This window comes from Gigantopelta aegis, chromosome 8 (genome assembly GCF_016097555.1).
Source record: "Gigantopelta aegis isolate Gae_Host chromosome 8, Gae_host_genome, whole genome shotgun sequence".
Lineage (NCBI taxonomy): Eukaryota > Metazoa > Mollusca > Gastropoda > Neomphalida > Peltospiridae > Gigantopelta > Gigantopelta aegis.
The window spans coordinates 25055537-25118063 of record NC_054706.1 but is presented as its reverse complement, the minus strand read 5'-3'; the positions used below and the strand labels follow the sequence as shown (position 1 = coordinate 25118063).

Here is a 62527-nt window from a genome sequence, read left to right as displayed (position 1 = left end):
GGTAACAGGTCGTTTCGCCCTTATTACTAGTTCACTCCGTCGTATTTTGTTAACAAAGTACATTTATGCACTGATGTATGATCCATTAATTTTTAAATTTCACACATTGCGGTCTATATTGCATGTTTATATTTACAGATAAAAATAATGTTATAATTTTGTTTATTTCCAATATTGTTTACCTGAGAAATATTAGTCCGGCAGAGTTCCTTCAGCCAAATTTAGTCTCTATCTGACCTCTGTCCCGGATCAGACCGCTGCCCAGCAAACACATAACATTTCACAGAAAAATATAATAACATAATAAAAAAACCATCTTTAAATAAGGTAACTGAAGCTTGTTTGTCCGTTTAGTCACAATTAAGTCCCTGTACATTCCAACTGACTATATTAAGTTCCCCATGTAACGGAATGAACCTGCTTTCGAAGATTTTCGATGAACATCATCTGCTACTGTTATAATAATGTATGGGACGCACAGCATTTTATATCTGTTCCATGTCTAAAACGAACCATAAAGCTACGACTAGAAGACCAATATACTCAGAACTGGCACAACAGTATTACTGAATCAGGGAAATGTTCTACATACCTGCTTTTTAAATAGAAAATAGAATTTGAAAGTTATTTTAATATAGGCCTACTTAACAGGAAAAATTATACAACTTTTCTCCGATTTCGCATATCTAATAATGTCCTATCAATTGAAAAGGGCAGGTGGTCCAGTGTTCCAAAAGAAGATAAAACATGTACATTATGTAATATAGGTGATATCGGAGATGAGTTTCATTATATTTTTATTTGTGATAAATTCAACAAAGAACAAAAAAGATTACTAAAGCCATACTATGTTATTAGACCAAATGTAATTAAATTCAGAAAACTGTTCAACTATAAACGTGTCAGCATCCTTAAAAAACTTTGTGAACGTATTAATATTTGAGTGATCTCAAGCAACTATACTCGGGTAAAGATGTAGCAGAATGTTTCGCTATGTTGCAGCTGAACTTTAGGAAAGAAATCGACGCTGTTCGAGCGGAGTTTAGTGTGGTGAAACAAAAGGTGGCATGTTTAGTCTTTTGTTGAGTATACTAATGACACTCTGAGTGAAATTCATGACGAAGTTATTCCGAACATGGAAGAAAAACTAGACAGTGAGAAAATAGAACGTTAAAAGCTGGAACTTTGGGGAAGGAAGTGGAATGTGGTGGTGAAAGGAATTGACGGTCCGGGGAAATTGCCTGCCCGAGAGATGGAAAAAAAGGTCAGAGGTTTTCTTAAAAAAAACAAAGTTATCACAGGAATTTGCACAGAAAGTTCCTTTTCAGGCGGTATACCGACTTCCAGGTGGTGTGGACTGTAAACGTAATGTTATTGTGCGCTTCGGATGCCTGCTTGATCGAGATGAGGTTCTTTCCGTCGCAAGGAGGCTCAAAAAGGGTTCAGGATTTAGTGTTGTTCCTGATTTAACGCCAGAAGCCAGATAGGGAGGGGTTCAAACAAAAAATAAGGACGACTTGATTATTTCCTTGTTCCGTCTGACCTACAAACTTTTATTTATGGATGCTGATATTGACGCGAGCTATAAATCAGATCATTCACCCGCAAAAGGTATTTTTCAATTTATTAAACACGAACGTGTTAGAGGAACGTGGGAATTCAACAACAGTTTACTACAGGACATAGAATATACTGAGCTGGTAAAAACCTGCATAAAAGATACTATATATATATATATATATATATATATATATATATATATATATATATATAAATAACCACTTTACCTCCTGAAAACCCATTTTATGTAGCTTAATCTTACGTATTTGTTTGTTATAAACACTTGTCACTTAACGTATGCGTGTATATATATATAATTTATATAATGTACTCCTCTGATGCCACCGGATGGTGGCTTTGAGTGAAATAAAGTTCTGTTCTGTTCTGTACAGTCGCGAAGTTCTTGGGAGGTTGGTGTTGACGCGGCGCGTGGTCGTTTCGACGCGGGTCTTGAGTAGCGCTCATTAGCTTGGCTGTGTCGTGCGTTTCTTGGCGTAGTCTGTGCTGTGTTCAGATGAGTGTACGAGTCAGTTTGGGATACAGAGCTCTTTTCATCGTATGGAAAGAAAGAAAGAAATGTTTTATTTAACGACGCACTCAACACATTTTAACTTACGGTTATATGGTGTCAGACATATGGTTAAGGACCACACAGATTTTGAGAGGAAACCCGCTGTCGCCACTACATGGGCTACTCTTCCGATTAGCAGCAAGGGATCTTTCATTTGCGCTTCCCACAGGCAGGATAGCACAAACCATGGCCTTTGTTGAACCAGTTATGGATCACTGGTCGGTGCAAGTGGTTTACACCTACCCACTGAGCCTTGCGGAGCACTCACTCAGGGTTTGGAGTCGGTATTTGGATTAAAAATCCCATGCCTCGACTGGGATCCGAACCCAGTACCTACCAGCCTGTAGACCGATGGCCTGCCACGACGCCACCGAGGCCGGTCTTCATCGTATGGCTTCCTATCTATAAATAGCTTGTCTCTGACCAGCTTTGTTTTATGCCCTGACCGTTTGGAAATGGTTTATTTAACGACGCACTCAACACATTTTATTTACGGTTATATGGCGTCGGACATCTGGTTAAGGACCACATAGATATTGAGTGAGGAAACCCGCTGTCACCACTTCATGGACTACTCTTTTCGATTAGCAGCAAGGGATCTTTTATACACACCATCCCATAGACTGGGTAGCACATGCCACGGCCTTTGATGTACCAGTCGTGGTGAACTGGCTGGAGCGAGAAATAGCCCAAAGGGCTCACTGACGGGGATCAACCTCAAACCTACCGCGCATCAAGCGAGCGCTTTACCACTGGACTACGTCTCGCCCCATCTATACCGTTTGGCTACCGGGTACAACGTGTTGCGACAGTCCTCAGTCATTGATACCGTATGGCTTGTGTCTTAGCTTATACCCACTGTCTTTATCCGCAGACATCTCATTGTAGTAGATAAAGCATGACTATAGGACGCGGCTTTCCTTTACGTCTTTTCCCAAATCTGTGAACATTCCCCAATTCAACATCCCATTCAGTATCAAGTTCTTGGTCTAAAAATTCGCTCAATACATGTTCTGTATTTTCATCAACGTTCTCGGCTAAACCAATGAATATCAAGCTGTTCTTCATCGAGCGACATTGTAAATCCGTTACAACAGCTTTCATTTCTTCGTATTCTTTTCTGAATGACTCGATCAATTTAATTTCTACTTGCTACATCGTCGTTAACTGTTGTGGCGATTGAGGTTTTTGTTTGTACAATATCTGCCTTATTTTTATTACATGACTCCTTAACTCCGTCGTAGAGATTACTAATGCCTTGTACACTAGTTTACATTCTAGCTCCTTATTGCTCGTATGAATAAGTTTCACATTTGCTTCTAGTGTGTTTACTTTCGTTGTTAGTGTTGACAGACATGCCTGAACATCTTCTATTTTCCTTACATACATTTCAATGTGAGGCAGCCTAGTTTCCATTTTGGACGTAAGTTCAACAACATACTCAAGTGAACACTTTTCAGAATTGTTACTCTTGTTCCCATAAATAACCTCACGTGTGTTCCAAGAAAGGAAAATATATTATCATTACCAGACAGTGTTACGTTCAATATGTTACACGTGTGATCTTATATGGTTAATTAGCTGTGAATATCATAAATATTATTAATAAATCAATAATATCACGCTTTGGTGGAAGTGAACACTTATCAGAGCAACTGGCTAGGTAAACGGCCATGCATGATAGCGCTTGATTCAGGTTTGACACACATAATCATATGTAAAGTTCCAAACCACATTTCCCTAATGTTTATAAGTCTTAGACTTACATAGATCGGCATGAATTCGACCCTTTCAATGTTTAGGGTAGTTTTAGGAATAGGGATAGGGTTAGTCTTTAGAGCCTTTGATATAGATGGGTACGAGTCGAACTCTTTCCCCACAGATTACGTATATGAGACGTATTAATTACGATTTAACATTGTCAGACATGTCTTTTCCTGAACGAAACAAAATTCTAATGCAGGAGACTGATGTTGCATACGTTAACTTTATAATGTTTATCCTTTCTTACACCAAGCTGCTTACAGTTTTGTATTATACATGTGGTTTGCAAAGATGTGCGTTGGTGATTAGAAAAAACAACAACTAGTTATTAATAGAATGCTAGTGAAAGATTTTAGAGCAAGAAATATGGGTGGAGACAGGTGCATTTGTTCGAATAAATTCACGTTTAGAAGCGTTTAATGGTGTTTGTTGTAGAATAAACAAACATGTTTGCTTCTTTTTAAATCTAAAATTATCTCTTGATATAAGATAAAAATGTACAAATGTTTAAGCTTCAACACATACATTTTCTAATTAATTTTTTAGTAGGCCTATATTTTTGAATTCATAAAAATACCAACCAAACTTAATTTATTTTTTTGACAGCGATAAGCCTTTTTTAAAACCTTTTCCCGTGAAATGGCTCTTTGAGGGCTCTCGTCAACAGTCAAAATACATATACAGAGTGACAAAACGACAGAGACACGTGTGTGACCTGCGATGAAACTGTCAAATCCAGTTGGTCTGGTTATTATTTTTCCATAGTCACGTTTCTCACGTTTCTATTCTTCAGTCAATCTAAAAAATTCAAACGTGTTTCGTCTCAAAGAGTAATCAGATGTTGCACACAGAAGACAATTATTCATGCGTACCTGTTGTAGTTTCGTTAATGGGGAATTGTCACGCCATTGCATGGCGTTTCATGTAACATTGCTGCTACTTGACATTCCCGAGGAATTGTAATTTCTCTGGAAGGTGTAATTGGTTGTTTATAGGGCGTTGCAACATAGTGCTCAAACATACATGTACTCTTAACACCTGATACATAATATTGTGTCGAACACACACACACACACACACATATATATATATATATATATATATATATATATATATATATATATATATATATATATATATATATATATATCGAATGTCCCACGGACATAATTTCCTAAGAATACACGTTCTGCTAACTGCCATTACGAGGAATGGAAGTCCGATCGGACAAAATTAAGAAAAACACAAGTTACTCGGACTGACTTACAGTCAAAACATAAAATTATAAAACATTAAAAACCATAGGCATACGGGCTCTCTCTCTCTCTCTCTCTCTCTCTCTCTCTCTCTCTCTCTCTCTCTCTCTCTTTTTTTTTTGGGGGGGGGGGTGGGGGGGGGGGGGTTGATTTTTGACCGAATTAAACATAAGTGCCCGAATCGCCACGCATTTTTACATGGATTACAACTATTTTGGATAAAATAATGAAAATACATTGTGAAAGGTGTTCAGGCCAGCTCATTTTGCTTGAATTTCTCTATTGGTTTTGCCCGAATTTGGGGATTTTCTCCAGGACTAGGGTGGGGGTTGGGGTGGACTGCCTCCCCTTGCCCCCTGTCTTGTACGCTTATGTTAAAAACGTATGATAGTATACCGGTATGTAGAAATCAGCTTTTGTTGTTCGCAAAATGATATGTTTTTTGGAGTTAACAGTTTTCATATATGTTATCTACAATTTCGGGCTCCATGTGTTTGTTTGTGTTTGTCTTCGTGTTGAACATTATGGCCTATTATATAAGTTTGTGTGTGTTCGTGTTGAACATTATAGCCTATTATATAAGTTTGAAAAAGCAAGTTATACATGCTAGTTCAGTTTGCTAAGAAAAATGTAATACAATCACAAACATTCACTCACATGTCTGATGCACGAGTCCGGCCCGTAGCCAATAGGGGGTCGGAGGGAGGGGGGGGGGGAGGGGGTTGACCCCCCTACCGGTGACGTTTTTCAATATGCCCCCGGACCCTCTTAAGCAACTTCGTGCCTCACCATAAGGCTAAACGACCCCCCCCCCCCCCCCCCCCCCAAATTCCTGGCTACGGGCCTGGAGCCTATTACGTAAAAAGGAAATAAAGTTGGTACCCAATCATAAAATTGTTTATGATACATAGAGACAATCATAAGAAAATCATACACTTATACATCACACTACGGCTGCCAAAACATCACATTTTATCGGCCTGCAGACAAAATGTCATTGGACAAAATGTTAATGTGAACGGACAAAATGTCTACCATTAATGTGGTATCTGGGTCAAAATATCAACATCTGTGTATGTGTTTGTGTGTGTGTGTGTGCGTGCGTGTATGTGTATCATGTGTATTGTGCGTGTGTGTATTTGGTGTGTGTATGTGTGGTGTGTGTATTATGAGAGAGAGAGAGAGAGAGAGAGAGAGAGAGAGAGAGAGAGAGAGAGAGAGAGAGAGAGAGAGAGAGAGAGCCATCACCCATATTCTTTTATTGAGAGAATCATATACATTTTTAAATAGTGTTGTCAAATGTATGCAAGCAGTGTTTTGATTGGTCAAAAGAAAGGTTATACAATAGTAAGAGGGGGGGGGGGGGGGGGGGTCTTTTTACAAATTATGTATAATCTGAAAGTTGACATTTTGACCTGGGTACCACTTCAATAGTTGACAGTTTGACTGTTGACATTTTTTTCACCGACATTTTGATCGTTCACATTTTGACTATTGACATTTAAACCGTTGGATTTTTTTCCGTTTTTATCGTGTCTTGCTCATACAGATTGCAGAGTGTAACAAGGACATCTATTAATTTACCGGACTAGTATTTCTGTCACTGCTGTAAAAGGAATTTAGGTCCGATAGGAATACAAGTTCTAGAAAAAGAACCCATAACAATAAACAAGGTATGAAAGTCCGGGTAGGAATATGGTTCCTAATAAATTAAAGTCCGATAGGACTATTTAGTCCATGGGCCAGATACTAAAACCCTCCCCCCTCCTATGGATTTTTGGAGACAAGTATTTGTAGATACCCCATTATATATGAATTTATTATCTGCTTGTTTGAAGCAAAAATGTTGTTGGATTAAATAAATATTGCCATTTGAATAGGGGTACCATCGCACATTTTGTGTTCCAAAAATGCTATGTAGAAAAATTAAATATAGTGATAAAGTTGTCATCCATATAAATTTTTAACAGATATAAGGCCAAAATTAATGATATCCATCCTATATTAGATGTTAATATTAACAAACCAAATGCAATGCAACATGTGTTATGAATAATGATATACATACTCATCGGCAAATGCATTATTTTCTATATTTACACGTACTTTGGGCTGCTTGAACCTTTTATTTTAAAAATTGCACTGTATTTAATATATTGAGACAGTATTATTTAAATATGGTTCAGTATATCTGCCTATACTATATTCAACAAAATTAGATCATTAGATATTTTAGCATTTTCCTTTAAATATGGGGCAAAATACAACTTCTTCCGTTGAAAGTTGTCAGCATTGTGGCCACGTTCTTAAACTTAATGACTTAAATAACAATTTAGAGGGAACACAATGACAAATATCATTCTGAACAAATGTGTAACAAATACTAGCCTAATTCTCATTTCAATATTTTTCATAAATACTGTAGATCTTTAAATTAACGCGTCCCTAAATTAACGCGAGTGACGGTGGGCAGACTAAAATGTGACATGAAATTAATGCGAGTGGCCTCCCTTTGAAATATTACTTTCCTAGCAACATACGTCCGTGTACTTTTTGGTTCAATCCAAGTTACAGTTGTCTTCAATGAGATCAACTTACTAGCATATCTGTGTACACATCAGTTAACCTGTTTACTCCTTAGTGTTTTTATATTTTGCAGCGTTCAATTACGTAACGGGTATGGTTACATAAATCTGGTTAAACATTAGCATATATGTATCATTACAACTGTATCATCCTAAGAATGTAGACATATTTCAAAGTCATAACAAAAGAACAATTCACCCATCTACGTTGCAGTGAACTTGAACAGTGAAATCAAAGAAACGGTCGACCTCAGGATTAGTGTGCTAAAACCCATTCACACGTGATGTATCGTGTCGGCTTTTGATAGGATGGCCAAAGACAACGCAATCATCACGCGTGGCTGGCATTGTAAGATTATTGTACAATTAGTATGTCTCGTCTAAAATGAATTGTGCTCCAGTTGTTTTATAAATGTATTAGAATTTTAATCTTTGTTTTAAAAGAGTGTGACATAGCTTGCTGGACTAGTCAACAATTAGTAAGACTTGTCTATAATGAATTGTTTTCCAGTTGTGTTATATGTTAGAATTTTAATCTTTGCTTGTTTTGTTTCAATAACGTGGGACACATAGACAAAACAGAGAAATAAATGCGTCATATTATTAATGCGAATAATACGAGCTCGCATTTTTCGCATTAATATTATGATCGCATTAATTTCAGGATCTACAGTATGTGATATACCAGTGTTGTTTTACCAGTCACCAGTCAACTTTTACTGAAACAATATCTAGAAGTCATATATATGACCAAAACGTAACCAAAACATGCTAAAAATAATATGACAGTAACAAAGAATTATATTATAATATAAGAAAGTTTACTAGCCCTTAATTAATTTTGTTGAGTACACATGTATGTGCATCAATATTATGAAGATGTCCCTCTACTAAAACCAGTGTTAAAAATTTAAAACATCAGTTTTGTGTACCTACCGTAATTTCTTTTGAATTACATGTACAATTCATCTATCTCACAGAAGTTCATCTTATACTAGTCTATGTTTATAATATTTTTAGATTTGCCTTTATATTTACATTGTGCTTGATTACATGGGGTTGATTTTTGACCGAATTAAACATAAGTGCCCGAATCGCCACGCATTTTTACATGGATTACAACTATTTTGGATAAAATAATGAAAATACATTGTGAAAGGTGTTCAGGCCAGCTCATTTTGCTTGAATTTCTCTATTGGTTTTGCCCGAATTTGGGGATTTTCTCCAGGACTAGGGTGGGGGTTGGGGTGGACTGCCTCCCCTTGCCCCCTGTCTTGTACGCTTATGTTAAAAACGTATGATAGTATACCGGTATGTAGAAATCAGCTTTTGTTGTTCGCAAAATGATATGTTTTTTGGAGTTAACAGTTTTCATATATGTTATCTACAATTTCGGGCTCCATGTGTTTGTTTGTGTTTGTCTTCGTGTTGAACATTATGGCCTATTATATAAGTTTGTGTGTGTTCGTGTTGAACATTATAGCCTATTATATAAGTTTGAAAAAGCAAGTTATACATGCTAGTTCAGTTTGCTAAGAAAAATGTAATACAATCACAAACATTCACTCACATGTCTGATGCACGAGTCCGGCCCGTAGCCAATAGGGGGTCGGAGGGAGGGGGGGGGGAGGGGGTTGACCCCCCTACCGGTGACGTTTTTCAATATGCCCCCGGACCCTCTTAAGCAACTTCGTGCCTCACCATAAGGCTAAACGACCCCCCCCCCCCCCCCCCCCCCCCCAATTCCTGGCTACGGGCCTGGAGCCTATTACGTAAAAAGGAAATAAAGTTGGTACCCAATCATAAAATTGTTTATGATACATAGAGACAATCATAAGAAAATCATACACTTATACATCACACTACGGCTGCCAAAACATCACATTTTATCGGCCTGCAGACAAAATGTCATTGGACAAAATGTTAATGTGAACGGACAAAATGTCTACCATTAATGTGGTATCTGGGTCAAAATATCAACATCTGTGTATGTGTTTGTGTGTGTGTGTGTGCGTGCGTGTATGTGTATCATGTGTATTGTGCGTGTGTGTATTTGGTGTGTGTATGTGTGGTGTGTGTATTATGAGAGAGAGAGAGAGAGAGAGAGAGAGAGAGAGAGAGAGAGAGAGAGAGAGAGAGAGCCATCACCCATATTCTTTTATTGAGAGAATCATATACATTTTTAAATAGTGTTGTCAAATGTATGCAAGCAGTGTTTTGATTGGTCAAAAGAAAGGTTATACAATAGTAAGAGGGGGGGGGGAGGGGGGGGGGTCTTTTTACAAATTATGTATAATCTGAAAGTTGACATTTTGACCTGGGTACCACTTCAATAGTTGACAGTTTGACTGTTGACATTTTTTTCACCGACATTTTGATCGTTCACATTTTGACTATTGACATTTAAACCGTTGGATTTTTTTCCGTTTTTATCGTGTCTTGCTCATACAGATTGCAGAGTGTAACAAGGACATCTATTAATTTACCGGACTAGTATTTCTGTCACTGCTGTAAAAGGAATTTAGGTCCGATAGGAATACAAGTTCTAGAAAAAGAACCCATAACAATAAACAAGGTATGAAAGTCCGGGTAGGAATATGGTTCCTAATAAATTAAAGTCCGATAGGACTATTTAGTCCATGGGCCAGATACTAAAACCCTCCCCCCTCCTATGGATTTTTGGAGACAAGTATTTGTAGATACCCCATTATATATGAATTTATTATCTGCTTGTTTGAAGCAAAAATGTTGTTGGATTAAATAAATATTGCCATTTGAATAGGGGTACCATCGCACATTTTGTGTTCCAAAAATGCTATGTAGAAAAATTAAATATAGTGATAAAGTTGTCATCCATATACATTTTTAACAGATATAAGGCCAAAATTAATGATATCCATCCTATATTAGATGTTAATATTAACAAACCAAATGCAATGCAACATGTGTTATGAATAATGATATACATACTCATCGGCAAATGCATTATTTTCTATATTTACACGTACTTTGGGCTGCTTGAACCTTTTATTTTAAAAATTGCACTGTATTTAATATATTGAGACAGTATTATTTAAATATGGTTCAGTATATCTGCCTATACTATATTCAACAAAATTAGATCATTAGATATTTTAGCATTTTCCTTTAAATATGGGGCAAAATACAACTTCTTCCGTTGAAAGTTGTCAGCATTGTGGCCACGTTCTTAAACTTAATGACTTAAATAACAATTTAGAGGGAACACAATGACAAATATCATTCTGAACAAATGTGTAACAAATACTAGCCTAATTCTCATTTCAATATTTTTCATAAATACTGTAGATCTTTAAATTAACGCGTCCCTAAATTAACGCGAGTGACGGTGGGCAGACTAAAATGTGACATGAAATTAATGCGAGTGGCCTCCCTTTGAAATATTACTTTCCTAGCAACATACGTCCGTGTACTTTTTGGTTCAATCCAAGTTACAGTTGTCTTCAATGAGATCAACTTACTAGCATATCTGTGTACACATCAGTTAACCTGTTTACTCCTTAGTGTTTTTATATTTTGCAGCGTTCAATTACGTAACGGGTATGGTTACATAAATCTGGTTAAACATTAGCATATATGTATCATTACAACTGTATCATCCTAAGAATGTAGACATATTTCAAAGTCATAACAAAAGAACAATTCACCCATCTACGTTGCAGTGAACTTGAACAGTGAAATCAAAGAAACGGTCGACCTCAGGATTAGTGTGCTAAAACCCATTCACACGTGATGTATCGTGTCGGCTTTTGATAGGATGGCCAAAGACAACGCAATCATCACGCGTGGCTGGCATTATAACATTATTGTACAATTAGTATGTCTCGTCTAAAATGAATTGTGCTCCAGTTGTTTTATAAATGTATTAGAATTTTAATCTTTGTTTTAAAAGAGTGTGACATAGCTTGCTGGACTAGTCAACAATTAGTAAGACTTGCCTATAATGAATTGTTTTCCAGTTGTGTTATATGTTAGAATTTTAATCTTTGCTTGTTTTGTTTCAATAACGTGGGACACATAGACAAAACAGAGAAATAAATGCGTCATATTATTAATGCGAATAATACGAGCTCGCATTTTTCGCATTAATATTATGATCGCATTAATTTCAGGATCTACAGTATGTGATATACCAGTGTTGTTTTACCAGTCACCAGTCAACTTTTACTGAAACAATATCTAGAAGTCATATATATGACCAAAACGTAACCAAAACATGCTAAAAATAATATGACAGTAACAAAGAATTATATTATAATATAAGAAAGTTTACTAGCCCTTAATTAATTTTGTTGAGTACACATGTATGTGCATCAATATTATGAAGATGTCCCTCTACTAAAACCAGTGTTAAAAATTTAAAACATCAGTTTTGTGTACCTACCGTAATTTCTTTTGAATTACATGTACAATTCATCTATCTCACAGAAGTTCATCTTATACTAGTCTATGTTTATAATATTTTTAGATTTGCCTTTATATTTACATTGTGCTTAACTTATGCTCAGGTGTAAATAATTAGTTTCTACATCGAATATTGTCTAGGAAATTTTGACTTCCTTTCATATTTCTTTGTATTTTCATGCAATTAAAATATGTCTGTCATGTTCACAATTTCTGGTATTCTCCTTCTTCAGGCTCTGCTCTGGTTCCTTCATCAGTATGTCCATCAGCTCTCATGGTATAATATCACTACTTAATCTTTAGTGTCTGTCACGGGGATCCTATAATACCCGTAACTGAATAAAACACGATTATCCAAATATCTCTCCTAACTGTATATCTATTTGATCTCTCTGTATCGGGCAGTCTAATACCCGAGTGGCTCGGCTCTAGGTATAGTCAGAGATAAGATCTTATATAAATATATATATGTAGCACGTTTAGTTCACTAGAAAACACAACAAAACACAATACACTTTGGAATCTGTATTAACTCTAACGCTGACAAATGTACTTGCCGCAGTAGTTAATTAACAACAACAATATAATAACAACCCAGAGCTAATCACTTAATTAGTTAATCACTAGGTGTCTAGTTTACACAATATTCTAATCACTTCACCGTGATACAACACACACACGTGTGATAATTGAGAAACGCTTCCAGGGGAACTTAATTAATAAAGGAATTACAACTCTATTCCTAACTGGTTAATTTTTAATTAACCCTTAAATACTCGGTCAGTAACCTTGTAATACAGAATTAATACTGGTACATATCACAATAAAGACAATAACCTACAGTTTACCTAGGTCCTCTAGGATGACCGGCTAAACTTTATCTTACCAAATACTCGTATAAAATATTAGAACAGTGAAGCCTACAATTTACTTCGTCAGATTACCGGAGACACTGTCTAAAGAATATTGGTACAATACAGTATTAAAATATTTAAAGTCACATCAATCACATCAAGGTTATACAACAGAGCAGAAAAATATATTTACCACGTCCGGACTGAACTTATATAGATCGTTCAGTGGACGACGTCCGTTCCCCTGGATACTTCCAATGTTTCTCCCCGATATATCTAAAATCCTATCTATTTATTCAAAAATCTCAGAGACAGCGAATATCGCCTGGGGGCACAACGCGGTACCTCACCTATCATGTGATATTGCTACCACTCCCAGAGACGGTATATTTCCTTAGATGGCCAGACTTACTGTCGCCTAGTTCGCTAGAAATACCCCGGTCGTAAACCGCACTACCTGAGTTATTACGTTATTACTACTGGCCACATGGCCTCCACAACTGGTCTAAGTGTGTATTAGGGGGTACGGTCGCGCGGAGGTATTACGTAACCAAGCTGCACACGGTCCTCTAAAACAATTAACATCGCCACAGGCAAAAAGATAAGAGCATGTTCCGTCACAAACCCCCACTTCAAAAAGGATATTTCCTCTACTCTAGGATTAGGGAAATATACTACATTGAAACAAAACAAAATGTGCGTTAACCGACGCATCCGGGCATTTATAACACATAGTAATAAGGTGACTACCAGTAATCACACTGAGTCTCTGAGTCCCTGGTATACAATAAAAAATATATATTAAAAAAAAACAGACATCAAGAACGTCAACACATTATCACAACGTTCAACTTCGGGACAGGGCATCAGCGATTACATTGGATGTGCCCTTGATATGTTCAATGGTAATTGGGAATTCCTGCAGAAGAAGACTCCATCTCAAAACTCTCTGGTTAGTGGCTTTCAATGAAAGTAAGCAGATTATGATCAGTAAAGACAACCACTTGATGCAATGCCGATTTCACGTAGATCTGAAAATACTTACGAGCTTGTACCATGGCCAAAGCTTCCTTCTCTATAGTGGAATAGTTCACCTGGTGTTTGTCAAACCTTTAGGAGAAGAAACTTACAGGATGGTCCAGTCCATTTTCGTCTTCTTGGAACAGCACAGCTCCCGCTCCCACGTCACTGGCATCCACAGCCAGCTTGAAAGGCATTCGGTAGTCTGGTGCTGCCATCAACATGTAATCTATCTCCTTTTTCAGTGCCGGACGTTTTACAGGGTTTATCTGATAGGCATGCTGTCGAATCGGTGTAGCGTTGGGTTCCAAGCGCACATCCTGGATTACGGTATTGGTAACCGTAGGAAAGTCCTGACAAATGGAAACATTGTCTTGTATCAACGTAGTCAACTTTGCTCGCCGGGGGCTCAAGTCTGCTAGAATCTGGCTGTTGGTTAATTTGATCTTAGCAGTCTTGACGTCATCACAGGAAATTGAGTGACTCAATTTGGACAGCTAACACTGGAACTATCGGCAGTCTGTCAAAATAACCTTTTAGCAAATTGATGTGACAATACCTACTTTTCCTAACCCTATCAGGAGTGATTATCACATACCCTGTCTCATTAACCCGTTTGTGCACAACATAGGGCCCGAAATACCTGTTCTGCGCAGAACCCCGTTTAATGGGAAGGTACAGCAGCACCTTATCCCCTGGTTTAAATTCCCGACTCCTAGCCTTCCTATCAAACACTGATTTTATTTTGCTCTGAGCATGGCTCAGTTGCTTCCTAGTTAGTTCGGTCGCCTGCCACCTCCTATCTCTAACTCTCTTATTCATTAATACTCCCTTGTCCATATAATAACCTGACATCTCATCCTCCATCTCACCCTCAGTTAACAATGTAGTGCAAGCTGCCTACAAATTTGGATCAGCCCCCTGCTCTAGGATTAACTCTTGTCTATTACAAGGTAAGTCCCCTCTATCAAACACAACTGGTTCATTTACCCTTTGCGGGAGGTCAACAGGTTCCACCACCTTTAGTTCCTCAGTTGACTTATCTACCATTTTACTGATAACCTCATCCACTCCAATTTCATGGCTCACACACGTATCAGACAAATCACAATTTTCCTCTGGGTCTCGTGCTACCCTTCCGGCCATAGCCCTAGTCATTACACACGCAGGATAACTAATCTCTTCAACCTCACACTCTTCTATGGGTAAAGGGCTGTCTTCAATTAACAACTGGTCACCTTGCGGCTGGCAACACTGACTAGTCAAATCGTTACCCAACAAAACTCCTATGTTTTCAAAAGGCAAGTCCTTCACAACACCCATAACTACTGGTCCCGTCACAAACTTCGAACACAAGAAAACGTTATGTAACTGGACAACCATATCTTCTCCAGTAACCGAGGTTAAGGCCAAACTACGTCCTGTATCTGAATTTTCAATACCAGCTAAACAAGCTGACGTTATAAGCGACTGGCTACACCCTGTATCCCGATAGACTGATATTGCCTTAGGACTCAACTCTTGTTTCACATCACAAACCATACCAGTGGACACATACGGGTTTACTTTCTCTGCCATGGGACTAACCAATAACTCTCTCGCTAACGGAGCTGACCTCATTAAACCGACCACTTGCGCATTATCGCGTTTCCTTTTAAAACAGTCCCCGACAAGATGGTTATCCTTTTTACAGTAACTGCAATGTGGACGAAAAGTTCGTGCATTGGCTGATAATGCAGGTTTATCCTTACTTTGCCCACCAGGTGCATTCCTTGCCTGACTAGCTGACCAACTAGATGACTCTCCCCGATAGTTACTTTCCCGGGAAAAACATGGCTGAAATTTCTTCTTATCACCCTGTTGTATAGAGCTACCCTGTACTGCCTGAGCTTTGTGTATTAACACGTAATCATCTGCCGCTATGCCTGCATTCTCTATCTTTTTGATATCACGATCCTCTAAATGAATACGTAAGCTAACTGGTAATCCATTTTTAATGTCCTGTAAGATCAACAATTCCCGAAACTCGGTATATGACCCTACCTGATGAGAAACCACCCATTTATCAAACATCCCTGCTTTCTTAGCCAAACAAATCTTCCTAACACATAAACAAAAAACTAGAAGAAATTTACTGCATGTGATAGCTCTTTGTCCCATATTGTGTCACTCATGCTCAGATTTGACTCGTACAGTTCTGCTTCTGTTCCGGGTCGTTTCGTATAAATCGTATTCGTTTCGCCCCCACAAAATAAATACTAGTATATTTATTATAGTTTTGAAGTCTTTTTTTCCCTCTGTTTATTCATTACCAAATATTAGGTCTTTGGACAAAGCTGGGTGAAATCAACAGACCATACTCGCGGCGTTTGAAATCGCCGTATGTAGTACATTTAGTAAGAAACCACAGCACATCAGTAGTATGCAGTGTGACTGTTCATAACATATATGATCTAAGGCCTGTACATACTTCATGTATATGGCTTGATTAATAATAATAATAATAATAATAATAATAATAATAATCTTTATTTAAAGAAGGTTACACAAATAGTAGTGCACTAATCTCCCTTGTGGAGATTATCCTTCATTAAATGCATCGAAACTATAAGGTAAATACCCATGATGCATACATAATTAATACAAATATTTTTACATAATATACAAACAAATATTATCACAACTTGATATAATCATAAATAAATAGAATTTAAACGTACAGACTCCTGAGTAAAGATTTTTACCAAACATTTTCAAGAATGTTTTATATTGTCTTTTAAATGAAGGTAAGGATACACTTTTAAAAATATAATCTGGGATTGTATTCCATGTTTTAACACCGGAATATCTGAACGAGTGTTTATACAATTCATTGTTGGGTCTTGGCAATACAAGATTATTATGCGTTGCTGATCTCAGGTTATATGTATTTGAGCCTGGTGATGGTATGAAATAATCACTTATATATGCAAGTGTCAGATTGTTCAACGCCATATGTACTAATGTATCCGTATGGTATGTGCACCTATAATCAAAAGGCAACCACTGTAATTCCTTAAAGCGATCTGCTGAAGAAGTTAGCAGTGGTTTATCAAGGATTAGCCTAGCCGCTCTTTTTTGTAGCTTTATTAATCTGTCAACGTATGTTTTATTGCAGCGAATCCATGTTACTGACCCATAATCAAATATGGGAAGAATGTATGCATTATAGAATAGAGATTTTGATTCTGGGGTGATAATTTTGCTAATTCGTCTCAAAAGAGTCAGTTTAGATGAACAAATGTGATCAACTTGTGTGATCCAGCTAAGATTTTGATCAACGCAGAGTCGTAAATGTTTTTGGCAACGAGCAGGTGATATAGGGTTATTATTGATACTTAGTTGCAACTGACCAGTTTGGCCCAATTTTTGCCGTGTACCAATTAACATACATGCAGTCTTAGATGGGTTTATAGACATATTATTATTGATGCAGCAAGAGTTTACGGCATCTAAGTTTGTTTGTAACATAGTCTCTATTACAGACAAATGTCAGCCAGATGTGTGTAATGTCGTGCCATCTGCATACATATTTACATTGACATTTTGGGTAGGTAATGGAAAATCATTTATGAACGTAAGAAATAAAATACGCCCAAGAATAGAGCCTTGCGGCACACCAGATACGATACCCAATTCTTTGGAGCTAATATTGTTAATTTGTATAAGCTGTTTTCTGTTGTTTAAGTACGACTTAACCCATTGAACTGTATTCGGTGGCAGTTGGTATACCTGAAGCTTTTGTAGCAAGATTTGATGATCCACCAAGTCAAATGCTTTGCTCAAATCTAAGAATACAGAACCAATCATGGTTCCCTTTTCTAGTTGTTCTAACCATTGGTCAATTAGAGATGTTAGTGCTGTCTGACATGAGAGTTTGTCTCTAAAACCTGACTGAGCATTGTGTAGTAGTTCATATTTATAAAGATAATCTTTTAATTGTTTTGAGACATGTTTTTCAAATATTTTAGAAATTGTGGGTAAAATAGATATAGATCTGTAATTATTAGTGTCTTCTTTACATCCACATTTGTGACATGGAATTATTCTTGCTGTCTTCAGCTTCTGTGGGAAGGTACATGTATCAATACACTTATTAAAGTGCTGTGCCAGACCATACACTAAAATTTCAAATTCAACAATTAAATGCTTTCTTAATTCAATGCAATAATATTTTACACCGATATGTAAATCAATAATTACGAAAATGCCCCATAAAAGTATTAAAACATCACTCCCGTAGAACACTGCCGGAAACGACCGAGTAAAATTCTCGGTAAAAACATTTGCCTGTAAATAGCCATGACGTCATGAAGGGAACGCGCTTCACAGAAACCTACCACGAGACGACTTTCAGCGCAAGCGAAAGTGGGACCGACAGCGACTGCCAAGCTCATTGATCATGCGATTCTTCTTTCGATGATGAATAGTGTAGTAATGACGACTGGACTAATATTTGTGCAACACAAAAAATAATGCCTTATCAGTTTGAACCTGGAACATCTTCCGATGAACCACCGGCCTGACAGATGACGATGAAAATGGTCGTGGAGACAGCTTACCACTAATTTACAACTTTTATTCTTGTTTTGTTCTTTAGCTTTTGGTGCGAATTATTTTGCTACACTGTATGTTCTAATACTTGTGATGTAGTAGAGAAGACGATAAATAACTCTTGAATTCTACGAGTCAAGTGGACCCGATATCGGTAATTTTAAGAAAAAAACAAAAACGATTTTTTAGTCCGTCCCCATCCCTCTATGAAGATAGGGTTTTTATGAACAATTTCAGTTTAGTTTGACGTAAAAAAAAAAAAAGTAAGTGTTTTGGAAATAACAAAACAATAATATTTTTGTGTGTAGTTGTGAAAACAGTCTGCTCAGAAATAAATAACTTATTTTAATTTTAAGAAATAAACAAAAACGACTTTTAGCCCGTCCCATCCATGAAGATATTTTTTGTGCGAATAATTTCAGTTTAGTTTGACGTAAAAAAAAAAGTAAAAGTGTTTTGGAAACAACAAAACAATACTATTTTTTTGTGTGCAGTTGTGAAAACAGTCTGCTCAGAAATAAATAACTTATAGCACATTCCATAGTATGAAAAAAGGTTTTCTTTGTGGGAAGGTATAGTAAAATTAATTTAATGTATTTATAGTTTGTTTTACAGGGAACGCCTTTTTTTATACTATGGAATTTACAAGTCATTTATTTCTGAGCCGATTGTTTTCTAAGATGCATACAAAATTAGCTTCTTTTTTTTTTCACAAAAAAACCCTACATTTTTGTAGGATGGGACGGACTAGGCTATAGATACTTACTTGTTTGTACTTTATTGTTTTAATGTTTTCGAACTGTAAAGAATAATCTCACAAATGAACGAGATGCAAACGACAACAAATCGGATCTCGATGACTGCACGAACCGTGCATGAAAAAACAAACTGACCGGAGTTGAAAGCATAACGCAATTTGGGACATTGACGATATGCACCCCAAAGTCGTTTCGGTGTGGATGGCATCGGCTGTTGTCATTTGTTTTGTGTCGCAGAAAAATTGTTGGTACGGCATCTTTTTTTTAAAAGCCATAACACATGGTATTCCCATATCTCGCTTAAGCCGACAAGCCTGTTCGGACGAATCGAAACTAAAGTGCCTGCAGTCAACGGTCTCCGGCATTTTCTTCCTGTCCAGTATTTTCACGTTGTTTTAATCAAATTTACACACAGATTATTCACAGCAACATTACTAGGAAATGCGTGAAGACTAAATTTATCGGCTTTTGTATTGCTACAGCCGCCAACAACACGCCGTTTAACCATAATAAACACAAAAGAAGCAATGAATAATGGCGCTGACTATCGAAAGGCGTTCCCTTCGTGACGTCACGGATCAAATCTTACGGAAATTCCCGAAACGAATTCAGCTGGTTCTGTTTTTCAGGGGAATATTTTTAAATGGAAAATATACCGTTATATAATTTTTTTACATTTTTTTTTTTAAATTTTCTAATCATATTAACTAATATCTTGATTGATATAGCTCAATACATCATACATCTGGAACAGCACTTTAATAATGTGTGCTACCGAGGGGGCTATATATTCCTTACATAGTTTTAGTAACCTAGGACCAAGACCATCAAAACCTATTGATTTATTGGAGTCCATTTTATTGATAATATAAATTACCTGAATATCTGTAATAAGTCTAAACGTGAACAACCGTGGAGTTCTGCAGAATGGCTGTCATACGAGTCACTGAATAAGTCGACTAAAATCAGTAAGAAAACAAAATACGATGTGGAGGCAAAGAATCTTGCTAAACAAAATCAAACTTGGTGATGCAGGCTGTCGAAAGGAGAAGCATACATCCCCTTAGAGAACTCCCAATTCGAACAAGCGAAAGCACGTGTAGTAACAGGCCAAACAGACAGGTCTGTTAATAAACGATTCATTTTGTAATATGTACCCATTTTGTAATACAAAGTACCTATTCTGGTGCCCATTCTGTAATAAAGCAAATAGTCATTGTGTAATGAATGCTTGGATCATTAAAGTATGAAAAAATGCGTTAAATATTTACTAATGTACATAAGATCAAACGAGGGTTGAGGTTGGATTTTTAAATGAATATATAAATTGATTGTGGTTTAACGAATTCATTGATTAAAAGTTTTATAAACAAGTTAGTAATTACTGAAATAGCTGTTAACAATAATTTGTAATATTGACACGGGTCGAGTCTAGCAAGACTCTAGTCCGTTCACAAGATTCGAGTACTCGTACTATAATACAATCGACACTGTAGGCCAATAATTTCAGCAGTAGATAATCAACAATATAAGTTACACAATAATTATATGATCATGCGCTAGTTTCTCTTTTTAAATTGGCCGTCCTTCCGTCAGAACACTGAACATATCAACATGTTTCTAGATACAATACAATGGTTTGATTTGGCATCCATGTTCAGCGCTGGAATTAAGATACATAATGCAATTTTATGTTATTCCTTAATCTCATCAGCATGATGACATCTAGTGTAAGTGTCGGGTACTCGGGTCCGGGTCGAGTTTGACCCACGGGTACTCGAGTCCAGTATTTTGGACTCGGGGATGCCCTATATAGAATGTATCAAATTTATATTTGTGGTTAGGTGTATGTCGGTTATTGTTGTTCTTTTCTCACTTTTTTAATTACTTGAAATAGGTTTTAACAGGCTCTTAACTTAATCAGTCAACTATTATATACAATAAAAAAACGATAGCCTGGCTGATACTCAGGGATTAAGTGCTTCCCCGTATGCCCCTAAGGCTTATATAGCAATGACGTTTGTCATCCGTATAGGTGACGCATCCTTTCGGATGTAATGCTCGCAAATGCTTGGGGAGCTTTGTGTGACATCTTCGGAGTTAATATACTGATCAACCTCTACCATCTCCAATCTCAACAACAGATACGTTTCCACCAACTTCTTCCGGGCGACGATTGGCGGGCTGTTCACCTTCATTATTTTCATCCTCCTTCCCCATCATTCCCTCCCTTACTTCCTTATTGTGATCTTTATCGTTTAAATTTCGCCCTAACTTGCTGTATGGATAACTTGGGGGTGGTCGGGATGGGAGTGTGGGGGGGGGGGGGGGGGCGTAGACGGTTTGAGCTGATAGAATGCTTGTTAGAAGACCTCCCTTCCCCGGAACTTCCGCCCCATGGAAATCCGGACCAGCTACCTTGGGCTTACTTGCTTGTTGAATCGCGAAACTGGATTGGGCGCGATGCCCCCTCCTCCCTTTGCGAATCCTTCTCCTCCAGGGCTTTAAGTGGTAATTATTATTATAATTTAATGTTACATCTAAATACATAATTTAATATTTAAGTATTGTGTTTAGATCAGCCCGAATGAAAATGGCACCAACTAATTTAACCTATAAATTCATATCCTGATTTTTTACCTTTATGGTGCAATTTGAAGTTATAAATTTCTTTTTCCCCCCCCCCCCCCCCCCCCCCCCAAATTGGTTGCTTGGCCATGGTCATACCATCAACATTTCTAAATTGTCCCACTCATCTCAACTGCTCCTCCCACTTCCTGCCCTAGAATCGGCCAATGGCGATGTCAGAGACTGAGTCCGGGGTAGGCATGCCTGAACCTTAGGGATATGGGCACGTTAATAAAGTTCCCAGTTCCCCAGTTGTTCGTTTCTTACTTTTTGTTTTACGTTTGCCCTTGCTCACAACACCTTGTACTGTAAAGCAGTACACTATGTAGCTTGTGTGGCTACACTATGTAGCTTGTGTGTAGTCATGTGTGAAAATTACTTTCAGAGACATTATAATTCCTAGAGAATGCCAAGTAGCAGCAATGTCACAAGAAACGCCATGCAGTGACAATTCCCCAGGAAGACAGTCACGTGTCATATTTTCATGTATAAATATTGGTAACGTCTATTATGAACGGTTTGATTTCGATTGCTGGCCATTCGGTAAAGTAACATAATGATACTTGTAATAAAGAAGTTCTTGTGATAGGGAAAACAACTGGCGATTCATCATGTCTGCGGTGCTTGATATAGCTTTTGTTATGGATTGCACAGGTAGGTAAAATTTAATTAATAACAACATATCATGGTATCTATCAGGCAAATGGATACTGTATTTAAATGCATTCTTCTTTTATGTACCGTAAATAAAAAAAATGTGTTGAGTACGTCGTTAAATAAAACACTTCTTTCTTTCTTTCTTCTTTTATGTAGGATCGATTCCCGTTGGTGACCCATTGGGCTATTTCTCATTCCAGCCAGTGCACCACAATGGGTATATCAAAGGCTGTGGTATGTGCTGTCCTGTCTTAGGATGGTACATATAAAAGATACCTTGTTACTACTGGAAAAATGTAGCGGGTTTCCTCTCTAAGGCTAAACCTAAACCAAATGTGTGACATCCAATATTCGATGATTAATAGTTAAACAAAACAAATTTATTGTCCATCCCATCCTCCTACAAAAATATTTTTTTCGTAAATAATTTCACTTTGGTTTGACGTAAGAAAAGTAAAAGTATTTTGGAAATAACAAAACTATAGGAATTGGTAGATTTAAGGAGAGAAAAGCTGAATGGTCATTATGTCCAAGTCACAGCTAAATGGATTGAAAAGGTGAAAAAATCAACAAAATAGTTTTGCAATATGGAATCTAGAAAGTAGTACATTAAATTAATATCACGAATTGAATTAAATAATGGACCAATAGTCAGTGACCAAAAACTAAATTTAGAAGAAATAATATAATATATACATGTATATACATACATACCTTATATTAAAACCATAGCTACATGTGCATACGTGCCCAACCTGTCCTGCCACACAAAGCTGTCTCTACAGATCCGCCGCGAGTCATCCCCGAACCTACCACTACAACTAATACCCAACTCCACATTTATGAGAAAATAACCCGATTTGTTTGAATAAATGACTCCAACGCCGCCTGTAGTGTGTTGAGGAAGATTACGTTGCCAATCGCATCCAAATGGACCTCATCATTCCTAAATAGACTTCGGTCTGGGATCGATCTCCGTCGGTGGGCCCATTGGGCTATTTCTCGATCTAGCCAGTGCACCACGACTGGTATATCAAAGGCTGTGGTATGTGCTCTCCTGTCTGTGGGATGGTGCATATAAAAGATCCCTTGCTGCTAATCGAAAAGAGTAGCTCATGAAGTGGCGACAGCGGGTTTCCTCTCTATATATCTGTGTTGTCCTTAACCATGTCTGACGTCATATAACCGTAAATAAAATGTGTTGAATGCGTCGTTAAATAAAACATTTCCTTTCCTAAATAGACTGGGGCAATCAAATGTAATGCCATTACGCTTGATAACTCTACCGCCATTTAGCGGCCTTCCTCCCTGATCGGTTGACCCGTTTTCTTTTCAACTGCTGGTATAGAATGAGCCCCCCCCCCCCCCCCCAAAAAAAAAAAAAACCAAAAAAAAAAAAAAACCCAACAAACAAAAATAAATAAATAAATAAATAAACAGGACATTAAATGTGACCAAATTAAAATACAGCCCGGTATCCACTGATATAAACAGTGGATATCGCTCTCCACTTTCATGCATAATTCTTCGCTGGTCACCTCTGTAACATAAGATGCTGTGGTGGGGGATATTATGCTAACAGTGGACTGATTAAGTGCATTCCACCGCCCCACTTCAAACCACGCTGCCCAAGCCAGGAAATGTTCACCCCTAAATGTTTCAGTCGCAAATGTCGGTTTAACTGAACTGCTGCTCTCCTGGAAGCCCAATACACAATGGGCGAACCCACTATCCATATATCTGAAAACCGCAATGTTATTTAAACAAGCAATATCTACATGCAATTATACAGCCATCCATGTAATTGTAAACCCCCACATGCCCTACATGTATTTATAAAAAAGAAGTTGCATATGTACCCAACCACATTTTCAAAACCCGAATATACTTTTTGAATGCATTGGATGTCTAATGACCCATAGCCTGAATTACTTCAAAAGAAATTCCCCGCATCACCAAAGTGGTTGCAGCATAGATTCGAAAGCAATGAGACTTATAACAAGCATGTGGTAAACCCAGTAAGTAAACTGCCTTTCTTAATTTAATACTGCAGTAAACTGATACCTAGTGAGATGTTTTCCATCACAATGGAGAAACAAATAACTGGCGCTAGCTGGTCTAACCAGCAGGAACACTCTCGTGTTCCCAACCGGACATACCAAATTGTCAGGTATTTGCGGAATATGTATTGTTGTACCTTGCTCTCTTTGATCAGTTTTGGAATATCTTAAAGTGACAACCATATTCAAATATTTGCCTGTAACCATTTTTATATCGGAGAAGATTAAAGGCAGACATGCTGCATATGTGGTACTGTAAACTAATTCACTTACCCTAAACAGGCCAAAAAATGCTAAGCAGTATACAGCTCTGAACAAAAACATTTCATACCTTGATGAACAAATCTGTGCCAATTGTATGTGTATTTGCATCAGAATATAAAGAGTGATTGGGAATCTAAAATTTGGTAAATCAGCTGTCAATATCATGTGATGGAATGGTTTTGTAAGCCCAATAGTAGCATTAATCAACCACCGGCGAAAAGGTTCGACCAGAGGCAATAGCCCGACATGCAAAGTTCAGAATACCTAACAAAGACTGCATTTTTTTCAGTTTTGGTTTTTGTTTTGACAACATGTCTGAAATTCTGTTCACAATCTCCTTAACCTTTGTTATTGGAATTCTATTTCAAGCAATAAGAAACAAATAACCTGCTTTGGGCCCTCCGTCTTATTGTCAACAATAGCAGTGGAATAAATTAGAAAATATTTTGCACTGGCCCGGGGGACTAATAGCTGAGGAAATTGAAGCAGTTTGAGAAGACGGAATCTATATGGGAACTATACACGGCGACTAAAATAAGCGTAACGTACACAAACAGTGTTTTCACAGGTTCAGTTCAAGTAACCACGCTACACCAACTTGGTCGTCATTCAGCAAATGTTTTTGTTGTAAGTTAACACCCCCCCCCCCCCCCCCCAAGGCGGCAGCAAAGGGTGGAGTGTTTACAAAAAATAATAGCAATTATAATATTAAATTAATTTAAGTCATACAACTAAGGAATTATATTTACTGTTACTGAATTATTTTATTCTGTCCTAATACACACGGATGTCCACTTGTAAACTCAGAACTCTCCACTCGAGACGTTTGGAAGCAGCTAGTTAAAATCGATCGATGCCAACATGATCTATTACAATGCGTTTAATTAAAGACTGTATTTATTACCGACGAAACGAACACAAAACACTAACGCACACGCATACAACAAAAACAAAAACCATTTTCTCTTCCAACATGCCTCATCTATAATCGGAATATTACGGCAATTTTCGGAATTCGCAAACAAAAAACGGATAGTTCCGATTGTGTTTGCAGTAAATATCCGGATTTATCGCGACCAAACGAAACTGTGATACTTTTGACTTTCTCAATCTGTCATGGCAATATATTTTGAAAAACAAAGAAAGAACCGTTTTACTTAACGACGCACTCAACACATTGTATTTACGGTTATATGGCGTCAGACATGTGGTTTAGGACCACACATATATTGAGAGAGGAAACCCGCTGTCATGGGCTACTCTTTTCGATTAGCAGCAAGGGATCTTTTATATGCACCATCCCACAGACAGGGTAGTACATACCACGGCCTTTGATGTACCAGTTGTGGTGCACTGGCTGGAACGAGAAATAGCGCAATGGGCCCACCAAAGTGGATCGATCCCACACCGACTGCGCATCGAGCGAGCGCTGTACCACTGGGTTACGTCCCGCCCCATATATTTTGATGAAATACATCTACAGTTTGTATGTTTAACAGGTTTCACTGGCAAAATAGTTTGACTGTCCGCATCATGAATCTGTGTCACAACTGCCCAGTATTACTCGCCCGGGGGACTAGCGCTATTTAAATTGTACTCGCCCTCATTGATTTCTACTCGCCTGGGGCGATGGGGCGAGCGTTAGCTTCTATCCCTGAATAGGTACACCTAACCTTCTATACAATTCAAAGAAACCATCCAGACGCAGTTGACATTGATTAGAACCACTTAACCAGGCAAAAAAAAAAGAGAAAAAAAGATCATCATCCATGATTTACATGTGGCCATTCCAAAAATGTTGCAAATTTTTCAAATGTGGCACAAGAAATAGAACAACCCATTGGCAAATACTTGTCAAAGAAAAATTGTCCATCAAATTTAAAACCCAGTCACCCGACCACACTGGTAATAACCGGAAGGCTGACTTAATATCAGCTTTTGCCAATAAGACTCCTTGCCCTAACATTTGAAACACATAAACTGCTTCATCAAGTTTGGTATAAGATATTGTACAAAAATGCGGGTCAATAAAGTCATTAATAGACAGATTCTCCGGATATGATAGGTGATGAATTATTCTCAACTCACCCGGATTTTTCTTAGGCACCAAACCTATTGGAGAAATACGCAATGTAGCAATTGGTCTGGACACAAAAGGCCCAGCAACCCTACCCATCTCTACTTCCTTTTCAATAATTTGTCTGGCTATGAGTAGATGATCATTTAACGAGTTTAAATTTGGAGACTCAGAAGACATTCGTTGGTCTGTATAATGTAAGTAAAACCCACGAGTAAAACCTTCTAATAACTCTTGTGCAATGGCATTATTTGGATATCCTTTCAACTCTATAGAAAGCTGTTTAGCCTTTATTGGTGTGAAGCTCAAATTAAACGTATTGCCTTTTCCCCCAAGGAACTTGGCCATTGGTGTTACCAGTTTCATGCCAGTGATACCAAAGGGATCACATCGTCCCCCCCCCCCCCCCCCCCGCGTTACAATGGGTTTTGGGGTGATTTCCACGACAAATCGCGCATATATGCTGATATGGACATGGATTCCATATACAAACGCACTTATTAAACGAAAAGCAAATGCCCTTAGCACTCTGACCCCTGCTGATGCCACTACTTACAGAGGGCTGTATCGATCCAGTTCGTGGTACAGCCAGTAATCTCAACCAAAGATCAGTGTTTAACTGTGACCAAGGTTGCAGTCTAATAGACTGGCACAGTCGAAACTGCTCATCATATTCCCTCCAACTATAGCCTGGAGTTTTACCCCCTGCATCTCTAATGGTAGACATGTACTGGGTGAGCTCTGTTGCCTTGTCTGCAACTTTTGAATATATATGTGCATGAAGATGATGAACACATCTGTATACTTTTCCACTGTGGATATTTTGTTCTTAATAATTCGTGGACGAGATTCTAGGACCCCACTTTCATTCACAAATAAAGTCCTTAAAATTCCTTTAAATCCGCCACGCCATTTAACAAAAATAATGCAATATTAGCATATTGATTATTCCAAATGTTTTGCTTAAGTTGACTGAGAACATGAGCAGCTGGCATCAGCCTATTTCACTAAACATCGTAACTTTACGTTTACGTGTAAAACTTACACCATTCGTACGTCTACGTCTACGTGTACGTTTACTCCATTTCACGAAGCTTGTCGTAGAAATACTACTAACTTACTTTAAACGTAAATGTACGTCTGTTTTCTTTTGCAGCTCATTTAGCAGAAATTTGACATCTAAAGCCGATTATTAATAAATCAATATGCTCTAGTACTGTCGCTAAACAAAACAAACATAACTTTTTAAAAGAAAGAACGAATAAACTTGATAAAGTTTGGAAACCACTGTTTCCGGTATACCGACACATGGTTGTACTGTACCAAATAAAATCCTACAGGCGACAATGTTAACCTATGAAGTTAAAAACACTATATTACGGGTCAATTCCCTATATGTGCTTTGGGAGTGTGTGTGTGTGTGTGGGGGGGGGGGGGGGGGCACTGATGGATCGGGTACAAACTCTATATCAGATTTTGGTTACAATGGTAAACATTAATGTGATAAAAAAAGGCTCACAAATGGGCGGTGGGGCACATACTCCCCGCCCCCTCCCCGGTTCCTACTGGCCTGATTTGGACAAGTCGATATACACTTTTAAAAAAACACCCCAAAAACTATTTTTAATGGTGATTTCAATTCGTGTTTTCCAACAAAGTAGTAGATATACTGCAAAAAGGGTCTGCATAAAAAATGTCATGTCCACCCCTTGAATCCGCAGCTACAATTTCCCCACGTCATGAACGTTTATTATTTGTGTAGGCAAAATGCAAGATGACGTTTGGCTGCAGTGGCGTAGCATTAGTTGCCAGCGCCTGGAGCAAGGCAAGTATTGCGCCCCCTCACCAGTACACCGTTAGCACTCACCGAAACCCTTCCACCAGTCCAGAATTTTGCGCCCTTGGCAACTGCCTCGGTGTCCCCGCCCACGCTACGCCACTGTCTGGGTGTATTTTGGTTGTTTGTTTGTTTGTTTGTTTTTGTTTTTGTCTAGACAACTTTCACCCCCATCAAAATAATAGTCAGTTGAGCAGGCAGTCATTTGTGTATGGATATATATTTCATTTCTAAATTGTAGAGAAAATACTAAGTTGAATTTGAAAAAGATGAAAGTAAAACATTGTACAGTCCGTCAAATATAAGTTTTAAAATAATACGTTTGATAGCAGGGGCAGATATAGGGCCTAGACATTTGTAAAGGAGAGAGCGGTGTCACAGAATTGTAATAGGAGCAAGTTGAGTTTGTGCAAGGCAAATGAGCCGAGGTCTGAAAGGGATCCACATATATTCGTAATGAAGACGAGAAGAGACGCGTTTTCAGGACAGTTTATTTCACCCCCATGTCCAGACCACGGTACGTCCCTGCGTTTAAAGGCGCTCTGTCACGGATGGTTGACCTAATTAATGACCTAACAAAATATATACATTTGATTTGTCGCTAAAAGTACTTTATTTAACCATCTACATAACTACCATAACCCACTAATTACTGATATTTTGTAAAAATAATTGAATTAAGTCAACGGTCCATAATTCAGGAAAAAATAACGGCTATTTGAAGCGAAGAGGTGTGACGTATTATTTTTGTAGTCACGTGATGGGCAACCCCCGAATAACTGCAATGTCAAAACGATTTGCCAAGCTCGTGTAACGAGAACGCTTGACCGTCCTATGCGACGTATGGTAAATCGAAAGAAAAACAATGAAAATAAGTTATAAAAAGATATATAAACATGTACTGAATGATAATAAGCTTATACATTAATTTATTTTAGCAACAGAAGCATTTTAAACGGCGACGATTCGACTAGTTAGGCCTTTGTATGTACAGATAAATTTAACGTTTGTTGTTCGCTGAAAAATCTAAACACCTAAACACCGCATTCATTTTTCAGTTTGCCAAATGTATTATTATATAAAATATGCCATAACCTCATGGGTAATTACAAATGGCTTGGAATAGGAATTACTACATTTTTAAAGAATACTGTGTACTAGACGGTGTTTATATATGAAGTGGCTCTATATACGACAGCCGTGTATATGGCCTCCGCTAACGAGGGCTGCCTATAAACACAGCAACAGTATATATAGGCGGTAAATAAGTATTTGATTGATCCATATTGCCGAACCACTTGGAACAAGAGGAATACATACTAAGTACAAACAGGGTAATGGGGGTTGAATATGAATCTAGCGGACCCTTTTGTGTACGTTTTCCATAGACACCTACCCAGTGTTTCTGACGGAAAGAATTTTTGGGGTATGGCGCTATGAAATTAAATATTTACAATGTGTTTGCTGAATGCAACAGCAGTCGATAGTGGGTATGGGGGCCTTCCCCAAAAATAATATGGGTTAGGTGTAGGGTTAGGGTTATGAAAATCACACAGTAATAATAAAGAGTCATTAATTTTGTCACGGTTAACTTAAAACTTTTAAATCTGCAATAAAATGGAGTTATAGGTATCATTGGAAAGCTGACATTATAATCTTGAAGATGAAACCGGTTTCAGTTGCAAACTGTTACTTGTAATAAAGATATTAACGGAATTATTTTGTTCTATCTCAAAATAATCACTCGATCCTAATGTTAAACTGTTCTATCTTAGCTGACCAGTCATATGTTATCAAACATGGCATGTGACACCAAAATTCTTTGATGATGGTAAGTTCAGAACCAGTCATTTTAATCTTTTGAAATCAGGTACAAATATATCTCCAAGAACAAGTTTATTGTGTTTGTAACCAAAATGGAATGTCAAAGTAAACACATGCAAAGTTTCATTACAATGTATTCAGAATAAAAATTGTCATTCGCACCCCTTGGATCCTCTGCTGAAATGTCATTGACTTGTTCCCGCGTCATGACGAGTTTATTGTTGTAGGCAAGTGCACTGATTGCAATCCTAAATACGTTTGTAACAGATTTCTCCGAGATAAAAAAAAAACATTATTTTGTTGTCCGATTCATGTGTCACGCAAAACAGAAACTCTATCACGCTCTCAGCATTGAAATAGTTTATCGCCAGATCTAGAGTCCAAATTATTCAGCAAAACTTTTGTGAACCAGGGCTCTCTTCAATTCAGGAAGTAGATAATCTCTACAGCAAAATTGAAGGAAAAGACATTAAAGGTCAAAGAGCACTATAGCCCATTGAGTTTTGTTCGTTTATTGAAACAGGTCGGTAGACAGCCTATGGAACCGCCAATGTACCATTAGTGTTACAGATAATCATAATTAATAACTATGATTCGGGAATAGTACTAACAGTTTAGCTAGTTTCGCAGATCAGTACGATTAGAGCAGAGCAGTACAAGCAATTTTTTTTTTGTGATACATTTTTCAGGTAAACTTCGCTCGCCTCCATTTAGACCTCCTTCCCATGCTAAAATCCCTGCACACGCGTCTGCAGTGGTACTGTGTACGGAACTCCGTAAAAAGCCCAAAACAAACAAACAAAAAACAAACAACAAACAAATTAAATAACAAAATAACCCTCGCTCCCCCCTTATCCCCCCAAAATAAATAAATATAAAGAAAAATAATAATAATAATAATAATAATAATCGCTTGCTCAATCCCATGCTTAAGCAAATTTTGTTTTCTGTTATTTTTCCCCCCGATAATTGTCCAGCGGAGCGTGTCACCCCCAATAAACGTTGCTCACCTCAGTCTAGACACACACCCCCCCACCCCCCCCTCGCTAAAATTCCTGCACACGCGCCCGCAGTGGTCCTGTGTACGATAGCTCCGTACAAAACAAAAAGAAACAACCAATAATAAAAACAATAAAACATAAAAATCGTGAGTTTATGTTCCAACTATTTATTATTTTATTTCAGCGTATTCGCCGTGGTTTTTTGTGTTTTTTGTTGTTGTTTGTTTTGGGTGGGTTTTTTTTTTTTTGGGGGGGGGGGGGGGTTGGGGGTGTCAAGAAATAATGTTTGGGGGTGTCAAGAAATAATATATTTTAAATTATTTTGAAGTCTCTACGGCGGCCGTGCACTGTATATACAATTCAAAGGTACTTTACACGGCTGTCGTATATACAGCCTCATCAATACTCGGTTTTGTCGTACGTTTCAGACTCCTAATAAAAGAGTTCCAATTTTTAAAATGAAGCTGCTCGCAGGTTGTCATGGGATTCCCTCAATCATGGTTCAATTAAAATGTTTTGGGTGATACAATAGCAAGGTGTGGTATTCCAAATTAAGGTAATTGTCATTTATAATCCATATTTAGAAAAATAAGGCCCACTAAATCTGTGATTGAACGCCTTTAATGGGAGCTGGTACAGGAAATAGGTACTGTGGAAAAAATATCGTCTGGTTTGTTGCTGCATACATTTGCATATATCAGAAACTATGCAGACTCGTCTTAATTGAACGCTATTTGAAAAATGAAAATAAAAATTGAGTGGATTAAAAAAAAAAGTTTTTGTTTAACGACACCACTAGAACACATTGATTTATTATTCATCGGCTATTCGATGTCAAACATTTGGTAATTTTGACAAATAGTTGTTAGAGGAAACCCGCTACCTTTTCCCCCCTAATGCAGCAAGGGATCTTTTATATCACAGAAAAGCACATACCACTGTCTTTGACCAGCTGTGGTGCACTGGTTGGAACCAGAAGAAAAACAAATCAGTTGAATGTATCTACCGAGGTGGTTCGATCCTGCCACACTGGCACCTCAAGCGAGCACTCAACCGACTGAGCTAAATTACGCCCTGACACAGGAAATAAAACTGGCTATCACTGGATTAATAAAGGGAGTTAATTTGTTAAACATTTTACAAAAACCAAAAGTGTTACCATTTTATGAATTATCGAAGTGGATGTAGCAATCTACGTGTGCCACTAGTTGTGGTCGAGGGCATTCTTAGATTTACGTCTAACTTTACTCGTAACTTACGTTTACACTTCTTTGTGAAATGCTCTTCAGTCGTAGATTTACTCTCTCTCTCTCTCTCTCTCTCTCTCTCTCTCTCTCTCTCTCTCTCTCTCTCTCTCTCTCTGATCTCGCGTTTGTCTCCCGTTCAACAGAAAATATTCAGGTAAAACAACAATCTTATTAAAATTAGCTCCACTATTACATGTGGATCTAAAGACAGCCAGTTGGAGCTCATGCCCACCAATCAAAACCTTACTTGCAGAATCCTGCCAGTGATTTAAAAATGACAACCCTGCGTAGTCCCCAATGTCCAGGTAACATTTCGTCTGTAAATAATAATTTATGGGTATGGGTGACTGTATTTACGTGCCCCTATCCACGAGGGTTCAGGCACGCCCACCCCGGATTCAGCCTCTGACATCGCCAGTTGTCGATTCCGGGGCGGGATTTAATAATTTAAATATTGACCAATCACACTTCGCCTTTTATAACGTTATTTGGAAGCATACAAATTCTAAAAATATCGGGCGAGTCTATTTTAGTGGCCGCAGTACAGCGAACCATACCAATACGTACGGGGTGGGTTATCAGTCTTCAATTTTACATTAAAAATTATTTATTTATTTATAAAATTAAAAAAAACTAAATCAGTCTTCAGTTTTACATTACAAATTATTTATTTTATAAAATAAAACATGTTTTAAGGCATTCGTAATTCACACGAAACATGTATACCCTCAGGATAATTCGGAATGTTTTCAAATTATTTTTAAATCACTGGCAGGATTCTGCAAGTAAGGTTTTGATTGGTGGACATGAGCTCCAACTGGCTGTCTTTAGATCCACATGTAATAGTGGAGCTAATTTTAATTAGATTAGTAAAACAAAAAACAAGTAAAAAAGAAGTGAAATAAAAGATTTACAAAATAAATCATGATTTCTGAAGACTTTCCCCTTCCGAAAGTTACAAAATATAACCCGGTTACTTCGAGGCCATGTAGCCATCGTAAGCCCCTTGTCCGAATTATTTATAGTTACTCCGTAACACTGTAACGTAAAAGCTGGATAGATTTTTATGCGACAGTGGCGCTGAAGCTAATGCATTGCGGGATAGCGTCACGTTACAGTGTCACTGATCTTGGCGCGGAACGCAGGCTTGCAGAAAAGCATAGGGCCTATCCGTTATCTGACATCATTATGCCAAGAAATGTAAATTCGTCCCCTAAAAGAGGCAAAAAGAAAGCCCCGCGTTGTAGTGTCATTTTGAACCTAAAAATCTAAAATTTAACCCCTCCCGCACCCAGGGCACTTAAGGTTCGGGGGCCCCTCAACATAAAAATTAAATTACATGACAAATAAAAAAAACATAAACTAAGCTTAATTTTATAACTATTATATATTTTTATAAACAAAGTCATTAGTCTAGGGTGCCCTCTGGGGGGTGGGTGGGGTGGGGGGTGGGGTGGAACTGCCCCTTATAAAAGAAAAGACATTTAAAATGGTCTTTGAATTGTGATGATAGGATAAATATTGAGGGTGCTATGGTATTTTGAAGTCGCCTAATTTAGGGTGGTTTTCGTCAATGGATTTACATTTAAAACAAAAGAAACACTGTGACCATTTTCTTTAAAAATGTGCTTCAAAATGCCATACAACCCTTCATCTGTATCATTGGTATGAAAGACTCCCACCACTAAGAGATGGGTTATTGCCTCTTAAAATCATCTTATCACAATATCAGTCATTTTAATTCACTAATAATTAATTAATTACCTACCTAATTACCCGGTAATTAGCGGTAGTCCCATTCTGAAAAATGCCCATAACATTTGGAATATTTCAACAAAACCTGCACCAGCAAACAGCTATCAAAAAGTTCTATCAGATGGGTCTATTCTCACTTGAATAATCACATTCAAAACATATTAAAACGAACATCAAAACTGATGAAAATAAACCATATGTAGAAAATAAACACTGAGCACATGGCTAATTTTAATGTAAACAACAGTCTGGACCAATCAGGTGGCAGCATTTGGGTCACGTGACCTAATTTCCAGTCGCGTGCATACTTTTAAAACAAAACATGCCAGACAAAATCATTAACCATCGGCATTATTAAATCCCAAATTTCAATGAAATGCATATCAAAGTCATCTTTGCTTGTTAATAAACTATTCTGATTACAATTTGAAGAATTCCAATGAGATTAACCATCATTATTTTGAGGTTGATTATTGAAGGTTTGTTGACAAAACAGCCCATCAACGGCTTGGACACCCGATCCTGCTGCTGGTATAAATCAGTGGCTGTATGTAGGTCTTGAAAATCCACATAAAGGTAGAAAAGAACACATACTACAGGTCTATATAAGTTTGAAAAGAGTCTTTACTTGCTTTTCGGTAAATAGGAGGCGTTTTTAATTGGTTATGTATACCGAAATTTTAACAGACGATTTGTGAAACTTCTAGGAATCCTATGGAAATAAATCGAAGACGAGGCAACTGTTGAAAATGTAAAATACGTCATCAGTATAAGTATAGATTTTCAACCTTGTGCCCACAACCCAAAAAATGCACTTGAAAGTACAGCATTTCCACTGCCCGCTGCACTGCGATCAACCCAGAAACCAGGTATTTGACCTAAGCATATGCGATGCCTGGGGCCGATTCTCACATACCTATCTTCAGGGGTTGACACTTATGCGGATGTCATTGTTTGCGCATACCCGTGCCCACGGGCACCCTCCTCTTTTTCGGAGACATTGTTTTCGACAATTATTAAAAAAAAGTTAGGTTTTTTTATAAAATGGAGAAGAAAAACAAATCAGAAGAGAAATTAGTTTCTTATATTTGACGTCAATTAATTCAAGAAGGATAACTCTGATTCTTAACCCCAAAACGCATGTGCTCGTCTCACACCACAGTTTTAAAATAAATCTGATTAATATTAAGATTGTGTCAACTCCGAGAGAATGTGCTCGTCTCACATCAGTTACAAAATACTAAAATAAATTGGTTATATATATATATATATATATATATATATATATATATTAATATCAGGGCTTATAGATTATGGTAGCCCCACTCCCATGGCTAGTGATATTCAATGTTAGGCTAGTAAATAACCCGATGGCTAGTGAAAAAAAAGTCAAATGCTGCAGTTCAGTCTATTTTGTAAATATGAATAGCCTGCCATCACCCCAACCTCCTAATGTTAGTGTTTTAAGCTCTATCTGCCTCTTTAGGCGAAATATCTGATTATTACTATTGTTTAGTAAAATTGTATTAACTAAACCAAAAGTAGGGCTAATGAATTTTTAATCGTGGCTAGTAAATTTATAAAATCACTGATCCCATGGCTAGTGGATTTTATAAAAATTCTAGAAGCCCTGAATTATATTAAATCTTCCTATTTAGTTGTCTTTATGAGTAATAACCAGAACATTTCTGGTGTCTTTGATAACTGCAACATAAATGTTTCATTTTTTTCTAAGATATACTCGTTTGCTGAATTTAAAATTCAATTTCTGGTCAAGCTAATGGTAACTTATCCATCATCTAATTAAGTAACTAGCAGTGTGGCTGAGAAGCAATATCGTTAAACACGAAAAATGCTTTTCTTATATGCTATATTGGTATTAGTTTATATATTGGGAAAATCAAATTGTCTTCTGTTTAACTGTCGTTTTTTCTGTTTGTTCTTACAGGCAGTATGGGAAAATACATAGATGCTGCAAAACACAACATTGAAAACATTATTGACTCAATTGTGGCCGATGGAAACGTCGAAGTTCACATGGCATTCATCGAATATAGAGACCATCCTCCACAAGATGACACGTTTGTGTCGAGATACCATGACTTTACCGACAGCGTTAGTGAGATGAAGGGATGGCTTAGTGAGTGTTCTGCAGAAGGTGGTGGAGACTATCCAGAAGCTGTAGCAGACGGGCTTAATGAACTTCTTAAACTCAAATGGTGTTCGGGGTCTATAAAAGTGGTCACCCTAATATTAGATGCCCCGCCACATGGGGTAGGTGCATTTGGTGATACATTTCCTGACGGCTGCCCCTGTGGACTTGATCCGCTAAACGTTGTCCGGAAGCTTGCAGGATTGTGGGTTACTCTTGATGTTTTAGGTAGTGAACAAAAAGATGGATTGCCTCAAGATTTTCTCACAGCGTTGGCGTATATCACTGGGGGTCAATATGTTCCAACGGCAGGCGCAGATTCACTGCCCCAAATTATCATCGGAGGAGCAAAAGAAGAGCTGTCACTTAATTCATTGTTGAAGGAGGTTTACAGAGAGGTTCTACGTGAACTTGACATAACGAAGAATGTTGACGAAGAGCATCTTACAAAAAAAATATACAAGATCCTGATCAGCAAAGGTCACACAACAAGAAGACTAACTAGAAATGCAATGGGAATGGATTCCATCAACGAAACCGTCAAAGCTATTTCAAGAAAGACCTCGCTATCCGAGGTACGTTCAATGTCGATGGGTTATAAGGCCGTCAAGCAAGCTGATCGTGCTGACGTCTACGGCTATGTCGAAGACAAACTTGATATTGCACAAGTCCAGAGGATGGTAAAGAAGTGCCTCACTAAAAATCAAGAAGCACCTGCAGGTATTTACACCTTTACTTTGTCTTATTGTATTAAAGTGGAATTCAGGCAAGACTTTTGAATTGCCGGTAGTATGCATTATTCAACGATAATTAATAAAGAGGTACAAATGTGATGGCTATTATATATAATGTGCGCAGCCATTTTGCTCCATCCCATTGAATCCACCCCTTGTGTGTAGATAGTTACGTAATACTTAACGGTCACTTCGGTCTTTCAACTGAAGAACGATTAACTTTCTGGTATGTTGAGTTTCGTGGAATGATAAAACAGATATGCATCGCAATGCTCTTTAAAATTTATATTCATCACAATAAGTCAGAATTAAGTTTAAATTATGTATTATAAGTAGACATAAACTGCCATTGTCAAACGGTCTACAAAACAAACCAAAATACATGTAACTATCCTACCATGTATCACGTTTTGTCCTCGAACCAGTCGTATGGTTGAGAAACCTGCATACTGAATTGATAAAATAACTGTTTACTTTGTTAGTTGGTCTTTTCTTTAAGTTGCCTCGAAGCTGTGATTTCTGTTTCATAGGTGTTATTTGCTAGATTTAGGCTCAATGCGGTGTCTTCTGGACAGTAATAAAAATAATACATATACAATCATAGGATAGGCTTAATCAAATTCATGTTTTTTTATAGTCCGAAGTGTCATGACATATACCAATAGTGGTCTTTGTTTAAAGGAAGCTAGGATTAACTCAAATAGCAGCCTGATGTGTTGGAAAGATGCATGTGTTGGAGTAAAAACGACCACTTACGATACCCAAGTGATAATTTTCTTTTTTTGGGGACTACGCAATTGGTCAGTTTTGTGATTTTAGATGGGAAAGTCTACTTAATCAAGGGTTTTACATAATTATTTACAGTAAAAGAGCAGGACGGCTGATAATGTCCATTATCATTTGAGGGGTGGCCGCGCGGCTACCCTACAATACACTGCGATCTTCGTAAAACGTGCACGCATTTTTTGGTGTCTAGACACCGTGGCTGGTTGACCGTCCAAAGTAGACACCTGTCAATCAGGAACCACAGGTACAAGCCACAGAAAGAAAAGACCAATTAACTAAGAAAACACTCCGATTATCATTTCAGTACGTGTATTAATGTGTGGACAAAACATAATACAGTTATTTCGACACTTTGACAATGCTGATTTGTTTTGTATTGAAAAATAATTTAAACTTATTGCTGGCTTACTGGGATAGAACATCGCGATGTATCCGCAAACAGCATGTATGTTTTGTTTCTTCAGTTCTAAGACTAATTCCTGAAAAAAAAACGTTAAGTCTTACGTAAAAACCGGCTCGCCAGAGGGCGTATTCATTGGGATGGTACAAAATGGCTGCGCCGTTATATATAATAGCCGTCACATTTAACCGTTTTATTAATAAACTATACGATTATACTCGTTGGTATTAATTAAGCAACAATACAGTTGAATATGCATATCAGGTCAAATGGCTTAATTGTCCCTTCGTTTAAGACCAAGCAAAATATATTTCTGGTCTGGTCGGCGCGTGCGTCGATTTTGATTTTTGACCCATGCACGTCAACCTTTAAAAATTTTTTTTTTTTTTAAATTCCCCACTGTATGACGTCGATGTTTTTAGGAGTAACCTGTGTGTTGTACAGACCCCCCCCCCCCCCCCACACTGTTTAGGAAAATATTTAGGGTACCAAGGAGGGGGCACCATGGCCACTGAGGATGAGCCAAGGCAGATGAAGATGTGAAATAAACCCTAAATATACCCACTTTTACTTTGTAATACATGCTTTAAAAAAACAACCCAACCCCCCACCCCCCCAATAAAAACAAACAACAACAACAACAAAAAACCAACAACAACAAACAAACAAAAAACCAAACAAACAAAAAACCAACAACAACAACACCAAACAAACCGCATCGCCGCATCAATTCTGGAACTTTGGTCTGATCAAAGACGGACTTTTTTTTCTCTTTTTTTGGCCTAACGGTAAACGGTATAGAGAAAATATAGGCGCTTACGTTCAAATTTAAGACACAATAGTAGGGCATAGGGCATATCGATTACACTATTGCATCATCCAAGATGACCGCCAAACTGGAGGGGATGATGCAAGGTGATGAAATAGGTGACGTCAGGAAGCCGCGCCCCCGTCATGAATAAACTCTGACATGACGAGTTTCTAAGTGGGTGTGGTCTTTGGTCAATGAACCCATTTACCAAATGTTATAGAAGAAATGTTTTATGTTGGTTTTGAAACAAAAAAGAAATACAAATAATACTGAACGGCTCTTTTCTTAATACAGTGAATAGATGTAAAATAATTTTTTAAAACCTAAAAATACAGACATATCTAATACTTTATCAAATCAGTTTTAAATACAGGTTATTTGTTTGCGTGTAAATTCATTAATTTTATTTGAGTCATGTATATTGATAAATAAAAATGTTTTTTTGCTGAAGCTCAAACCACATCGTAAACTAGTAATATACATGAATACACTATTAAAGAGAACTAACTAAAGAGGAATTGTTGCGTATTCTACTGACATTTTTTTAAAGATGAAATATCTTCTATATCACGGAACACATTCAATCCATTTTACACAGGGCAATGACAACTCGGAACTTCAATTACTAGCTTGTGGGGTATTGAATTACACTGTGTAACACTTTCATTAAGACAGGATGTGTAGCGTATAGGCGATTCTGTGATAACAAGCTAAGCTCACCAGATATGCGAGTGAGGAGTTTGTTTTGTTTAACGACATCACTAGAGCACATTGATATATCAATCATCGGCTGTTGAATGTCAAATAGTCGGTAATTCTGACAGGTAGTCATGGAGGAAACCCGCTACATGACATCTTTTATAGGCACTTTCATACAGACAGGACGGCACATACCAATTAAACAATTGTGGGGGTAAAGTCAGAAACATATGATAATTGTTCCAACGTGTATCTGACTCGAGTCTGCTTTCAGATTCCCAACACGCTGCCACGGTCCTGCTTAAATACAGAAACTGCTCTAAAAATAAAACATGACTTTTTTTTAGAGAAGGGGTTTGTCACGTCAGAGATTATTCATCACGGGGGCGCGGCTTCCTGACGTCACCTATTTTATTACCTTGCATTATCCCCTACTGCGCAGTTTGGAGGCCATCTTGGATGATGCAGTAGTGTAATCGATATATAGAACGGGTATTACTACTCATAATAAATACAAACAATATCTGGCAAGAGTCGAGAGGATCTGCGGACAGCGGCCCCTCACATATTAAGAATCACAAATCAATAATAACCCGATGATAATTTCTCGCTTGGCATAGTGTTCACAATACTATAATAAATCGATAAAATTTTCTCACTCCAGCACTGACAGCACGATATCGTAATAGATCAATAAAATGCTCTCACTCCAGCACTGACAGCACGATATCGTAATAAATCAATAAAATGTTCTCACTCCAGCAGTGACAGCACGATATCGTAATAAATCAATAAAAATGTTCTCACCCCAGCACTGACAGCACGATATCGTAATAAATCAATAAAATGTTCTCACTCCAGCACTGACAGCACGATTTCGTAATAAATCAATAAAAAAAATTCTCACCCCAGCACTGACAGCACGATATCGTAATAAATCAATAAGATGTTCTCACTCCAGCACTGACAGCACGATATCGTAATAAATCAATAAAACATTTCTCACCCCAGCACTGACAGCACGATATCATAATAAATCAATACAATGTTCTCACTCCAGCACTGACAGCATGATATCGTAATAAATCAATAAAATGTTTTCACTCCAGCACTGACAGCACGATATCGTAATAAATCAATCAAATGTTCTCACCCCATCACTGACAGCACGATATCGTAATAAATCAATAAAAATGTTCGCTCCAACATAAAGCACACAAATGCGTAATGATAATTTGGGGAGAGTTATCCAGCCCCGAGAACAGCAGATACTTCTCCCCAATAAATGTTCAAAATTGATCTTGTGTAACCTTATGCCAAAGGGGCAAATCACCACCTAGAATGGTGTGCATGCCTTGAAACCCAACGCCACAATAATAGGTGCGGGAGCTACCCCAGCATCAATATCAATCTGCCGTGACCAAATTAATTAAATCTGCCTCTCCAAATTCTTTAACCTAACATTGACTAAAAGTAAACAGACCCATTTGAAGTAACGAACGTCTCACACTCACAGGCACGTTTTATTGTATTTAGAAATATGTCCATCCCCACGGGTGATAAGAGATATAATGCTGGCTGATCAAGTTCAAACATGTCGGGGTATTTAATGTAGCAGCCCCACTGTTTTAGCATAGTTTTACCAGCTGCACTGGTGATGAGCTTCCTGGCAGCCTACATAGCTTTCTTAGTACCAAAAATACCATACACTTTTGCAGTAATAATAAAATAAATAAAACAAACAATAAACCCTCTAGAAATACATACAAGAACCTATTGATGAACGTGTGTAGAGATGCAGCAAACTGTTGGTGTGACTTATAGCCATCCCCAACTATTTTACCTGTTTACACCACCTTCAGGCCATTCAAGTACATGCATATCAATTTCCAGACATCATCTATAATACAGCTAGAACATTATATTGTGTGTTTTCTTGTTTCTAGCAATTGATCCAAAGAAAGAAACCAGGATTATATTACTGGGTAAAACAGAATCTGGAAAATGCGCCTTAGGAAATTATATCCTGGAAAAAAATGCGTTTCAGAAGAGTACGACCAGGGAAAACAAAATCAGCAAATGTTCCGTGCAGTCTAACATGGTCAACGGGAGACGTGTCACTGTGATTTATACTCCAGAATTTTGCGACACTGGAATAAGTGAAGACGAAATCAAGGATGAATTGAGAAGAGCAATACGTTTGGCAGCACCAGGTGTAAATGTCTTCCTCTACGTCTTTGATGTAGATGCAAGATTCACCATGGAAGATCAGAAGGCATTCGAAAGAGCCTCAAAGCTGTTTGGAAAGAAACTGGATGACCATTGCATTGTGGGGTTTTCAAACGGTGACGTGCTTTTAAATAAAAACATGTCTGAGAAGCAGTACTTGGAAAACTGTGAACATCTGAAAATCATAACCAAAAAAGTACACGGACGAACATTCTTTACTTACAACAAGAACACATCTTCGAAGAAAGATCACCTGAATAAATTGTATGAAATTGTGGATGCAGTCTTCACTGACAATTTTGCAAGTCATTACACATCGACATTATTCGAAGAAGCAGAGAAAGAAATGAGACTTTTAGATGAAGAATACATTAAAAAAGCCGGCAGACACATCACAAGAGAAGAGGCTCGAGAAAATTCACGCAATCAGGTCGTACAAGGAACTGGCTTTGGGGAGGTTATTACAGCGGCAATGAGCGGAAGTAGTGAGTTATCTGCCCCCGATAGGTGGCGCAGTCTGTACCGGTCCAGCGATTTCTTTGTTTACAACAAAAGCCATTGCAAACTTTTGAATTTATAACAATGCCGCGTACTTGTTGCTCTGTGCCAAGATGTCACTTAAGGGGAGGTCACGAATTCCCATCAAATCTAGAACTTCGAGATACTTGGGTAAAGGCGATCAAGCGGATCGACGAAACTACATCAAAACAATGGATTCCGTCGAGTACAGCTGTTGTGTGCAAAGCACATTTCACAGTGAGCGATTACGTTCAGCAGACAATACATGGTAAGTTGTATTTGTTTTTATTTGTTTCTGTTTATGTCGAACAGTATAGTACTTCTATTTTTAATAACAGGTATGTACCACGAGTTTATTTTCATTCAACATTACCGTAAAATACGCCTTGACGTTAGGTATGCGGTCAGAATGCTCCCCAGGATGAAACGGCACCGAAAATGCAAGTCAAAACGGCCAAAGAAAAAAAAAGTTAAAACGGCCAAAGGAAATAGTCATCGTACCATAACACTAAATTAATTCTCATTACTAATAATGTTAACCAATATAAGCAGTATATCATGGGCAGTCCAAAAATATATGTATAAAAACAACGGTATCACAAGTTAACACTTTATTACATGTTTTTAAACAGAAACTACATCACAATACAATTATATTACACTAATTTACAACATAAATAATAATAATAATAAAAATATACAAACACAACAGCTCATTATAAAGACATGTTGCCTATAAAATTTGCCCATTTGAAATAAATATTAGTAATCAAAATTTACCCCATAACATTAACTCTTCCCATATGTATATACACAAATACACTAAAACAACATTTTAAGCATTGTTAATAGAAATGTATGTACAGATGCAGTTGTTGACATTTAGAAATCCAAATAAAATTTAAAAAATAGTTATTACACTTTAGATGTTTGTTCTCATTTCAGGATAAAAACCACTTAAGATGAAGCTGCTTTCAACAGCAATCCCAAGCCAATTTGAATGGACAAGACCTGACACAGCTAGTCAGATTGATCGACAACTGAGATCAAAAGAGAGGGAGTCGCAAAAACGAAAAAAGGACTTCGAGGCCAAATATGAGATGGAAAAAGAATTTGAGTATATCGAATATGGCGAAGAGATTGTTACTTCAGACAAACATCCTCGACTGGATATTGATGCCACATGTATACCAGCTGATGATATAACAACAGACTGCTCAACACAAACTTGTACTGAGAAACAAAAGTTTGATATTACAGACTTTATTACAGATGACAAGGCCATCCATTTTTATACTGGACTAGAATGTTATGTAAAGTTTATTTTTGTTTTGAAGTCTCTTGGACCAGCAGCATTTTGTCTAAAATATATATATACCACAATGTACTTAACATTTCTGTTCCTAACCAATTCTTCATGATGCTCATGAAATTGAGAAGGCATCAAACTTACTTTGAAATGTCATTAATGTTTGGAATTTCAGAGGCAGGTGTGAAAAATATAGTTTTCACGTGGATTTCATTTGTGTCGAAGCAGTGGCGCGAAATCAATATTTGGCCGCCACAAAATCTAGTTAAACATTTCTCCCCATCAGATTTCAAATCCAAGTTTCCCACAACAAGGCTTGTTATAGATGGTACTGAATGCCCCGTCAAGAAACCCAAGCCTCCAAGAGCTCAACAATCCACATTTTCTACATATAAGAATCGGAACACAGTGAAAACCCTTATTGGTGCTTCACCTGGCGGACTCATTTCCTATATATCACCCACTTATGGTGGTTCCACCAGTGACAGACAGATAGTAGAACGAAGTAATTTATTGTCCTGTGTTGATCCTGGCGACTCAATAATGGCTGACAAAGGATTTAATGTTCAAGATTTATTTGCACCTATTAATGTTGCTATAAATATTCCAACATTTTTCAGAAAAAAAAATAGAATGAGTGGAAACATAGTAATGAAGGACAGAAAGATTTCAAGTAAACGAGTACACATTGAGCGAATTATTGGATTGGGAAAAACATACAAAATTCTGTGTAATCCTTTGACCAGCACAGAGACAAAATTATCATCTGATATTGTTTTCATCTGTTACATGTTGTGTAATTTTAGAACATGCATTGTGTCATGTAATGCATAAATGTTCTTGCTGCATTGCATACTGTATATTGTATACATGTATTCTCTCCCATAAATATTATCAGACTTCAAACTCTCTCATCAATTTGTTATGTTGCAATATTATTCTGCCACAAAAATAAAATAGATGAAAACTCAACATGTCTATACACACACACACACATAAATACTTGTAATAGTACATCTACTACATGTAAACATACACTGTACAGTTTAAATCACAATGTCAAAAATAACAGAATCTTTGAATTATACATTCAAACAATTACAATTATCTTAGATGTGAGAAAATTATGAATACATGTACGATTTGGGTCGGACCCTTTTCTAGGTTTGGACTTCCTAGAAACACTACTGTTAGGCATTGAAGAATCTGCTGCCTATTCAGTGTATGATTTGTAAAACCGTTTTTCTAATAAAGTTTTTTTGAAATAGTTTTCAAAAAAGTCCTGTAACTCTGACACCATTTTGTTAATGAAATCATCATTCCATGACACTTTGAAATATAGGATGTCAGCTATCGTGTAGACAATGAACACACAATCCTGTGCTCCTGTACAAAGTAACTGACCCTGTATTTGGTAATAGTAGTCATGTTTTTCTTCCAAATAGTACTTTGAGTTTGTATCCATCTTTAAGTAAGGTACAGTGACTGAGGATATTAATTTATCTTTCGCAGTGTATGGGCATTTCACTTCTACGATCTGTAGACTGTCTATTTTCCCATCTGGCGAGCTGGACAAAAAGGGGTAGTCCTTTGATACAACAACTCCACAATTATTCACTACATTTCCAGATAATGACATATATTTGGAAAGTGCTACATGCTCATATTTCAAACCGTGTGTAAGAGACGGTGCCTTAACACTTGTAACAGTCACCATCGACTTTGCCAGTTTGTTTTTATTTGTGCGGTCGGTTGCTTTGCAAATCCTGCCGAAGTTTGACGATGTCAGACGTTTGGTCCGCTCATCTGCCAAGAGTGGATTTTTCCCCTGACCACAGGTTTGCTTCTCAATATTCTTAATCTCATCTTCTGTTATTTTAGATACAAATATTGCTTCCAAATAACTGTCCTGTGGGGTCAATTCCAAGTAGTCATGGTCCAGTGCCACTGCATAACTGTTAGCAGTTGGAAAATGGGCATTTTTGAAATTCCCGAAAAATTTAAGCAATGATTCCGGAAAAAATCAGAGTACCCAGGGTTGTTTCGCAAGTTGGCTGGCCGAGGATCAAAATCCATGTTTGTGAACTCGTCGGCGCGAGGTAAATTCATCTGCTTGGCTTTCAGTGGACTGCCTACAAACTTTTTACAATGGTGGAATGTCTGCAATTTTTGAGTACATGTTTCCTCAGTAATAACAGTTTTTGTAGAACAAAAAATGTTCACAGCATACAACACTGTGCACACATGTTTACAATGGGCATTTGGGCCCATGCCAGCCGCACACTCGCACTGAGTTTCGTTGATATCACCATCACTACTCAAGGCTATATCTACCATATAGGTAACACCTTTTTTCATTTCTGCATGGCAACAGCTCTTGACAAAGAATTTATCTCCATCCTTGCCTACACGGAGGAAGATAACAATTTTTTCATTGTAGAATGTCTTTACTGTTTTAATGTCCAATTCCTTGTCAAACTGTTGCAAATAATATTTTACAGTGTCTATTGTTAAATAACAAAATTCTGTGTCTGAATTGATGTCTCTGAAACAGACTGAATCTGGAATCAGCATATAAAAGTCTGGTCCGCAAACATCTGTCTGGCCAAAGTTTTTGTTTCTTTCATATATGCTTCAAGTCTGAAACAAAATCAAAACAAAGTTTTAAATATTATGTTTAAATTAGTCCTGTTGTGAATATATTGTCTAAGGCCTGTACGTATTTTGTGAGTAAATGATATTGGAAATAAACAACCCCAAAGTTATTTAAAAAAATTATTTGTAAATATAAACACGCAATATATGTGAAATTTATAAAAATCAATGGATATAAGAAAAATCAATGATTAAATGTACTATATTAACAAAATAAAAATTAGGGCGAAGCGACTCGGTTAGAGGTATGATTCAACCATTCAAAATGACTCGGGGTGAACTTGTAATAAGGGCGAAATGACCTGTTACCAACAAAATAATAATTATGGTTCCGATTACCCGACCGTCCCTAGAAAAAACATGCAGCCCTGTTTTTAAAGAAAATGATACGCAAAAAAAAAAAATTGCTGAACAAGTCTAAACTGATATCACCAAGAAGCAGATTATATATTTTTTTTTAAATAACCAACTTTTGCACAATAATCAGCTGAGAATTAAATTACATTCAAAAGTGAAAGTAGAAGAATATGTTGTTAAAACTAGTGCTGTTGCATACTCGAAATACTATTACTATGAAAAATACATTTTGCCTAGTAGTATAAAATATAGAAAGATAGGGCAATTCTGCGTTAAAGTGGACATGGAGTGAAAAATTAAAATCATGTTATTACTTATATATTAAGATTGTTTCGAATGTAAAATTGTACGGAGAATCCAAATCTGATAAGTAAAATATTATAAAATAAATGGATGTGGCTGACCATAGCCATTTTATAAGGATACCATCACACTAAAAATATGACACTTCCATAATACACACTGTGAATTTTTTTTAGATATAGGTGAAATTAGAAAACACAATCAGTTTGTAATTCTGTTACCGAAAACAAACAAAATGTTAGATTGTATTGTTCATATATATGTAATCAAGGAATCAACTCATATTCTCTGAGTAAAATTTACATAATCATATACATTTACTTTCAAATTCATGCATTATTAGTAAAATTATAGCTTGAAATAAGAAATAAAATATGGCCTGCTTTTATTTTATTTTTTTAAATTGCAGGTCAAAAGAAATATGGACAGCACATGGTGTATTTAGGGTTTGGAACAGTGTGTGGAAAATTAGTATTGATGTAGAATATAACTGTGTGGTCTAGTCTATGATTAAGTATAACAAAATATATAACTTTTTATAAGCTGCATAATAAATGATTACGGTACAAAATGGCCAAATAACTATGGTACGAAATGGTAAAATTAGGTACAAAATGACTATGGCACAATGGTACGAATTGACTGGTTACCATATAACTATTTAAATAACAAATTTATACAAAGCCTACCTATCCTAAACAATTTGCCTCAAATGATAAAAAAGAACACCTATAAAATAATAAATGAATTAAACCACGTCACTCTTGCCAACATACTCCTTTCCACGTTACTGTTACGTAATTTGACCAAAGCAAAACATGTTGACTTGTGGTATTTATTTTAATTCCCTGTGAATAAGGTCATTGTTTTATTATTAAAATATACGACTTCACGCTTAATAAATTGTCTATATACACTTACCTTTCAACCAGTTCCTTCTTTCTTCCCGTCTGTTTGGCATTTCGCTTCTTTAATTCAGCCTTCAACTGAATAATAGTTAGACTACCGAACATATTTCGTGGTAACGTTTTACACCATGCTTTCTTGACAAAGTCGAGGACCGGCAAGTGCTGCCACCAAGCGGAAGATCAAGGGCAGATAACTCACTACTTCCTCTCATTGTAGGATCATTACTATTGGCCATTGTTGCAACACCATTAGCCGTTGTTGCAGCACCGTTTGTTTTAGCGGGTGCAGTAGTGGCAGGGTTGTTTGGCTTCTTTAACAGATAATGACTATCGTCAGTTCACGCATATGAAGATCTAAATCCGGTTGGTGGAGACTAAAGACGTCAAAGAACGTGATCTAGGCAACTTTTGATTGCTGCTTCGCCGATTCACACAGTTTGCGGATGATTTTTTGTCACCTTCCTAGACCACTGAATAGTTGTTTATGGCGGGGTTTTTTTTTCTTGTTTTTTATATATATATATATTTCTTCTTTTTTTTGTTGTTGTTGTTTTGTTTGTTTTTGTTTTTATGTCTTTGCTTGTTTGAGGTTTTAGCTTTTTTAAATGTTTTTTTTTTAGTAGTTATATGTTCAATTCATTTCAAGTTCACTAACAATATAGGAGAAGCCATGTGTTTAGGGAAGTGACGTCACGTATCAGCATGCGCGCGCATCTGGTAGGCAGAAGTCTATCATAATGGCCATTAGTAACAAAGCGAACTAGCGTAGCGTGAATAGCAAAGAATGGCCAACACGTGCTTAAATTACCGCTTGTAGCACGGGAACGCTATTCTACATAGCTACATGTACTCTTTCCACCCATACAATTTGACGATTGACCGAGTTCAAAACTATAGCAAACTTCCTTTTTTTTCTTTTTTCTTTTCACCTGAATAAATATTTTTAGTCCATGTATTTTTAAAGCGTCTGGTCCATATTTCAAGTAAAGCATTACAAACGAGCGCGCGCACACACAAATAAAAATAATAAAATAAAACGAGTAGGCCTATATTTTTTATTTAAAACTGTTTAAAAGAAATAATTGGCCTACACTTTGTTAAAGGAAATTATTTCTTTTAACAATTTTAAATAACCCATATATATATATATATATATATATATATATATATATATATATATATATATATATATATATATATATATGCATATATGTATATATACATATATGTATATATATGTACATATATATGCACATACACACACACACACACACACACACACACACACACACACACACATATATATATATATATATATATGAACATTTGTTACAAATGAACAACCAGTAGACAATATATAGACAGTAGTTATATATATATATAACACATCAGACTTGTCTACTGGTTCATTTGTAAGGCTTTTCATCAACAATAAATTTAAGCAAGTATCTTATTAGAAAACTTTACAAAAACTTTAAAACTATTAATTTTATCAAGTCCTTTTTTATTCCTTAAACTTGCTGATATCGGATACATATTAACACATTGTATTAAAATGGAGGAACCTAAATTTAGTTTCCATACATGTTCCATGACCACACATACATTGCTCCCTCTAGCTACAGCATCCCTTTTTAAATATTAGTACAGAACTTAGCCTTTTAAACCGGATACATCTCAAAGTTACTTGGTCCCTCACCTTTGTGGTTCCATCTTCAGAACATTTTGTAGCATTATTTTTTTATATATATATACATAAAAATTGCCATTAATATTTTAATCGCCTAATCCCATGCAGGCCAGGACATAGTTTAATATGCAGTCGATCTAGGATTGATTCCTGTTGGTGGTCCTATAGGGCTATTTCTCATTCCAGCCAGTGCTCTACAACTGGTGTAACAAATGCTACACTATTTATTATCCTGTCTGTGGGCTGATGCATATAAAAGATCCCTTATTGTTAATCGGAAAGAGTAATCCATTATGTGACAGCAGCAGGTTTCCTCCCTAATATTATCTGTGTGATCCCTAAACATGTCCGACTCTATATATCCGTAATTAAAATGACTTGAGTGCATTGTTAAATAAAAGATTCCTTCCTTTCAAATCTAAAACAGTGTCAGTTACCTTTGACAAGAGGCACAGTTTCAAAGGCTATCACTTTCAACCTGATTAATAAACCAGTTAAAACAACAAATTACTGTAAATGGTAACAATACAATGTTTTAATGTAAGACACACATTAACACAATGCAAATATCATTTGATCATTGGTTTATAATGATAATAGAAAAAAGAAAATAATAAATATGTGTTGTCTACTGTTTCTCGATATAATTTTATTGATTTTGTAAAGTCTGTTTTTATTAGAAAATCGAGATCCTGGTAAAAAAAGATTAAATCCAAGTGTTATCAATGTCATCATCACATACTGAATAGCCCCAATCATATTGCATATGGTAGTTTGGAAAGTCAGTGTGTTATCAATGTCATCATCACATACTGAATAGCCCCAATAATATTGCATATGGTAGTTTGGAAAGTCAGTGTGTTATCAATGTCATCATCACATACTGAATAGCCCCAATAATATTGCATATGGTAGTTTGGAAAGTCAGTGTGTTATCAATGTCATCATCACATACTGAATAGCCCCAATAATATTGCACATGGTAGTTTGGAAAGTCAGTGAAAAAAGTTCTGGTATCCCTCTTATGCACAGAAACATGAGATACTGTAGAAAAGAATCGCTGAATCTGATACCAGTGTTCTCCTTAGCATCCCTTAATTCACCCTAAAACTTAAATGCCCTTAATTCATCGTGAAAGGCCCATTTTTCATCCAAGAGTTGCCGGTTCTCTTTTTGTCCATAAACAGGGATCACTGATACCTAGGAAAAAAATAAGAAAATTGGTAAATTTCTATGATATATAAGTATGAAAGTTTTATATTGTGTATATTGAATATTATTGAAATATTTGAATACACATAAATGTATTTGTGAAGACATATTGACATCTGTCACTGATGACAATAATACTTATAAATACAATCAGCTCCCCTTTTCTTTCTTTATTTCCTGCAAACAAATTCAGATAACTTATATAATAAATGCATGTAACATAATTTTTGTTTTTAATAAAATATAATGGCTATCACCAACTTGTGGATCAATATCCAGTTTTATTATTAGTATTTATTTATTTTTAATCCCAAACAAATGATTTCATACACCTGATATCCCACCCTGAAATGTTTATACCTTTTATTTTATTATTAAAAAATCAACTTACACATTACAAATACACCTGTGGATCACTTCTTCAATAAAAAAAGTAAAACATTATAATTAACATATAATATAATTAATAAATGGAAATATTTCACAACCATTTTCATATGAAACAATATATATATGCTTGATTGCACACACACACGTACACACACACAGCTCCCTGTTATTTAATTAAAAATATAAATACTCCAGCCACCTACATATTTTATGGCATAATACAATATAAAATATATTCAGATTTTTGTTTTACCCACTATAATGGATCTGTCAATACAAACAAAAAGTTACATAAAACGTTGTTTGTCGATTGACTGGGTAGGCCTACTGTTCACAGGGTAACTTTGTTTCCATGTCAGTTTGGTGGGGGGCTTTTATTATTATTATTTTTTATTTTATTATCTTTTCAATTTTCATTTCAATAAATACTGACGTGTATTAGTATTACGAATGAATAACATACAACAAACCTTGTATAAAATGACGATCTCCGTTGTGGGATGGGCAAAGTTGATTGTTGTCAGCTTTAACTGTTCAACGTTTCGCTTCCACTGTATTTGATGAAACTAATTTCATAATCCTTACTACAGTGACTTGTGCATCTAACAACAACGTATGAAATTACCATGACAAAATACCATTCATCAAAACTAGTCTACACTGATTTAATTGACGGAAAAACATTCGATTGTTCATTACTACTAATGCCAGTATTGTCAACTGGTTTCTTGCCTACCAGCGCTCACGCGGTACCACGTGATCAAAACATGTGACGTCACCGTGGCTTCTCCTATAAACGTTGTAATTCCAATTTGGTACATTTGTACTATTACATATTTTAACGAATTGTGCTTATATATATATATATATATATATATATATATATATATATATATATATATATATATATATATATATATATATATATATATATGTCTAACTGTTTAATACATTCTGATTTTTTAATGATTACATTTTTTTTTGTAGATTGCTTATAATTTAGTTGTAGAATTTATTTTTATTTTAGGGCAATTTCACGGAAAAGGTTGCAAACTGACAGTTATGCCTAATTAGCTCGCCATATAAAGACAAATACAGTTTAGTGTTGTTTCCTTGTATTTCTTATATACATATAGGTACATATATAATACTTAAATATATATATAGTATGTGAAACATAGCAATGCTACATTGTATTTCTTGAAATGCATATACCAAGTTTGATCAAGATGTGAACAGACTGGATGACTTTCCTGAACAAAATAATAGAGTTGTCCTATTCTGGACATTCAATTGTCAAACATTTACTTCATTAAGAAAACAATTCCGTAAAATTGTCCTTCAATAAGCCACAAGATCTATTAAAATGGTGGCTATAGTACTAGATTGAATGGCGTAAAATGCTAAGTACCTGTATGCATGCTTAAACTAGAGAAATATTTATGGAGCAATCTGGATTATCTTCTAAAAATAATAGTTTAATTAAGAAATGACAGCTTCTACATGCTCATACGTAGTTTAAGTGAATACCTATGGGCCGTACAACTTTATCAACATTTTGACAAATATACAAGACGGTTTTTGTGAAAACATTTTTGAATAAGATGCAGATCTTTTGAATATGCAAGTTTGATTAAATATGATTAAAAACCCCAAACATTATATGCTCAATGTGAACGCCATTCACATTTATTAAATGAATTCTTTCCAATATCACATCGTTATACAATATAGGGAAACAAGCAAACGTAAAACGATCAAAGGAAGGAAGGAAATGTTTTATTTAACGACACACTCAACACATTTTATTTACGGTTATATGGCGTCGGACATATGGTTAAGGACCACACAAATATTGACAGCGGAAACCCGCTGTCGCCACTTTATGGGATCTTTTATATGTACCATCCTACAGACAAGATAGTACATACCATCGCCTTTGTTACATCAGTTTTGGAGCACTGGCTTGAACGAGAAATAGACAAATGGGCCCATCGACGGGAATCAATCCTAGATCGATTGCGCACCAGGCTAGCGCTAAAACGATCAAAGAATACTGTTTAAGATAGTAAGGTTCCGTAAAATGTTTGTCCTTTCCTGAACACGATGGGTGTGTTCATTACAATGCCGGGACGGGACGTAGCCCAGTGGTAAAGCGTTCGCTTGATGCGCGGTCGGTCTAGGATCGATCCCTGTTGGTGGACCCATTGAGCTATTTCTCGGTCCAGCCAGTGCTCCACAACTGGTGTAACAAAGGCCGTGGTATGTACTATCCTGTCTGTGGGATGGTGCATATAAAAGATCCCTTGCTGCTAATCGAAAAGACTAACCCATGAATATCTCAATATCTGTGTGGTCCTTAACCATATGTCTGACGCCATATAACAGTAAATAAAATGTGCTGAGTGCGTCGTTAAATAAAAACGTTTCCTTCCTTCATTACAATGCCAAGCATACAGATATTTGTATATAAGAAATTCTCCAGAATTGGTAACTGGTTGGTAGAATTCATGTCCAAAATTGAAATCTGATTCAGTTGAGGTTTTTAGGTTTTTAGAAGGTGCCACCTCTCTAGAAATGATGTTTCATTATTATTCTGTTTTCCCAAGTTGAAGTAAAGATCTGTCATGGCGTCTCGTATATTATAGCGAGACAAAATCACGGTTCTCAATCTAACAATAGATATACATAATTATAATAACCAGATTACACACCTATACACACACACACACACACACACAGAGACACACACACACACACACACACACACACACACACACACACACACACTGTACACAAATGTGAAAATATAAAAAACCCACAACATGAACATCCAACTTAAATATTTCACAATAGAATATACGGGACCCCACCATTCAATAATTTTACCATAGATCTAAGTTTCATCTGCTTTAGTATTATTCACAAACATGTCCTCTAGCTAATTACATTGTATATGCACCCCTGCGCATGCTGTAACCTCACCGTGGTGCAGGGGTGTAACATTCTCTTTGAGAATGGCCAATACAGCACAAATTGAAGTTTAGAGTAACATTCGGTGTCCGTAAAATTCTGTGATATTTGTATTTGTATTTTTGGCACAGTTCTTTACACTGTTTTTGTTTAAACCTTGAATTTTTATATTGATGTTGATCATCACTTTATTTATTTGCATTACCATAGTTTGACACCCAATAGCCGATGTATTTTTCGTGCTGGGGTGTCGTTAAACATTCATTCATTCATTCATTCATTCATAGTATATGCAAAACTCAAGTCGGTGGCTGTTGTCACGATGTGAGATATGACGGTGACAAAGAAGAGACAAAATATACCAATTAGTCGTCCTGATATGTAACTACCAAGTGAGTGCGTGGGCCTGTGAATTATTGGGCAGGTATGTTGATATTTTTTCTTTCTTTTACCCACCCACCAGAAAAAAAAAAAAAAAAAAAAAAAAAAAAAATTGGACTTTAAATCTTTAAATGTAGAAATTGGACATCTTTGAACACGATACTAATGGTTGTTTAGGATATATTTGATATATTTATGATAGAGTTTTCCGTTTAGAAGTAGTCAAATAATGCATGGTCCAAAAATATGATCTACCATATGCAGTCACCAATAATGGAGAATTACTCGGATAGACGTGTAGGCTACTACTACAATTATATGAATAGAGTACATTTTCCATTAACCAGTCGCATAATCTTACTTTTTAGTTTTCTCCTGACGATGTCAACATTTAGTTGACGAAAATTTAGATTTTAAACTTGTGGTTTTAAATAGAGACATTACTTTTATTATAATCTTACTGTGTAAGCTATGAATATAATTAGAAATAGTCAAATTATTTGTCTTATGTTGATACAGTGCTTTGTTTTAGTAGGTCAACCAGTGATGATGGTCTTTGCTAAGAAAACGTCATACAACTGCATTAGATCGGCCTCGGTGGCATCGTGGTTAAGCCATCGGCCTACAGGCTGGTAGGTACAGGGTTCGCAATCCAGTACCGGCTCCAACCCAGAGCGAGTTCTTAAGGGCTCAGTGGGTAGGCGTAAGGCCACTACACACTCTTCTTTCTCACTAATCACTAACCACAAACCAATTAACAACTAGCCCACTGTCCTTGACAGACAGCCCAGATAGCTGAGGTGTGTGCCCAGGACAGCGTGCCTCAACCTTAATTGGATATAAGCACAAAAATAAGTTGGCCATCATCACTGGTTGACCTACGCAAAATATCAAGTGTTTTTTTGTGTGTTTTTTTTGTAGTGATGTTAAAGGAACTTGGTCCTCAGATAACGTTGTAAGATAATTTTGGTAAAAAATGTAGTTTCTAGTATAAAATGATAATTTCCTAACATGTAGTCACATAAAATTTATTTTGAAATGTACAACCACATACGGTACGAATTTGTCCAGTAGGCCCTACTCCGCATTTTCAAATGTATTTGATACGAGTAAATGCCTATGTTTGTGATCAGCTGAAGTGTTATTCATAAAACATCCTGATAATTCAATGGAATGCATTTCTTAAAGGAATTTGTGAAAACATCGAATTATGAAAATATTGGCTCGTGCACAATGGTCATACAAAGACCCAGTCGTAAGCTCCTGAAGACATGAGGACACCAATCTCTAAATGGATGTAAATAAATGAATATTCTAAGCAAGATACAAGTTTCAACCAAAAGTACAACACAATATTTGTAAGGACCAAGTCCTTTCATTAAAGAGACAGACCCTAGTTTTTAAACACCAAGGCATGTTTTTCACTATTAGAGCCGTTTATGATTTCTCAAATCAAACATTACTTATATTTTATTGTTTAGATTATCCTTGTGGTTCTAATACCACAAAATACATTTTTCATATTTAAAAAAAACGCACATGCATCTGAGAAGTACCAGTTATGAGTCTTGTTTTAGTTTATTTTTAGGGGTATTTTAACGTGACAGGCTCTTGTTTCACTCTGGTGTATTCAAATTTGTTACAGGCTTGTAAATTAACCAAACGTAGTATCCATTATTGTGGGTTGAAACTTGTCTAGGTGAAAAATATACCTTAGTGTTTAAAAACTAGGGTCTGTCCCTTTAAGTATTTTAACTATGATCTAATGAAATATAGTTTCTCTTTCTGTGTTATTGCTGCTTATTAAAATGGTTAATATTTAAAAATATATATATATTGTGTTCTGTTTTTGTTTGGCGGTGGGTAATTTCATTGTTTAAAATTAAAGTTTATTTGATGACACTGGACTGAATATGAAGTGTCAATTACGTCCACAACACATTGTATTTACGGTTATATAGTGTGGGACATATGGTTAAGGACCACAGATATATTGAGAGACGAAACCCGCTGTCGCCACTGCATGCAATGCAGATCATGGGCTACTCTTTTCGATTAGCAGCAAGGGATATTTTATATGTACCATCCCACAGACAGGGTAGTACATACCACGGCCTTTGATATACTAGTCATGGTGCACTGTCTGGGACGAGAAATAGCCCAATGAGCCCATCGACGGGGATCGATCCCACACCGACTGTGCAACGAGCGAGCGCTATACCACTGGGCCACGTCCCGCCCCCTGGGATAAGGAAAGCAGGGACTAGTTAAATCAACACGTAGCTCCTTATAATCTTACAAACCTTGGACGAGAGTACTGGGGGAAACAATCTGCTATATTTGTCACCTAGTTAATCAGGTCCATTTATAATAAAGTTTGTTTTGTTTAACGACACCACTAAAGCATATTGATATATTAATCATCGGCTGTTGGATGTCAAACATTTGGTAATTCTGACTCATAGTCAACACAGGCAACCCGGTACATTTTCTTAATGCAGTAAGAGATCTTTTATAGGCACTTTCCAACAGACAGGAAAGCAGATACCACGTCCTTTTACCTGTTGTAGTGCACTGGATGGAAAGGGAATAAGCCAATCTGTTGAACCGATCCACTAAGGTAGTCAATGCTGTGCCGCAAGAACCGACTGAGCTAAATCCCGCCCCCAGGTCCATTTAAGACCATTTTGAATCGAAAATGCCAAAAATATGAATAATTAGTAACAAGAAGCCATATGCCTAAACGGTTACGTGAGTAAATGGCTTACCAGACTCATGGACTGCAGGACACCCATTTTCCAGCAGGGTCAGAATGAGAAAATCAATCCTTTTGTTTCTCCATGGGTAAAGGAAGCTTCTCGCCACATTTAGATAAAAATGGTCTAGTAGTTGTAGAGAAATTAGTTAAAATGCATTTTTCTTTACAACTTTAATATACTAAACTTCACCATTATTTGGGGACTAACAGGGGACCCAACAAAAAAGCTTCCCACCATTTCTGGAAGTAGATGGGGGGTTTTAATATTGACTTTTGGGAGTAGATTTGTTTTTAAATATTGACTTTTGGGAAGAAAAGGGGAAGGGAACACTTAACATGATCATATCCAGAAGGTTGAAGCATACCCACCACAGACTTAGCCTCTGACATCGCCAGTGACCAATTCCGGGGCAGGAGAGATTTTGGGCTCAACACCTCATGCCCATTGGGGGTTAGGAATGTGTGTGTGTGTGTGTGTGTGTGTGTGTGTGTCTGTATGTGTGTGTATGTCTGTGTGTGTGTGTCTGTGTGTAGGTGTAGGTGTGTGTGTGTGTAGGTGTGTGTGTGTCTGTGCGTGTAGGTGTGTGCGTGTGCATATGTGTCTGTGTCTGTGTGTGTGTATGTGTGTCTCTGTGTGCGTGTGCGTGTGCGCATGCGTGTAGGTGTGTGTGTGCATGTGCGTGCGCCTGCGTGTGCGTATGTGTGTCTGTCTGTCTGTCTGTCTGTCTGTGTGTGTGTGTCTGTGTGGTCAGAATGACCAACTTCATGATTTTGTTTCTCATAAAAACATAAAAACAGCAACCCAGATTAGAAAGTAAACTGTTTGTTTTGTTTAATGACACCACAAGAACACATTCTTTAATTAATCGTCGGCTATTGGATGTCAAACATTTGGTAATTCGACTCGGTCATCAGAAGAAACCCAGTACATTTTTTTTTAACGCAGAAAGATATCTTTTATATGCACTTTCCCACAGACAGGAAAACACATATCACGGCCTTTGACCAGTTGTGGTGTACTGATTGGAATGAGAAAAAACTCAGTCAGATGAATGGATCCACCTAGGTGGTTCGATCCTGCGACGCAAGCACCTCAAACGAGCACTCAACGAACTGAGCTAAATCCCACCCTAACAACACCACTAGAACAGGTTGATATATTCGGCTACTGGATGTCAAACATTTGACAATTTTGGCATATAGTCCTAAAGAGGAAATCTGCTACATTTTTCCATTAATAGCAAGGGATCGTTGATATGCACCATCCCAGACAGGATAGCACATACCACAATGTATTTGGTGTACCAGTCATGGTGCAAAGGCTGGAACGAGAAATAGCCCAATGGGCCCACCAACAGGGATCGATCCAAGACTGACCAAACATAAGTCGAGTCTAGCTTTTACCAGTGGGCTATGTCCCACCCTGAAATAAACCGTTTGCTTGTTTTGTTTAACGACACCACTAGAGCACATTGATTTATTAATCATCGCCTATTGGATGTCAAACATTTGGTAATTTTGACATAAATGTATAGTCTTAGCGAGGAAACCCGCTTCATTTTTCCAATTAGCAGCAAGGGATCCCAGACAAGATAGCACATACCATAGCCTTTGATATACCAGCCGTGGACCACTGGCTAGAATTGACCGCGCATCAAGCGAGTGGTTTACCACTGGGCTATGTCCCGCCCCTGAAAGAAAACAGCTGCGAATGATCGACACCCCATACCAAAAATAAAATAAAAATTCACCACTCTCATGGAAAACACAATTTGCATTGTTTAACACCAACAGCACAAAGATTAATTATTCATTGGCTATTGTACAATGTATGTCAAACATTTGGTAATTCTGACTTGTAATCATCGGAGAAAACCTGCTACATTTTTCCATTAGCATATCAAGGGATCTTTTATATGCACTTTTCCATAGACAAGAAAGCACATACCGCAGCCTTTGACCAGTTGTGGTGCACTGGTTGGAATGACAAAAAAATCAGATGAATGGATCCACTGTGGTGGTTCGATCCTGCGACACAAGCACCTCAGGTGAGCACTTAATCGAATGGAAACCCATGAGAATGTTGCCACCCCTGCATCACGATGAACAGATGAGGAACAACACAGCAGCACAAAAATAGACATTGGCTAATGGGTGTCAAAGGTAAGTATATGCATTTTTAAACGCCAATAAACTTCACCCCCTACCAGGGAATAAATGGGGGTCTCTGCATTAATCACATTCCTAAATCAGATAAACCTTTCATAACATTTCTAGAAATAAATTATATATATATATATTGTCACGTACTAGCAACTATGAAGAACAACATAATTCAGGATATAAACAATAATTTTAATTTACAATAATCTCATAAATATTCACAAATATAACACACCATACCCTTTCATACCACCCATCGATTTCATATTTAACACAATCATTCATTCCCGCATACCATTCACAACAATAGTTTACAATATTATGTCGTCACATAATATTGCCTAATAGTCCACCAACAAACTATCAATGAATCACACAAGTTGCAATGTTTAAATACATAAAGATCCACAAACCAACTTTTATCTCATACCACATATTTTACAAGCTTTAACATTTAAGCTTAATGTAAAACATATACACATGATTCTACTCACGCTCTTATACCAGCTTTTAATGTACACCCACATATCTCGTTCCAATATATTTTTCCAAACGTCTCTACCAAAGAATGTGTTATCAGTGACCAGTACACTACACCACACTGCTTTTATTCACCAAAACTACTCACACCCAAGCTCCCAAAGCATGCACCACACAGTATTTCATACCCACACTCTACAGTCATTCTCAACAACTACAAGCCAAGCTACAGCTCTATTGTTCTATTGCATTAATAGTAACGCACAAGGCTGTCAATAATTGTACACCAAGCTATTTCTGACTTGTAATGCTACATTGCCTCAGCTACATAAAACATACTGACAAAGTGAACAGTGACAATGTAGCTCAGTACAAAAAATAATAATAATTTACAAAATACATTTGACTTGTGACATACATATATATACATACATACATGTATATATGTATATATACACACATGTATATTGTGTATATATATATATATATATATATATATATATATATATATATATATATATATATATATATATATATATATATAGATATATATATATTAAATTGGCTTAATTTTCCCCATTTGGGCCCTGTCCAAACTTGTGCCAAGGCTTAATTGACAACACAATTGCTTTCCATAGTTTGTTCCCCTTTTGGGGACCATTGTGGACATAAATGTATATACATGTACTAGTAGTTATTTAAATATGACATCGTAGATGCTCATAGCAGATATATTTTAAATAATTTTAATAATACACACATACCCAACACCAATCCTGCTCAGGTGCCTTTTCTTACAAATACAAGAAATAACATTGGGGCAAATATTTATTTGTCATCACACATGCACACAAACAAACACACACGTTGGATATGGGGTATTTGTTTAATATATTAACCAATCAGTCAATCAATTATCAGTCAGCTACAGAAAACAAACGAAGACCAGAATGTTAGAAAACAATACTTTATTATGAGTATTAACTTGAAATAACATGCTCTTCAGATTCCTTTCTAAAAGACATTAATAATGTATGCCTCAAACTACTACTTCAAGGGATCTTGAGCATATTTCAACCATGTGGCTTGAGGATATTTCATAAAATTGACCCAACTAAAACATTTCTATGTTTTTGTGAAAATAACATGGTGGTTTTTTTTTTAAATAACTGTTTTAATAGCTTCTCCTGAAATATATGGTACACATCAATTTAATAATCAGTAAAATACTATTATGAAATGATTAATATTAAAGGTTGACTTTATAATAAATTTAAAATCAGACAAAAAAGAAAGAAAAAAAAAAGAAAAAAGAAAGAAAGAAAAAAAAAAAAATAGATTTTTTTTTTCTTTGTCAAATATGAGATGACATTACATATGTATGTTTTAATTTCCCACAGAGGCCATTTCAGTTTTATAAAAATTATTGAAAATGCTGCATTAAAATTGCTTGGCTAAAGTTAACTACATGTACCTACCTTACATTTGATCTTTCAGCAGCTGTGTAGAGTATGTATACACATGTAGGCCTACATGTATGTACTGAAAATGATCAAGAATGACGTCATGTATCAGGGGCGGATTATGCTTTAGGTAAGGTGGGGTTTCTGAAACAATATGTAAATGTTTATAATTTGAAATTATAAATTTTATGTGGACATCAATTTAGATCTAAGTGGTGGGGTTGTTGTTTTTTAACCGGGGAGGGTGGTTTCCGTGCAACAGGGAAACCCCCCATAATCTGCCCCTGTGTATGAATCACGATGTCATCCTTGTAATTTAATAAAGTTTTTAATGTTTAACATTTTACTTTGTCAAACAACTTTCGGCACTTACCTACCGTACATGAAATTAAAAGTAGGAC

The 62527-nt window shown here is 36.7% G+C and overlaps 1 protein-coding gene and 1 long non-coding RNA gene across 3 annotated transcripts; one reads left to right on the top strand and one right to left on the bottom strand.

Moving 5' to 3' along the window:
* Positions 1-22625: 22625 nt before the first annotated feature.
* Positions 22626-49338, top strand: LOC121379331. 2 transcript variants are annotated; one of them, XM_041507902.1, is made up of 4 exons: positions 22626-22686; positions 36703-37626; positions 42283-43037; positions 48827-49338. In XM_041507902.1, the coding sequence occupies exons 1-4, from the start codon at positions 22644-22646 to the stop codon at positions 48938-48940; spliced, it is 1836 nt and encodes a 611-aa protein (XP_041363836.1). In that variant the 5' UTR covers positions 22626-22643; the 3' UTR covers positions 48941-49338. The 2 variants fall into 2 exon arrangements, with proteins under 2 accessions (XP_041363836.1, XP_041363837.1); XM_041507903.1 differs by lacking the exon at positions 48827-49338 and adding an exon at positions 44030-44167 and having other exon boundaries at positions 42283-43352.
* Positions 43683-48820, bottom strand: LOC121379332. Its single transcript, XR_005958833.1, has 2 exons — positions 48630-48820; positions 43683-47033 (listed from the first exon to the last, which is right to left on the bottom strand). It is a non-coding gene; the product is annotated as an uncharacterized LOC121379332 (long non-coding RNA).
* Positions 49339-62527: the final 13189 nt, after the last annotated feature.

Coding starts and splice junctions, on each gene's coding strand:
- LOC121379331 (XM_041507902.1), top strand. CDS start 22,644: ATGTCTGCGGTGCTTGATATAGCTTTTGTTATGGATTGCACAG. Junction 22,687..36,702: donor TTTTGTTATGGATTGCACAG/GTAGGTAAAATT, acceptor TTGTTCTTACAG/GCAGTATGGGAAAATACATA. Junction 43,038..48,826: donor GGGAGGTTATTACAGCGGCA/ATGAGCGGAAGT, acceptor CTACTTCCTCTC/ATTGTAGGATCATTACTATT.